The sequence below is a fragment of the Lactuca virosa genome, chromosome 3 (assembly GCF_052849685.1).
Source record: "Lactuca virosa cultivar CGN04683 chromosome 3, Lactuca_virosa_CGN04683_v6, whole genome shotgun sequence".
Taxonomy (NCBI): Eukaryota; Viridiplantae; Streptophyta; class Magnoliopsida; order Asterales; family Asteraceae; genus Lactuca; species Lactuca virosa.
The window spans coordinates 374,790,053-374,862,141 of NC_136428.1; the positions used below are offsets into that span (position 1 = coordinate 374,790,053).

Consider the following 72,089-nt stretch of genomic DNA (forward strand, 5'->3'; position numbering starts at 1 on the left):
TTTGAGGACGAAATCTAGTTTAAGTGGGGGAGAGTTGTAACATTCTGTTTTGAGAAGTTTCTTATTTCGGGATTATGGATAATAAATGGATCAATTAAAGGCATTGGACTTCAAGGGACTGAGGTTTAGACATTATTAGATGTTGATAATATTGGTTATGCGATCCAAGCCCTTGGTTTGTGTTTTGGAGTCAAATGGTAAAACGGGAAAATTAATGTTTCAGACTTCTTTATGAATTAAAGATTTTAGTTCGATGTGTTTTAAGTCAAAAGTAACTAGATAGGGTTGTAGATCCTTTCAATACCTTTTCGTGGGTATAAAGAACACCGAAATCGGAGTTGTAATGAAGAAGTTATGGTCATTTGAAGTTTAAATGAAAAGCAAGACTTTATCTAGTACATTGGGCATATACAATGTAGTACGCTGGGCGTACTCACTACAGAAGACGCGGTATCACTCTAGTACGATGGGCGTACTTATAGGTACATTGGGCGTACACTGGTAGGAGAAAAAACCCTAATTTTTAGGGTTTGGACCATATTTAAGCATCATTAACTCTTGGAACCCTCCCTATATTCAGCCTTCATCCCTCCTCAACCTGTAATCTCGAAACGCTAGCCTCGTCTTTCTTATTTTTTTTTGTCTTGGCATCATTAATGATCTTATTTATCCATTAAAATGTGTCATTTTGAAGAACAAGGTGGTAGCAAAGTGTATGGATGAAGGATTCAAGCATAGATCTAGCAAAATTACATTATTTCTAGACCTTTGTGAGTAAAAAGCTTCAAACTTGCTCATTAGGTTCATAGATCTTGTTAATTTTCATAATTATCACTTGTTGGTCACTTTAGTGCATAAAGTTTAGATCTTGAAAGTTTGTGACCTTGTTATGGATAAAGTTGGAAACTTTATCCATCTAAACATCATATTGACTCAGATCTGAAGGTTAGAGACTTGGACTTAATGGATTAACTTGAGAAAGACGCATTTTGGTCCCTTTGAGACTTAAAGACTAGATATTGGTTGTGTAGACCATCCCAATGGATAAAGTTGGAAACTTTATCCATTATGGAGCTATTAGGAACCATAAAAATATGATCTTGGTCCTTCTATCCCCTCCATGCAAAAGTTATGAATCTAGGGCTTTGGTTTGGACAACATTAAGCCATGCAAAGCTATAAAGCCAAGAACTTTATGACTTAAGACGTCCCTTAGAGTTAGATCTATAATTTGGATATTTTGGTCTTTAACCATTAAGAGCTTAATGTTGAAGTTGGACAACATAGTAGTACGTTAGGCGTATTGGGGTGGTACGCGAGGCATACCCACCAGAATGGCTTTGTGGGTTGTTTTTTGGGATTTGGGCCTTTGGGGTTTAGGCCATGATTAGTTGGGTCAAGTTTGTGAAGGGTAAAATTGTCTTTTACCCTTAGTGTGATGGATTATGATTAAGACCTTTGGTTATGGGTTATTGCCCTAATTATTGATTAGGGATGATTTTGGATATGGTCAGTGTGAGGAGCCCGGTAGCAACAACGTGTGTGTAATTTGGTTATCTCTGGCTTGAGGTGAGTCTTCTCGCAATACTTGTGGGTCAAAGGCACCAATGATGGCCCATTGGATTATGTTATAGTATGCTAGCTGTCTTTGTGACTCTTGCATGTATTGTATGTGTACCAGGTAGGGCCCGATCCTAGGCGAGGCCTGATGAACATGTTGGGCGGGGCTCATCACATTTTATTGACAGATCTGTACCGGGCAGGGCCCGATGGCGGGCGGGACCCAATACCGGGGGGAGCCTGTTGGATGCTGGGCGGGGCCCGTTGTATGTATCGTATGTGGTATTTTGGGGAGAACTCACTAAGCTTTGTATTTACGGTTTATGTTTTTTTTTTCAGGTACTTCCAGTTCGAAGGGGAAGGGCCTGGCTTGATCTCAACACATCCACCCATGTTTCCACACTTTTATGATTTTGGGATTGTACTTTGATACCTATTTTTACTTTGACATATTTCTAGATGGTTTATATGAATATTTTATAGTTTTGGGTCGAATTAAAATTGAAATTTATACTTACGATTTTTGGGTTGTTACAGCAGCATGTTGTTGCGTATGAGTGGAGTCGTCATGTGTTCCCTATGGCTATAATAGAAGCATTGGAGCTCCTCGCCAACTCCCATATGGTGAACAACCTTCAGTGTGCTGCGGCCCAGGTTACCCCTACTTGGTGGTTGCAGTTGGGTGCCTATGTCACGTGGGCTCAGACTTGACGGAATTAATCACCGTCAAAGCTGAGCGCAAAGAATTGAGGGAAAAGGTGTTGGGACTTGACGAGGAGAAGCATAAATTTAAAGAACGCTAATGACTTTTTGGTAATGGAGAATGCCTCGGTGGAGGACCAAGTGACAAGCTTGGACGGGGAGGTGGAGCGCCTATCTCAGCAAGTGGAGACCTTGGCGGCAATGAAGGAAGCGTTAGAGGGGAAAATGAAGCAACAGGGTGAGCAGCTGGTGACCAAGGGGTCAAGGAGGAAGATTTTGGAGGAGGACATGGCTTGGCTTCTCCAAAAGGGTGTTGTTCGTGTGGTGGATTGGGTCATCGAGAGCCTTGAGTTCTCGTTGGGGGTTCGGCGGATGAAAACAATGTGTATGGCTGCTGGTGTGGAGGGTGGAAAGCAGGTAGTATGAGAGCAAGTGGCTGCTAGAATTTAATCCAGGGGAGGAAAGTGCAATATTGGAGCAGACACAAGAAATTCATGCCTCCGTGAAGGCCTTTATGGAGACAAATTTCATTTCGTATCTCCATTTGAGTGAGTTAAATTTGGCTGGCCTCCGTCAACTGTGATGTAATACCGACACCGAGGAGAACTCACAAGAAGGCCACCCTTCGAATGTTGGACCCTCCTCTAGTTCACTTGGTAACTGATCTCTACCTCTTTTCTTGGTTTGAGCTTTTAATGGTTGTGTTTTTAGTGACAAAATTTGGACAAAGTTTAACTTGGTTGGTGACCCTGTGTGTCTTTTTTAAGTCCGAGATATGTCCAGCTTGTGTGATGGTATTAATGTAATCTTTCGCCTAAAGCCTACTTGATTTGGCCCCAGACGGTTTATGTAGGACGCTGGTTTGATTTCTTCTCAGTGGTTGATGTTGGCCTTTGAGGCGCATTGTGCGTATTTTCTCCCATTGGGATGATTTCTTTCCAAAGGCTTATGTTGGCCTTAGGTATTGAATAGGGATGGCTCCTACTTGCTTGGCATGGTATTAAGACTCAAACGATACTCTCTTTTGATAGATGAAAGTTTTTTTATATTTAACCAAAGTTTGTTGGTTTTGGCATGGGAGCTTGCGCTCGTGAGCTTGGGGCTCGTCCTTCTTTCGAGTCATTGGCCTGTGTTTTTAGGCTGAGGCTTTGGCTAGCTTCTTCTTATGAACCTTTACCGGTTCACTTTTATTAGGGAATTTCCTTTGAGGTAAAGTTTTCTAGTTTCCCTTTAAGACTTTGCTCTAAGTCTTGGGCCAACAAGAGTTTCACTTTGGCCCTAGTCATCTAAGTTAAGCCGAGATCGTCACCTCGAGGCGTTTAGGACTTAGGTATTTTTTCGTGTCAAGGGAAAGGTTATGAGCCTTTAAATCCTTTGTTCATGTCATGGGAAAAGGTAATGGTCCTTTGAGCTGGGTTGACAAGTTTTAGGGAAAGGTTATGAACCTTTAAAGCCTATGCTTGCATCCTTGCATCGATTTCGCTCAAGTGACATGAATGGTCAATCCTTGTTATCACTTGGTAAATGTGCACAACCTCTTATTGAGATGATATCAAGCTTGAATAATAATAAACATCTAAATTGTTTTCAAAAATAGCCAACCTCCATCGTTCTATTGATAATGTTCTGGAAATATCAACATTGTTTGATAATGACACAAATGACTAAACTCTAACACGAAAAATTGGCCTAACACTAGAGTTAACTGTTGGGGTGTGATTATCACATTGGAGTCATATCACACTGCCCTCGCCCTTGATTTGTCTTATTATGTCCTTCCTCCATACTTTAGGAGTAAAAGCGGCGCAAATTGTATGCGTTCGAAGTCTGGGGATGGGCCTCCCGTCTTGTGCTTCCAAGACATAAGCTCCATTCTGGTGCGTCTCCACTATCTTGTATGGGCCTTCCCAGGTGACACTCAACTTTCCCTGGGGTTGAGTATGATAGGATTCATTTTTCCTCGACACCCATTCTCCTACTTAGAAATTCTTTACCCGTACATGTCGATTTTAATAATTTTCAGTGCGAGTTTTGTAGGCAACTTGGTGGAGCTGGGCGGCTTCGCGTTTCTCGTCAAGCATGTCTAAGTGTTGACGTTGTCCAGCTTCATTGGCGTTTACGTCAAAGTCCATCACCCGTAATGATTCGGCCAAGATTTTGGGTGGGAGCACCACCTCCGTGTCGTATGTTAGGCGAAAGGGTGTTTCCCTGGTACTGGATCTCGAGGTCATGCGATACGACCAGAGTACTATGGGTAGTTCTTCAACCTAAGCTCCTTTAGACTTCATCAGGCGTTTCTTAAGGCCATTAATGATTGTCTTGTTCTATACCTCTGTTTGGCCGTTGGCCTGGGGGTGTGCCATTGAGGTGAATCGACGATGCATTCGCTTTTTTTCGCACCATTCCTTGAAGGGATTTCCTTCAAACTGGGTGCCATCATTGTTAATTAGAATCCTTGGGGTGCCAAAACGCGTGAGAATGTTCTTCCACATGAAATTTATCATCTGTCTTCCCGTAACGGTGGTCAGGGGCTCGTCCTCGATCTACTTAGTGAAATAATCAACAACGACCAACAAGAATTTGGATCCATCTAGGGGGGTTGGAAATGGTCCAACAATATCTATGCCCTATTGCTGAAAAGGCCAGGGACTGCTAATGCTGGTTAGCAGCATGGCGGGTTGGTTTTGGAATGGAGCGAAATCTTGGCACTCCGGGCATTTCTTAGTGAGTTTGGTCGTATCCTTGTAGATGTATGGCCAATATACCCTTAGCGGGAGTATCTTCCCGGTGAGTGCCCGTACACCTTCATGCGCTCCGGCCTCCCTAACGTGGCTCTCTTCTAAAAATGATTGCCCTTCGATGCAGGCGATGCACCTTAGCCATGGTGCTAGGTATCCCCTTTTGTATAATTGTGTGTCCCTTCCAACGAAGTATGGGGCCTTGACCTTGACTGTCCTAGCCTCTGTGGGATCATCTAGGAGGACCCCATGCAGGAGGTAGTCGAAGGGCTTGGTCCAATCAAGATCTGTTGTGATAACGTCAACTTGCTTGTTGTCGATGCTTCTCTTGGGGAGAATCTCCACTAAGACTTTCTTTGTTAGATGATCGAAAGATGTCAATTCCAGTTTGCTAAGATCATCGGCCCTTGCGTTTTCTCCCCGGGGGATCTGTTAGATTGAGAAGCTTTTGAATGAGCGTGCTAACTCTCGCACTACGTCCATGTACCTTTTCAATCTTTGCTCTTTGGCTTCGTATGTGCCATTAATCTGACTGGTGATGAAGAGGGAGTCACTGAGGGCTGCAAGGCGTTTCGCTCCGAATTCTAGGGCTAGTCGGAGGCCTGCTAGAAGTGCTTCGTACTTAGCCTCATTGTTGGAGACCTGAAAGTTGAATCAGAAGACATACGTAATTTCATCACCACTGGGGTTTTTAAGAATTAGTCCTGCCACAGACCCTTCTTTGCTCGCAGCTCTATCAGTGTGCTATTCCCAAGCGTCTCGGCTTGCCTCAAGTTCTGAGGGGTCTATTGGCATGACTATTGGCACATTTTTTAGTGTTTTGGGGATCTTGACTAAGAAGTCTGCCAACGCTTGGGCTTTGATGCTGGTGCGTGGGCGATAATCTATGTCATGTTCGCCCAGCTCGATCGCCCATTTTGCTAGGCGTCTCCATTTTTTTGGTCTCAACAGGATTTGTTTTATTAGGTAACTGGTCAGGACCTCAATCTTGTGGGCTTGGAAGTAGCACCTGAGGCACCTGGTCGTGTAAATTAACGCAAGCACTAGTTTCTCTAAGATCGGGTAGTTAAGATCAGGACCTTGTAATGCTCTACTCACGAAATGTATTGGCAGTTGTTTCTTATCCCTCTCGAAGGCTATCATCGATGATATGGCCTCGCCGGATGCTTCTAAGTACATTTGCAAAGTTTCTCCTGGTAGGGGGCTCACCATGGCTGGGAGCTAGTGTAAAGCTTCTTTTAGGTGTTGTAGGGCCTTGTCGGCCTCTGCTGTCTATTTGAATTGATTCTTATCAATGCAACCTTTCAAGGTTTAGAAGAGTAGGAGAGCTTTCTCGGCCGACTTGGCGATGAATCTACCAAATGTCGTCAACCTTCCATTGTTTTCTTGTACTCCTTTGAGGTTGTGAGGGGTTTTAGATTCAAGGAACTCTTGTACCTTGGTTTGGTTCAGCGAAATTATTTCTTTGGTTAATTGATAACCTAGGAATTGGCCTTCCTCCACCCCAAAAGTACATTTACTCGGGTTGAGCTTCATTCGTGCCTTCGTCAAAGTTCGAAAGGTTTCTTCAATGTCGCGAAGCAATGCTAATTCGTTATTGATTTTGATAACCATGTCATCGACATATACTTCAACGTTCCTACCAATTTGGTATGCAAACCCTTTGTCCATCTGGCGTTGGTATGTCGCCCCGATGTTCTTGAGGCCGGATGGCATCTTCTACTAACAAAAAGTATCGCGATTGGTATGAAAGGACGTTTTCTCTTCATCTTATCTTCTCATATGAACTTGGTGATAACCCTTGTAGGCATTTAGGAAAAACTTGAATTTAAATCCTTCCAAGGACTCAACTTTTTGATCTATCTCCAGGAGAGGATAAGGATCCTTTGGGAAGGCGTTATTCAGATCGAAGTAATCGATACACATCTACCACGATCCATCATGTTTTTTTACCATTACCAGATTTGCTATCCATGTAGGAAAAATTTCTTCCCGGAGAATGCTTGCATCCACCAGCTTTTCCACTTCTGCATTGATTGCCTTGTTTCTATCACCCAATTGCCCCTCTTTTTTTGCCCAATGGGGGTGCTCCCCAGGATAATATTCAAGTTGCGCTCGATTATCTCGCGGCCAACCCCTATCATGTCTATAGGTTGCCATAGAAAGACCTTGGAGTACTGCTTCAGGAGGGCTACTAACCTTACTTTGGCTTCTTCCGATAGGATGGCGCCTACTCATACTGTTTTCTTTGGATAATCCGGGTGGATGATGTGTTTTTCTATGTGGAAATCTTCATTCGATTTTTTTGAGATACGCACCAGCTCTGGTGCAGCAATGACTTGATGGAAGTGGTGCATGCGCAGGTTAATAGCAACGATTATGGCTGACCCGACGCGTGTATTGAACTTGATGATACCATGGATTGTTGACAATATGGCTTGTAGCTGAAAAAGCGTTGGCCACCTAAGAAGAATGTTGTGCTCTGCTAGGAAACGTATCACTGAGAATCCAATCATTCGTGTGATCTTATCTTTCCCATCGTGACTAACTAATGTGAGTGGAAGATGTATGGTGCCCAGTGGCTATAGGCTATGCCCGATGAAGCCTACGAGCGAACCAACTGTCGAAGGTTTTTGACCTTCCTTCCAGGAGGTAGGCAGCTGCCTGAAGCAATGTTCATAGAGTATATGAGTGCTACTACTTTTGTTTATGTAAACACGATGAACTTGCATTTGGCGTATGTAGCTAGTTATCAGGAGTGGATCCCTAGGGTCCTAGTTGGGTGGCCTTGGGTCTTTTATCGACAATCTGATGTGGAGTTTATTTCTGGATAATACCTCAATGTTGTCCTCCGCTTCGTGAGGTTAGCTTCTCTTGTAGGGCCTGGTGATGGTGAATATGTCGCTCTTTTTCTCTTCGCGCTTGCATATGTCTTTTTTAACCCAGACGTTCTTCTGGTCCGCATCGAACTTGGATCGCAAGTCCTTTGCAATATTAGAGATGTTGCCCTTTGTTGCTTTTCTTCAATTTCTTTCTTCAATACTGTGCATTCGCCAGTATCGTGAGTTTTACTTTTGTGAAACTTACAGTACTCGCTCTTTAATTTTTCCACCTTTGGAGGCGTTTTCTCGATGGCATGTGTGTCGGTTCTATGGATCCGATGTTCATCCTTACTGAATGAGTGATATCTTCAGGATGAATTTCGCGAAGGGTAGTTGTGCTTGTCATGGCCCCCATCCTGGCGCTCTAGGTGAACGATATTGTGGCGGGACGTTCTTTCTTCTTGTTTTATGTATGCATTGGCGACGTCCTTTAGGTTAGATTATTTTCTATCTTCACCTTCGAATTATATTATATATTTTTCAATTCGGTACTTGATTATTTTCTATCTTCACCTTCGAATTGTATTATATACCATCCGTTCCATCTTCTTCGATAGAGGGCTGATGAGTAAACCTTGGGCGAAGGTTGATATGTGCATATCTACATATATATTTTACATCATATCTTAATATTATCACCTATATTAATGGTTATTATAGAAAGAAAGGTACTTATTATGTTTAATATCTGTTATGAAGCGTAAAAGACATTATCGGAAGCAATATGGAAGCTGGACGCAGGAATGAAGAGCTTAGGCAAGAAGATGACACAAAAAGAATGTTGCTGGACAGCTTGACCCCTTGTCAGTATTTTGACCATATCTCATGACTCGTAACTCCGATTGACTAGATTCAAAATAATCTGAAATTAGACACAATTTCGGATGACTTTCATGTTTTGAGAAAAATCGGATTTTCAACCACCACGACGTGGTGAATGGAATCTTTCGCAATTCTTGACGCTGACTTGGAGAATACGGGATAAACTTGAGGACCACATCGTGGTGTCGAGATCTTTGGTAACTATATATATCTCGTACATTAGGTCGATTCCAGGGGAGAGAGGGCTGAAGGCTGCGACTATTAACGAAAAAAATACCCTTCCAAGACCCCCTGGAGGGCAGAATTCAACTAGAGATCAAAGGATAAAGAGATTGGAGCAAGGATTCGTATCTACACATTCGGTTTGCTTAGTTTAATCATGATTAGTGTAGTTTCCCTTATGTTTATGTGTTTTCCAGCTGTGATTATGGGCTAAAAACCCTTGCTTTCGTTTAGTTAGATGAAACCTAAAACTATGAGTTAGTTTCTTACTTTATGGATTATATGAATTTGGTTTATGCATGTGTTTGATTATCATTACCTAGCATGTTAAAGTTTCTAACTTTGTTGCTTAATTTCAAGTGTAGTGTAGCTTAGTGATCATTAAATTAGATGAACTTGATTACCTAGTGACTTTTTGACCATTAAATTGCTAGAGCTAGGATCAACCAAATCTTAGATAAGTAATAAAAGTAACAAATTTAGTTGTGCTGGAGAACATAATTATGACCATAATTGTGTTTCCTTAGATAAATCTTACATAGCCTATCTATAATGAATAACTAATTTTGTGTTTTGCCTGTGTATGACCATACAAGGTAGTATATGAATTGGTGAATATATTAGTAAATTTGGACTTGAATTGCTAATTACAATAACTTGGTAACCAACTTCATTAATCCATAAATAAGAACTAACCATAGGAAAAAGGTGGATTCGAAAAAAAACGAAAGTGTTTTAGTATATTGATTATAATCATTTTTAGTTGAGTGCTTAAGTTTTTCTAAACTTGTAAAATCAGATAAAACCCCCACTTTTAGTTGTTTTTCTTAGTTTAGCTTTTAGTAATTATTTTATTAATTAAATACTGTTCCCTGTGATCGACGCCTGATGTGCACAAAAGTACCCACTAATTTTATATTTATAACCTAACTAACTTAACTAACTAAAATGCACCTAGGCAGTGTACCTAGTCGAATTATCGAATAGTTCGGTAAGTTGGGTGTCGATCACAGGGAACGGTTTTAACTAATTAATCTACTTACTACTAAATTAACCTAATTATTAACAACTTAAAAGGGTTTTATCTGATTTTACAAGACCAGACGAACTTTACTCAAATTCAATCAATTACTGAAAACACTCTCGTTTAGTTCGAATCCACTTCTTCCTTATGGTTAGCTAACTATCATGGATTATCAAAGTTGGTTATCTAATTTATTTTATATTAGTAATTTAGGTCTAAATTTACCAATAATTAACTCATTCATGTAAAACTATGCATGGTCACACAATCAAACACAGAATTAGTTATGATTATGAATTTGCTATGTAAGATTGTGTAAACGCAATTATGGTCATAATTTATGTTCTCTAGCACATCTAAATTTATTTACTTCAATTACTATCTAAGATTTTGGTCGATCCTAGCTCTAGCAATTCAATGTTCACTAAATCACTAGGTTTCAAGTTCATGTAATTCAATAATCACTAAGCTACACAGAACATGAATTCAAGCAACTAAAGAAACAAATATTAACATGCTAGGTAGTACAAATCAAACACAAGCAAATTACCAACTAAGCAAATCCATTATCAATAAGTTAAACCATAAGCTAGAAGCTTCATCTAGCTAAACAAGAGTAGCTAGATTCAGCTGCTCATAGCAACTAATAAACAAACACAATTCATAATAGAAGTCATAATGAATGTACCAAAAAAATAAACTTTTGATGTACTTTTCTCTCCCAAGGTGAGAAGAGCCTCTTCCAGCACTTCTTCTCTCCTCCAAATCATCTCTAGGTCTGCCTTCTATCAGCCAAAAGTCTCCCAAGTCGTAATGGACAAGGATATATATACTTTCTGATTTTGCCGAGTTCACGTCGCGAGCCAATAAGTCTCACGTCGTGAATATGAGATAATCGTGTTCAAACTCTAAACTCACGTCGTGAATCTAAACTTCTCACGACGTGAATTTGTCAGATTTCGTGGGTTTCTTGTCTTTTGATTCTCCAAGTCTCCAAAGTTCCAAGTGTTGTCAATTTTGGTCCCTTTCTTCGAAAATGCTTCTACTTTGGCTACAAAATATAATTTTAGCTTATAAGTACCATTATTCTATGCAAATAACCAAATTATCAGTAAAAATGTAAATGAATATTGCCTAAAAATATGTATAAATATGGCAATATCAAAATACCCCACACTTGTGCTTTGCTTGCCCTCAAGCAAATTTAACTATTTTTAAACTTAAACCTTCATCACCAATATCACATAGAACGATCCAACTCAAACTCAGCCATTATGCCAAGACCTCAACGCGTGCATTTGTGTCTAAAATTTTTCCTAAGTAACCCCCCTCAATTCTAAATACTCACAATCCTCATAAACACTCGCCCACTTCTTTTGAACAATGCTCATTTTATGCATCCCTCCGAATCCATCCGCAGAAAATCTTTTTAACCTCAAGGTATTTTTGTAAAGCTACCCAAGCATACATAAACTAAAGAATTACAACTTTAAGATACCACAATGGAGCTCTTGAATTCTTCTTCCTTTGACATTTGATCTTCAATTTTGTACTTTGGATTCATCACCTTTTTGTGTGATTTTTGTTATCTTCAACTTTTAATTTTTCAGAATTTTTGATCTTTGATCTTCAAACTTTGATACTTCTATAGCTCCAAAAATTCTTCAACTTTTCAGTAATTTCTCTCTTTTTTCTTTTATAAATATCTCATTTTTTCCACTCAAAACCTACATGCTTAAGCAGGGGCGCTTAACTTCAACCTTTATTGGTTAAAGATATTAGTTTTCTTGGATACATTTCAAGTACAGGCTGCTAAACATATTGCATCCCTCAAACTAAGCGAGGTTGTGTTTTTGTCCCATGATTTCACTAGAATAAAGGAGGCCACAAATGCACTATAACGTATATTGGCTCAACTAAACATTTGAGCTCTTATCGGATCATCCCACACAACACTAGCAACTTAAGTTTTTAGATTATCATTATTACTAGAATTTTTATCTATATTATTATTTCAAATCTATATCTAAATTTTTAATTCTACTAAATTCTAGCAATTTACTTTTAGCAATCTAAGCAATTACTTTTTCGACCTCCTACCCCACACTTATTACATACAATGCCCTCATTGTATGCATAAACTAAATAAAAACAATAAAAGGGAGAAAAAGGAACAGACTCCTGTGGGACAGTGGCGTGATCGAACTCCAATTGTGTTGTTGAAATGTGCATATCGAATATGGAATTCTTCTAAATCGGAACTTGGATCTTGAACTCGCGAAATATGTGAATGAGCCAACAAGCAACGAATCGAAACTTCAATCTTCAAGAAAGGTGGATGCAAATCTTCAAAACGTATAAAATAATGTGGGAAAGCATACGCCACATTAATACTAGAAAAAAACGAGCCATAATAGTCGTCATAAGAACTCCAAATATAATGGTGGTGATCCATGTAGTGAATAGGAACGAAAGGAGTTCAACGTGGTGAAAACACAAAACTCACGACGTGAATAATATGCCTCATGACGTGAAATCGCTGAACTACATATTCTGAAATACCCCATAACCCAACTCACGACGTGAGAAATATAGCCTCACGACGTGAAAACTGGGCGACTGAATAATTAAAACTGCCCATTTCCTTAATAGTTTTGGCATTCCACTCCAATATCTTAATTGATAAAGACACTTCCAAATGCAGAATTTCTATGACATTTTGCTACACTCATCCTCTCTCTCGACTCACCCCACACTTATTTTCAATTGTGGGTCTCGACTCGCGACTCTAGACTCTAGACAACCCTTGGCTAGACACATACGCTCTCGACCTTCCTTTCCGAGACTCCATAGCAAATCTGAAATAAAGCCACCAAAAGACAACTAAAAGTAACATAATAGTTTAAAAGTCTTACAAACCATAACAAGTTCAAAACCACAAAAATATAAACCAAATAAAATGAAAATAAAAACTAAATAGGAAATCAATCGTAATCTTCTTCATCCCGTGCGCCACTTGTACCGGCTCCATCTCCCCTCGAATGTTGATAGGAGCTCCACGTTGGGCAGATGGGGTAGTGACCCAAATGTGGTGGTTTCTCAATCTGGAAATGTCGGACCATATTCTCCATTGTACCACCAATCCAATTAGTACTCAAAGACAGCTGATCAAAATAACCGGCCATATCACCCCCAAAATATGGTCCTCCAAAGGATGCATTTTGATGCACCGGCTTCCCTCTCTCTCCTCTACCTCTCACATTCCTCCTCCGAGGCCTCAGCTGTGGTTGCTGCTCAGTCTATCCACCAGGGTGCTCACCACCATCACCCTCCTCATCAGTATGCACAATTCCCCAATGAGATCCAAAATTCTGAACAACCCGCATTGTCTCCAAGTATCCCATGGTAAACTCGCTCTCCTCCTTGCAAGTCAAAGAACGGGTAATGTCGGGAACAATTAAGCCATAAGAACGGGCCAGTCGAGTGATGAAATGGCCCCCACAGATAGGGCTCCCGGGGCGGGAACTTGTAGCAGAATCCGCTAAGTAGCGGGCCAGAAAATAAGGAATGTTGCAACACACTCTCGGCTGCAAAATACACCACAAAAAGAATAAATTTTGCTTCGCGACCTTATCCCCATGGCGTTTATGATTGATGGAGAAAGTGATAAATCGGTGTATCAAGCGATAAATAGGGGATCCTATGCTGCTTTCGGGTGACACTCCGGAATTGAATATTCCGGATGCAATGTTGTTCCACAATTCGATCCCCGAGTCCCCATTTTCCTAGTCTCAAGCTGCCTCCCTCAAAAACATAGTAAATTCTGGAGTCATATCTTCCTGGGCCGTGTATAACCCCATCCTCCAGGAAAATTCAATCAAACTGCACTCACGATATTCACCCCCGAGTCTAAAAACTAAGGCTTGCGGGAATGTAGCGTCTTGGACATTCTCATGGAATGCCACCGTTGCAAAGAATTCCACACACAATTCTTTATACACCCTTTCTTGGATACCGAATAGATTAAGCCAGCCCTTGCAAGTGAACGAAAACCTATTTCCCAAAAATATTTTTGTGAGAAATGGAGACAGCCTATCAAAGATTCCGACCTCCCTCAACCTTGCCCAATTAATTGTAGGGGCAACAGCGAATTCCCTGTTGTACAACCACCCGAGCCTGTTGTTGCAGCGTGTTAAAACATCCCGTGGCATGGTAGTTGGGAAAACGTAGAATGGGTGCAAACTCGACACCCTTGTCGTAATTTCTCTCCTGGGAGCCATTGCTGCAAAAATAAACAGAAAACAAGACCAACAAAAACATCCCAAAAGATTAATATTAAACAGAAAATGAAACTGTAATTGGCCAGGATACACGTCGTGAATCCCTAAGAATTTACGTCATGAATTCGTAAGCAGAGTGTAGAATCGGTCAAGGCGGAAATCAAATCGGGCCAACAATGTCAATGGGGTTTACTCCTAGGGCGATTTCAAACTCATTACAAACACATGCAGCAAGAAATTCACATATTTAGGGTATCGATTTTTATAATCAAGTGGAATGTAAACCCTAACCCCTAAATCTAGTAAATAAATTAACAATAAACAATGTAAAGATGATCAAATTACCTAGAATGGTGAATCACGTAAGCACAAGAAGAAAATGGGAGGAATGTCGGCCACAATTGCGAAGATGGGGACCAGAGGGAACACGTTCACTTCGTGGGAGATAAAGAAATGAACTAGGTCAAATGGGTTCTATCTTTAAGTCATGGTCCCGTGCTGTTCAAAATTCACGTTGTAAATTGCTACCTGTTCATGTCGTGAGGCCGATCTGGGCTATACAAATGGGTCATTCAATTTAAAGATTAAGTGGGCTGGACTACTATCAGGATAATGAAATGGGTAATATATCGGCCTAAGAAGGAATCCGTAAGTCATACTAGACTCACGTCGTGAACCATAATGATTCACGCCGTGAGTTCGTCTGTTTCTTAAAAATTAAAATTGTAATTAATTATTACCACTTAATTAAACTGACCCCACTCTAAATGTTTCATTATGCACAAAGTGAATTAAATGATACGATCGATTACTCAAAAAAAACTAAAAGACGCAAAAACTAAAAGAAAGAAAATTCAAACCGAACTCGGGTTGCCTCCCGAGAAGCGCTTCTTTTTGATGGAGTCGTGAGCCGGACTCCGTGCCTCCTACGTTGAATCTTTAGATGAGTCCATCACCAGCTGGATTTTCTGCTCCTTCCATCGCCGCTTGTATGCTTGAACTCGTCTATTGTACGCCTTTTCCGAATTTTCCTTTTTAGCCTTTGTCTTGTCTATGTCAAGCTTCCTTTTGGTCCCTTTTGTTTCCAATTTTTCTTCATTCTTCTTTAGCTCAATAGGAACCTTCTCTTCTTTTACCACTGGAACCGTTTCCTTGGAAGTAGCCTCGTCTTCATCACTCGACAAATCATCGTTTTCCTCACTTATTAATGTTGTTGGTTTTGTGTAGGTAATTACTTCAACGAAAAACGGGACGGATGCTCTCGGTTTTGTGCATTTGACTTGATTAATTGTCTTGATTTCTTCCTCCATGAGCTTTTCTAGTTCTTCAAGTTCATTATCTTCATCAATATTGAACACTCCACCTTTAACTTCATATCCTTGGAATCCATCTTGTATTCCAAAATCTTCCTTGTCATCACCAACCCTCTCAGTAAGCTTAGATTCATGAACATCAACTAAAGCGCCAGCAGTATTTAGCAAAGGGCGACCAAGAATGATTGGGACATTTACATCCTCCTTCATATCCATGATCACAAAGTCAACTGGGAAAACAAACTTTCCAATTTTAACAAGGATGTCTTCTACAATTCCCTTCGGTTGTGTCACTGAACGGTTGGCCATGTGGATTGTCATCTTTGTAGCCTTCATTTTCTGAATGTTCAGCTTTTGATATAATGAAAATGGCATCAAATTTATGCTAGCCCCGGAATCGGCTAAAGCATAAGTCTTCAAATTGTTACCAAACTCACATGGAAGAGTGAGGCGGCCAGGATCTCCCATTTTCTTAGGCAACTCTCCCAATACAGCTCTTGAGCTTTGTTCACTAAGAATGACCTTAGAATTTTTCTTTAGTTGCTGACGAGTGTTTACAAGATCTTGTAGAAACTTCGCGTATTCTGGAATTTTTGAAAGCGAATCGATAAACAGGGTATTAATAGGAATACCCTTTATTTGTTGAATAAACTCCAGATGTTCCCTTTCTAGTGGACTAAGATTAGCTCGGGAAGGGAATGGCAAAGGCGGTTGATAAGCAGGAATGGATTTTGACTTTTTCTGTTTAGACCGGGCCCACGACATGAGCATGGAGGACTCACAACGTGAGTCTGGTGTTTCAGCAATGTCTTCATTTTCGAGCTTCGGCTTCTTCGGCTTTGGATCAGGCTGCTTTGGTTCCACTTCTAGTGCCTCCAAAAACTCAGAGATTGCCTCTTCTTCAGTATCAATAGCTATAACATGAGGTTGAGCTTTCTTTTCGGGAAGTTGTGAAGATAATTTGTTATTCACCAAAGTAGTGAGTTGACCAACAGGGGCGGACCTAGGGGTGGTCCACGGTGGCACCGGCAACCCCTAACTTTTCCGGCCGGAGTGGAAAATTTTTCAAAAATTTTCGAAAATTTTATTTTTTCTACTACCGTGCAACCCCCTAACTCTCCCGTGCAACCCCTACTGTAAAATCCTGCGTCCGCCCCTGTTGACCAACTTGGACTTCTAAACTATGAATCCATGCTTGATGATTTCTTAATGAAGCTTGCTGGTCAATCATCATTTTGTGATGTTCTTTCATCATATTCATGTGTTCCTTTAGCACTGCATCGGTCTCATCATGCCTTTTCTCGGATGCTTCCATAAATTGGGTCAAAATATTTTCCAAGTTTACTTTGTTTTCGGCTGGTGGTTGCTCTTTTTGATAGAAGCCTTGGCATGTCTGCTTAAATTTCTCTTCCTTTTGCTTATTGTATTCATCATATGGCAGCCACTCTTTCTTTCGTTTCCTCCAGTCTTCATCGTATTTATCTCCACTTGAATAGCAAACTTGAGCCCTTTTGTTCCCATACTCATCCAAGTTGCAATCTTTAGTCAAGTGTGGACCATTACATCGTTCACAACCAACTTTAATTGCATGAATTGATTGGTCCATTTGTGTCAATCTCCTGTCCATAGTATTGAGCATCGCCATCATAGCAGCCATTTCTTCAGAATGTGTACCCCTACTACCTTTTGCTACATCTTGTCTTGGGTTGTGGTACTCACGAGAGTGTCTTGCGAATTCTTCAACTAACTCCTTGACCTCCCTTGGATTCTTCTTTGTCAATGGCCCTTGAGAGTCAAGAAGTTGTCTTGTCATAACATTGACCCCATCGTAGAAAATAGACATCTCTTGTTGAACATTTAGATCATGTTGAGGACAATTCCTTAACAACCCCTTGTAGCGCTCCCAAGCTTCGTATAATGACTCCCCCGGTTGTTGCTTAAAGTTGGCTATTGCCTTCTTAAGTTTAGCTATCTTGGAAGGTGGGCAAAACTGATCTAGAAATCGCTCACGCATTTGAGCCCAAGTAGTGATTGTACCCGGTGGTAGTGCTTTTAACCAGTCCTTAGTAGCTCCCTTAAAAGTAACGGGAAGCATCCTTAACAAGACAATATCTCTATTCACGTTCGGGACATTGAAATAATCTGCAATATCATTGACCTCATCTAAATGCTTAAAAGCATCCTCATGATCTTTTCCATAGAATGGAATATCCTTCAGTGCAGTAAGGATGTGGCCCTTCAACTCGAATGTAGCAGTGGCAGGAATCGCGGGTTGTACCAAACCTGGACCAACATCATCTCTGATACGTTTCTTGTAAGCTCCCATGGACATCTCGTCAATATTTTCCATTTCGTTGCTTGGCTCGTCTTCTGGTTCGCTCGTATATAGTCCAAACTCAGCTTCGGATTCGTATTCTGATTCGTTTGGGTTAGGAGTTGGTTCTAGGTTTTCAACTTTGCTCTTGTCCTTTGAAGATGAACTTGATTCTCCCGTTTTCCTCCCCGACTTCTTTGAGAACACTGACTTGAGTTCTTGTAAGGGTGTCTTCTTTGGTGTTTGATCTTCTTTCACGTTCTTATCTTTCTTTTTGTGAAGGGCAGACTCTGGATCTTCAAGAGGTGGCACCAAAGGTGTCTTGGACCCTCTGGTCATGTAATTCTGCAAGATAAACAAAATAAACAAAAACGTAAAACTGAACTAAGAAAGACAAACTAAAAACTAAGAAAACGAGGATCACAGGATTCACGTCGTGAGCCTGTAACGCTCACGTCGTGAGTTTTGTAATGCAGAAAAAAAATTGAAACTGAAAAAAAAAAATAACTCTTTGCAGGTTTTACCCCACAAAAAAGAATGATTAATTTAATGCAAATAAATTAGCAATTACTAAGCCGTTCCCCGGCAACGGCGCCAAAAACTTGATGTGCACAAAAGTACCCACTAATTTTATATTTATAACCTAACTAACTTAACTAACTAAAATGTACCTAGGCAGTGTACCTAGTCGAATTATAGAATAGTTGGGTAAGTCGGGTGTCGATCACAGGGAACGGTGTTAACTAATTATTCTACTTACTACTAAATTAACCTAATTATTAACAACTTAAAAGGGTTTTATCTGATTTTACAAGATCAGACGAACTTTACTCAAATTCAGTCAATTACTGAAAACACTCTCGTTTAGTTCGAATCCACTTCTTCCTTATGGTTAGCAAACTATCATGGATTATCAAAGTTGGTTATCTAATTTATTTTATATTAGTAATTTAGGTCTAAGTTTACCAATAATTAACTCATTCATGTAAAACTATGCATGGTCACACAATCAAACACAGAATTAGTTATGATTATGAATTTGATATGTAAGATTGTGTAAACACAATTATGGTCATAATTTATGTTCTCTAGCACATCTAAATTTATTTACTTCAATTACTATCTAAGATTTTGGTCGATCCTAGCTCTAGCAATTCAATGTTCACTAAATCACTAGCTTTCAAGTTCATGTCATTCAATAATCACTAAGTTACACAGAACATGAATTCAAACAACTAAAGAAACAAATATTAACATGCTAGGTAGTACAAATCAAACACAAGCAAATTACCAACTAAGCAAATCCATTATCAATTAGCTAAACCATAAGTTAGAAGCTTCATCTAGCTAAACAAGAGTAGCTAGATTCAGCTGCTCATAGCAACTAATAAACAAACACAATTCATAATAGAAGTCATAACGAATGTACCAAACAAATAAACTTTTGATGTACTTTTCTCTCCCAAGGTGATAAGAGCCTCTTCCAGAACTTCTTCTCTCCTCCAAATCGCCTCTAGGTATGCCTTCTATCAGCCAAAAGTCTCCCAAGTCGTAATGGACAAGGATATATATACTTTCTGATTTTGCCGAGTTCACGTCGTGAGCCAATAAGTCTCACGTCGTGAATATGAGATAATCGTGTTCGACAAGGATTCCTCCATCCGGATGCATATCTTCTAGAACATTCCAACTCACGTCGTGAATCTAAATTTCTCACGACGTGAATTTGTCAGATTTCATGGGTTTCTTGTCTTTTGATTCTCCAAGTCTCCAAAGTTCCAAGTATTGTCAATTTTGGTCCCTTTCTTAAAAAATGCTTCTACTTTGGCTACAAAATATAATTTTAGCTTATAAGTACCATTATTCTATGCAAATAACCAAATTATCAGTAAAAATGTAAATGAATATTTTCTAAAAATATGTATAAATATGGCAATATCAACGCCCGACTTACCCAAGCTATACTATAATCTGACTAGGTACACTGCCTATAGGTGCATAGTTAGTATAAGTTTGTTAGTTTATAAAATTAAAACTAGATAGGTATAATCTGTGCACATCAAAGGCACTGGTGACAAGGAATTCCTTGTGGCCCAAGACGTTTAGCGTTGTCAGAGTGAATCTATCGTAATACACTCTTATTGGCTCTCCCTCCTATTTCTTTCACGCCATGATTGAGTTCACATCTCCTTTACCCTTCCTTAATTGTATGAAATTATTGAGGAAGAGGTATTAGAGCTGCTAAAACCTCAAGATGCTGTCGGGTCGCAGTGCCTTGAACCATTTTCCCATATTTCCTGATAACGTGACGGGGAAATACGTGTAAGTGAACTTTTTATCCATTCTCAGTGACTTTATCGTCCACTCGTAAGTGTCAATGTGTTTGTCTGGATCGGTTGTGCCATCGTACTTTGGGATGTTTGGTATCATCGCTGAGTGTGGGATCTCGTATTGTAAGAGCTCCTGGCAGAAAGCGGAGCTGGTACTCCTTACCGAGTTTTCCATGTATGGGTATGGAAATCCACCATATATCATGAATTGTGAAGCGTAATATGGGTTGTTGTATGTCTGATTGTATATTGCTGCCTGTGAAATGTACAGTTGTTGTTGTGCGCTTATTTTCATTCTTTGATGCGACTGTGATCTTGATCTCGGCTGCTGGAGCGTGTACATATTTGCCCCCTGCAACTGTTGGTCATGAGAATTAAGTTGTTGTGCTGATGACAAGTGAGGATTAGACTCCTGCGATGGTGGTGCTTGGGGAATTTATCCTTGAAACTGTTAGATGTAGGGATTGAATATCAGTGGTTGCTGTGCGAAGAGTGGAATGTGTGGCATACCAGCTCTGGGAGAGAATAGATAGTTTGACATTGGGTGTTGCACGGAGGACAGTATGGTTCCTGGGGACCAAGTGTTTGTCCTCGCTTGCTGCAACATCGATTGCGGCTGAGAAGCCAGTGGTTGTGACTGCCGAGTCACCGTTATCTGTGACATTGCAGTCGTGGTTGTGACCAAATGCTCTATTGTGACGCGTGGCAGTCGCCATACGTAAGGGTCGAATTGTTGTAATTAGTCGAAATGTATTTTGTACTCTTCAAATGTTTTGTAATGTATTTTACTAGGGCGCTTTTATTCGAAGCTTAAGTGTCTATGCCTTAGTATATTTTTTGTACGCTTTCTGTTCCCTATAAATAGGGTTATTTACTAGAGTTGGATAAGAGTTTTTACAGACCTGTCTATGATACTCTGTAAACATACGAAAGCGTAATAGAGCTGAAACAAGATCATATTTACATCCGGTGTTCAATTTCATATTCATACTTGAATTCATACTCTGATTAATTCAATACTCGATTCTTTGATTCATCAATTGATGAATCAAAGAATCAAAGAATCGAGTATTGAATTAATGAATACTCAGATACCAATTGATGAATCAAAGAATCGAGTATTGAATTAATCAGAGTATGAATTCAAGTATGAATATGAAATTGAACACCGGATGTAAATATGATCTTGTTTCAGCTCTATTACGCTTTCGTATATTTACAGAGTACAATAGACAGGTCTGTAAAAACTCTTATCTAACTCTAGTAAATAACCCTATTTATAGGGAACAGAAAGCGTACAAAAAATATACTAAGGCATAGACACTTAAGCTTCGAATAAAAGCGCCCTAGTAAAATACATTACAAAACATTCGAAGAGTACAAAATACATTTCGACTAATTACAACAATTCGACCCTTACAATCTCCCCCTTTGTAATCATAGTCGAAATCCTTAATTTGTAAGAAGTGTGATGGAATACAGTAACACTCTTCGAATCTCCGTGTACCAGGAGATAATCTTCTTCAGCTCTTTCTTATCTCCTTCATTGTTCTTCTTGCAATGATTCATATGAACAATTAAGTTCGTATATTGAGATGTTTAATATCTCTCCACTTCGCATGCCTGGAATAAGAACCGTTTAGCTTTTCCAGCTTTGTCTTTTCTTGCGAATACCATTCCAAAAGGCTTCAAGCAGATTTCACCATCAGCATACTTTTTCAATTCTGCTTGAGTCTTCGTCGGAGCCATCGGAGCTTTAATTTCCATACGTTTAGCTGTAGCTAACTCCACATCTGTAAGAGCCAAGCACTCATAGTAATTTTCTATGAAAATCTTGATGTGAGCAACCCCAAGCTTGAATTCATCTGGTTCAGTGTTTTGAAGGTATGAAAATGATTTGTCTTTTAAAAATAATGCAACTTGTATAAGATCATACAAGTTCATTAATGGAAAATCTGCAACAGTAAACTCACAAATATTTCCATTTGCCCTGGCAACCACATACTTGAAATTTTGGACTGTGTTTTCGAATACCACATCCTTTTTCATACTGATCACTTTCTTGATTTTAACCAATGACCACACTTCCTCAGGAGCTTTTGCAAGAACAGCATGAAAACGAATTTTCATGTGTGTACCTTCATCTTTTTCTTTAAAATTTCCTTCAGCTTTGAATTGAGGCATGATGAACATCATTTCATTTATCGGAAAATCCAGCTGGCTTGTATCAGTATTCGTAACCAAATAACTTTGTTTTGGTTTCTTTTCAAACGAATACATGTGATCATAAGCTACCTTGTCCTCGATTGTTTCGTAATTGTAGTGTTTGGATGGATCACCTTTGTCCATTCCCTTCGGATCACCAGCACGCTGAGCCATAATGCTTTGAATCAACCTCAGTTTTTCGATTTCAGCTTCAGTTGCAGCCTTCTTTTCTTCTTTTGACATTTCCACTACAATCGATTTCCCTTTATCTTTCAAAGCTGGATTGTCAATTGCCTCTTTTGGTTTCGAACCACTTTCACCAGTCTCCGTAGATTTACCAATTACAATCCCTTTCGAAATAGATCTTGTAATAGGTAACGTTGTAACGACTGTTGAAGTAACCATCCCAGCAGAAACTATTACTGGCTTTGTTGTTGGGATCTTTGATGAAAATACCTTCCTACAACTTTCGCATCTTCACCACTAGCCTTCGACTCACTAGTTTTTCTTTCTCCCCCTTGCACCCCTGTGAAAACAGGTAGGGCATTTGTTATTGGAAGAAGGCTTGATATGCGAAAGAGAGGAGCAAGCTGCTTGTTGAGAATGGCTTCGAATTGGATAAACTTTTGTGACAAAAATTCAGGAGTAATCAAAGAAGAAGAAACCGGCCTGTCAGAAATTTCTTTTAACTCCTTGAGCAAAGTAATCACTTCCTCAAAGTTTGCACTTTCGGATGTTGAAAGTTGAGTTAGTCGTGGACTCAAATTTTCATACAATTTAACAAATCGTGTGACTGCGTCACAAATGATATCAACCTTCTGATTCAGAAAAAGCATAATCTTTTTGAAAATTTCCAATTTCTTTTTGCATATCTTCGTGGAGTTCACGAATTTACAAATTAACATCCTCCCTTACTTTCTTCACTTCTTGAGCAAAAAGAACATGCCGTTCCTTTGTGACATTCTACAATTCTTTCACATCACTGGTAAACATTGAATTTTGAGATTTGATCCAAAGTTCATTATTTTTATCATTATAATCAACCTTCTCCAAAATTTGAGATTCAGAGTCTTTAAGCATTCCAGATACTTTGCTCACAACTCTGGCTTCGAACATCTCCAACATAGTATCAACCTCCAAACTTGAAATAAATGAACCACCCCCCAGATCAGCTTGAGATTGAATTATCGAATTCAACTTCTGATTCAGAATTTTAAATTGCTTCATGGTCATCAGCATATGATCTGGAAACTGCTCTTCTTCTTCATGAAATTCCAATTCTTCAAATGTGCCTCCAAACCCCTCAGTGTCAGTTTCTGTCTCCATAAAAATGGTTTCTTGAACATTCAAAGTTGGTTTGGGTGTGTCAGTGGATTGAGAAGAAAAAATAGAAGTGAATGGTTGATTGATAATATGTTCAAATGTAGGAGAATCAGTGGTTGATGTAATGGGAATAGTGGATGATGGTAAAGAAACAATACTTTCGAAAGGGGCAGAAGTAGATTGATCTTGATCATCATTTTTCGAACCTCCGTCACCCATATGGACATGTGCATCCGTATCAGATACGTTTGCAGGGATGCCTGAAGTTCTTACCGCCTCAGAAACTGATTTGGCAACCAAATCTTCGGGTGGTATGATGACTGTCTGCTCAGGAGTTGAACTTCCTGCGTGAGGATTTAACTCTGGGGTTTCTGGAATTCTTTCATCATCATCTTCTGTTGACTCAGTAGAAATCACGAGTTTTCGAGTCTTCTTCTTCTTCTTCTTTGACAAATGTTTTGCCATATCCTCAGCCCTTCGTTTCTTGGACACCAGAGAAACAGGTGCTGGCACTTCTCTAATTAACACACCTTGATGAGTGATTTGAGGTTTTCGAACCACTTTATGTGTAGGAGACTTGCTTTTATGGGTTGACTTCATTTTGATTCTTCGAAACATACCAGTCTTCGAAGGAATGACTACATTCTCTTGTGTTTCTTTAATAATTGGCTCAATCACTTGAGTCTCAGCAACATACACTTCAACTGTTTCAGGCTTCTTCTTTGGAGATTTCGAAGATTTTAACTCAGTGTCAGTCTTCTTCGTCTTCTTGGATTTCTTATCATCTCTTCCCAAGAGGATGCCAGTTTCGACTGTAGAATCAATGGTCTTCAAATATGCCACCAAGACAGAATTCGAAGGATCAACTCTTTTAAGCATTGCATCGGGAATACGAGCAACTGATGGAAAAACTTCAGCACTATCTGTGACATCCTTCGGATAGTGGTACGATTGAAAAACGGCTTTTTCTTCATTATTAGGTACCAAAATCCCTTCCTTGTTCTAAAAGTATTGCAAAATCAGGCTCCAGTATCTTGCACATGAAATACCATGAATAACATTCATATGTTCTACACCCTTTTGGAATTCCTTCCATAATTGTGTAGAATAGTCCACTTGAAGATCATAATAGATGCCAGCAACCTTAGCATAAACCTCCATTCTTCTCTTATCAAGACCAACTGTTCTCCCAGTGAAACATCGTAGAAAGATTCCAAATAAGAAATTCCATAGTCGTGGAAGACCAGATTTCTTAAAATCACGGATCTTAGACAATGGAGGCTGATATCCCATTTCATTAAACATGTTAACGATTTGAGGGAATGTGAAAGCAACATATGGAGGTGAATTCGAAATTTCAAGAATTTGACAAAAGAGTTTCTTGGATAGCCTGACCTTTTTGTCATTCACCAGATGAAAAGTAATCGTATCAGAAGCTTTGTTGTAAGTAGCAGTAGATCCTGCTTGAGACAGCCATGACATTGGAACAGAGAATGAACTGAACATCGCCTTTGACAAAATAGAGTTCTTCAAAGCAACGATTAGCATCTTCAATTCTTCCGGGTATTGAGAAACATCACCCTCCAAGTGATAGTTTGTTGCTTGAATCTTCATTATTGGTAATGAAGAGGCATCTTCAGTGGTATGAGAATCAACATGAGCAGAAGTCGCCATTGTTAGGGTTGAAGATTTTGATGATCAGAGAATTTGGGAATTTTTTTCTTTTTGATCGCGTAAACTGATAATGAACCCTTGAATCCCCTTTTATATGTAACCCTGAAGTTTGAATTTTAAGCGGGATAGGTAAATAATGATATCCGACATGGCACCCAGGGCCGGTCCAAACGTATATGGGGCCCGGGGCGAAAAGAAAAAAAAGTACACCTTACAGACAAATATAATGAAGATTCAAAAAAAATATCATTTATTTTTCACTATAAACACGTTCAATTAGTAATAACAAGCAAGCCAAATTGTTTATCTTTTGACCTAGTTTGAGTATGAACCAAATTTTGGCCTTAAAAATCATTTAGGTAATATTTTTTTTATATATATACACTACATAGCCAAGAAATTTTGGGCCCCCAAGAGGCGTGGGCCCTGGGCGGTCGCCCGGGTTGTCCACCGTCTGGACCGGCCCTGGTGGCACCTTGAAAATCGGACCATTACTACGTAAAAGTAGCCATGCGTCAAAAAGTAGCTGTCACATCGCCTTGAAAAACGGACAGAATACCATACGTCATTTATAAACAGCATGTCTTGTTTTCCCCAAGAATATTGTAACCGTCAGAACCCTTCCAATGGAAGCAAGGCTCTTTCACTTTTGGGATGAAAAGCGAAGTCATACGCCAGAAGTTTGAAATCATTAGCATGAGTTGGTATTACTCAGAGCCTCAAGGATTTCGTGAGTGCAGTGTTCCAAAGAATGTAGACAAGAAACAAAGATAAGAAAAATTTGGAATATTGTGATGTCAAATAATTGACACGAAAGCAGATGAAATCCCGGGCAAAGATTACTTCATTAATCATTAAGAGAAATGATCAATAGCTTGTGTAGGTTCCCGTGAATTACAATCGAATACTTGTTGATAATTATCGAAGGGCTTCTTTTATTAAGCTTCGTGGGTAGTTCAAAAATTTCGTTACATGTCAACCTAAACATAAGGTGATAAATTGTAACCGAAATTACTTGTTTGACCAGTGTAGTCAGTGACAAGTTTGCTTTGATAAATTTGAAATGACTTTGACATTCGAATGAAACTCACACGGAACTCATATTCAAGAACAAAAATTTGTGCTGGATCTTGTTGGGTAACAAACATCATGGGTTTCGAATGTTTGATCAAGACCACTCATTCGAAATGAATATGATTTGGAGTTTCGAATTTTTGTACAGAAACAAAAATTTCGTGAAAATCTGGAACATTGTTCCCCGTCAATTCCTTAAAAGTGTAGTGAAAATTGGGTTTCACTTTCATCACGGTCTCATGATGTCAGATCATAAACATAGATTTTTGATATGTCTAAGTCTCGATGGGTTTGATCAGAGACCTCTCGGACATATGTCTTCGTGTGTGATCGTGTAAGAACTTTATAGATGAAAAAGATTGATGTAAGACACGAAAAGTACCTATGTTATATTTGGACCAAACAGTAAACTCTTAAATCATTTTGAGAAGAGTCAGGTAGCTTAGAGACTAATGTGAATATAAGCCTGATTGGGAAGAAATTTTCGTATGAAAAATTTCATTAAGGCTTTCGTACACACACATTGAGTCATTGGAGGCTTTTGGATGCAGCAACATGCTTCTAGGGACAACTTAACTAGTTCAAAGGATGAAAAATTTATCGATTCATACGAAAAATGTACCTGACCCTAGAACTGCTAGCATAATCCACTCTGTATCTTCATGATTATTTGCAACAAAATACTAAAAAGAAATAAGAATAAAAATATTTTTGTTGTTTTGATTTTTCAAAAGTAAAGACAGAACAAACGAAAATCTTTTTGGATTTTTGTATTTTCGAAAATGAAATGACAAAACAAATGAAAATCTTTTTGGATTTTTGAATTTTCGAAAATTAAATGACAAAACAAACAAAAATCTTTTTGGATTTTTGAATTTTCGAAAATTAAAAATAAATTGTACTTGTTGCAAAAATACGAAATTTTATCATCCCCTTATAAGTGACAAATGTACGAATTCGAAGGGGTCGAAGCGTTGACTATGAACAGTAACCTCTTAATCAACCCTTAAAATAAGTAACAAATGTACGAATTCGAAGGGGTCGAAGCGTTGACTATGAACAGTAACCTCTGAATGTTGAATGACTTTGCATTGTCTTTTATTCATCGCCTCTGATTCATTCCTTGTTAACCATCATTCTCCTTTTTCGCATGGAACTAATTTCCATCGATCATTCCAAGCCCTTCTATAATTTTCACAAGGGATTTTTCATCTAAAGGTTTCGTGAAAATATCAGCTAACTGATCAGTTGTTTTCACGAAATGTACTTCAATATTTCCATCCTCCACGTGATCTTTGATGAAATGATAACGAAGTGCTATATGTTTAGTCTTCGAATGCTACACAGGATTATGACAAATTCTTATTGCACTTTGAGAATCACAATATAATGGAATCTTTTTCATATTGATTGCATAATCACGCAATTGACTTTGAATCCATATAATTTGTGAAGTGCAAGCAGCAGCAGCCACATATTCTGCTTCAGCTGTTGAGATTGAGACACATGTTTGCTTTTTCGACTGCCAGCTCACTAATTTGCCATCGAGAAATTGACATCCACCACTTGTGCTTTTCCGATCAAGATTACAACCACCCAAGTCTGCATCCGAATATGCTTGTACAAAGAATCCAGTTTTCAAAGGATACCACAATCCTAACGAAATTGTTCCTTTAAGATAACGAAAGATATTCTTCACAGCAGTGAGATGTGGTTCTCGTGGATTAGACTGATACCTAGCACAATTACACACAGAAAACATGATATCAGGTTTACTTGTTGTAAGATAAAGTAATGAACCAATCATGCTCCTATAAAGAGTTATGTCAACTGCAGGTTTATCTAACGAAGGTGTCAACTTTATGCCAGTTGCCATTGGAACTCGTAACTTTGTGCTATTCGTCAATCCAAACTTTTCTAGCAGATTTTTCGTATATTTTTCCTGATTAATAAAAATCCCTTCTCTGTTTTGACGAATATTCAGTCCAAGAAAATTATTGATTTTTCCCATCATGCTCATTTCAAACTTTCTTTTCATCAGATCTTCGAATTCTCTAGACAAGGCAGGGTCAGTTGAGCCAAAAATAATATCATCAACATAAATTTGAACAAGCATTAGATGATTCCCAACTTTCTTTCGAAATAATGTGGGATCAATAGATCCTTGTTTAAATTTAGATTGTTTCAAAAATGAAGTAAGAGTTGCATACCATGCTCATGGTGCTTGTTTCAAACCATAAACTGCCTTATCTAAAATATAAACATGATCTGGATATTCTTCATTAATAAAACCTGGGGGTTGTTCCACATAAACAGTTTCTTCAAGCTCTCCATTTAGAAATGCACACTTCACGTCTATTTGATAAACATCAAAATCTTTGTGAGCTGCATAGGCCAGAAATATACGAACAGCCTCGAGTCTTGCGACAAGGGCAAAAGTTTCTTCATAGTCGATTCCTTCTTGTTGTGAATATCCTTAAACAACAAGTCTGGCTTTGTTTCGAACAATGTTTCCATCTTTGTCGGATTTATTTTTGAAAATCCATTTTAACCCGACAATCGAAACATTTTCAGGTTTAGGAATTAATCTCCAAACCTTGTTTCTTTCAAATTCAAACAATTTAGATTGCATTGCAACAACCCAATCTGAGTGTTCCATTGCAACCTTAATTGTTTTTGGTTCAATTTTAGAGATGAAAACATTGAACATGCAAAATTCTTGATGAGTATTCAATACCTCATTCTTTGCACGAATTTGAGCCCTTGTTAAAACTCCCTCTTGTAGATTCCCAATTACTTGATCCTTCGGATGATCTCTTGTCCACTTTTCCATTGGCGGATATGCTGGATCAAATTCCAAAGGTGCATCTTCGTACATATCATCATTCTCTGAACCTGCAATCGAACAAACATCATCAAAATCATTATTATTCTCAATGTTTTCTAAATGCTCCCCCTCAACATTATGCTCCCCCTCAACATCAACATTCAATCTTCCATTCTCCTCCTCGAAAGAATGCTCTTCCTCAACTAGAGTATTCGAATCCAATTGCTCCCCCTCCACTGGATTGTTTTGCATACTTTCGCCTTTCTCTGGAGAATTTGATGTTAAATCATCTGTAAGCTTCGTTAGTTCAGAGAGATGATTATCATTTGCATTTATTTCAGCATCAACAGCATGATCTGAAATTCCAAAAATTAAATCATAATCAATATCTAAGGTTTGTGAGGATTCAAATTCATCTTGTATGTTTTTCAGAATAGGATGATTTTCAAACTGTGAGGTAGTTTGTTTAATGTAGTAATCATCAAATGTAAGATTAAAAGTTTCTTCAACTTTTCGTGTTCTCTTATTCAACACACGATATGCGACTGAATTATGCGAGTATCCCAAGAAAATCCCTTCATCTGCTTTAGCTTGAAATTTCGTAAGATTATCCTTGAAATTCATAATGAAGCACATGCATCCGAAAACATGAAAAAATTTGACGTTAGGTTTTCGATTGTTGAGAATTTCATATGGAGTAATGTTAAAACGACGATGAATGAAAGATCTGTTTTGAGTGAAACATGCGGTGGATACTGCTTCAGCCCAAAGGTATTGTGGAAGATTCGCATATGCCAACATAGTCCTTGCCGCTTCGCATAGAGACCTATTTCTTCGTTCAACAACACCATTTTGTTGTGGTGTGTATGGAGATGAAAAGTTATGCGAAATCCATTTGTCCACCAAAAATGAATCAAGGACCTTGTTCTTAAATTCAGTTCCATGATCACTTTTAATTTTTCGTACAATCTTCTTCAATGTTGTTTCCATCTTTTTGATAAAGTCAATCATGATTTGTGCAACTTCGGATTTAAGCCTGAGAAAATAAACCCACATAAATCTGGAAAAATCATCAACAATAACTAAAATGTACCTTTTCTTGTTGAGAGTTGAAACTGTCGAAGGACCACACAAATCAATATGTAAGAGCTCCAAAGGTGCGACAATTTTCGAATCGATCGTAATTGGATGACCTTGTTTATGTTGCTTGCCAACTTCACAAGCTGCACATAAAGAATCATTGTCAAATTTAAGTACAGGTAAACCTCTTACCAAATCTTGTACCACAAGTTTATTGATGTTTCGAAAATTGAGATGAGAAAGTCTTCGATGCCATAGCCAACTTAAGTCTGCTGTTGCTTTCGAAAGAAGATATATAGCAGGTTTCCCTACTATCGGATTGATGTCCAGAGTGAACATGCCACCTTTCCTTTTGGATTTCAGTAACACTTCTTTTGTGTTGACATTCGAAATAACACTTCCTTCTTCGTTAAAAAGAACTTGATTGCCAGTGCCCACAACAAGTTGAGAAACACTTATCAAGTTATGTTGAAGACCTTCAACATATGCAACACGATTCACTGTGAATTGTCCATTCGTGATCTTCCCATATCCTTTGACTTGACATTTTTGATTGTTCCCAAACTTCACTACTCCAACATTTTTGAGACTTCGAAAATCATGTAAATTTTCCTTCTTCCTAGTCATGTGACGAGAGCAACCACTATCGATGTACCATTTATTATCATATTGCTCGTCACATAGTACCTACAATCAATGGAAAAATTTAGGTACCCAAGGCTTTTTGGGTCCTTGGAAATTAGATTTCAATTTCGAATGTAATGAAGAACTTTTAACCCAATCACAAACTTTGGTTTTGAGACTATCAATTAAGTTTACATCTTCATTTAAAGGAACTGAAACATAAGTTGTTGATGGTTTCGAATGTTCACTGACATTACCCTTCGAATTATGAGTTTGTGAATGAACATTCTTTGCTTTTAATATTTGTTTCCAAGCTTTGACTGATATGTTCGAATCCTTAGAAGATGAACTGCTGTTTGATGAAGTATTCACATACTTCTCATATGCTTCGTGAATTTGCTCCTTTGAAAATGTATTCGACTGATACATCTTTCCTTTGCCTTCAAGCCAATGATCAATGTTCTTCCTTGAAGTTATTCCTTTTTCACGTGAAGTTTTCATAGTTTCTTTCTTCGTATGATTAGGAAAATTTGGCTTTTGAGGAACAAAATCAACTTTTGGATTTGTTAGAAAAGATTGAGCATATGATGTATCAACTGTTGATTTAAAATGTTGACGTTGAAAATTTTTTTGATTTTGATTTGATTTATTTGAAAATGTTCTTGAATTGTTAGTTTCTGAAACTTTCGAAAACCTTGGTTGTTTATGCACTTCAGACCTTGAATGATTTGATTGTGATGAACGTTGATTATTTGTTGAAAAAGAGGAATTTTTAGCTTTGAAAACATTTTTGGGTGATTGTGATTCAGACATCTTTTTAGACTCAATATTCTGCCAAAATATTTTCTTCCTAGCTTGTCTTTTTGAAATGTTGTTTTCCTTCGAAAATTTGTCAATTTGATCTTTAAATTCCTTAGAGTTTAGTTTGACAACTTTTTCATTTTCCTTTTCAACTTGTTTTGAATTCTCTTTTTCAATTTTTGATTTTTCAACATTTCTTTGTGGTTTTTGACGTTGGAACACATACGAATTCTTTGTTAAGTTGTTTTCAACTGTGCTTTGATTTGCGAAAAAACTTTCATCAGTTGTTTTTGAATTATCCTCCTCAACTAACTTCTTTAATTCTGGTTTGATATTCTCAACATTTCCAGTAGTTACGAAAACTTGATTTGGAAAAATGAAATCATCTGTACAATTGAAATTTGGATAAACCACTGTATTCGTTTCAAGATAGTGTTCACCTTTTTCATTCATTACTTTTTCGAACTCTTGTGTATCACCATACACTTGATCAAGCACTATTCGAGGAGTTTCTTCTTCCTTTGAAGATTTCTTTTCCTTCGAAATTTTCTCTTCATCTTCATCATCACTATCATCAGTTTGACTGTCCTTGAGATCCACAAAGTTCATATCACAAACTTTCGAAGTTGAAGGTATATCATTTTCATTTTCAACCATCAAATCCTTAATTTTTTCTTTCCCTTTAGATGTTGATGCAACATTAACAACAGACAACTGAGAACAATCAACATCTTCAAGTTCACTAATTTCACTAATATTGTCAGAATTATCTTCAATATCAGCAAAATTAGATTGAGAATCAGATGTTGAATTCTCAGTCTTTTTCAAAATTTGAATTTGTTCAGATTTCGTCAAAGTATCATTCACGATGTTAACTAATTCATTCGTATCAAGAAATTCATCAATTTTGACAATTCCATATTTATATCTATGATCAGGAACTTTGTCAAAATCAGCTATTATTTGCTCACAATCATACGAAATATTATCTACCTTAGCTCTTTCGAATGCTAGAAAAGGTAGTAATTTTCTATGTTGCTCTTTACTTATGTCACATGAATGATGTAAATCAGTTAATTTGCCATAAAGTCTTTTAGCAGAATTACAATAAATGTTTCTTTGTGCTAACAAAAGTTTGACTTCACTCGTTAAAGTATCCCTATCACACATAATATTTGTTATTTCTAATTCCAAACATTCAATTTTGCTTATTTTCAAGTCTAATCTCTTTTTGGTCTCTAATAACTCCATGGACAATTTGTTGGCATCATTGCTAGCAGACACAACAATTGAATCAAAATAAGTAACCGTCTCATCAAAAGATATTAGTTCAGAATCATAAGCATGTGTAGGAATATTAAAAGATTCGAGAATTTTACGTACCTTTGTTGTCATTGGAGATTTGTCTGGCGTTTTGGATACGAAGCATCGTCCTTTCACTTCGAATTCCTCATTATCTGAGTCCTCCTCCATTTTCGCATACATCGCTCCATGTGTTGGATTTCTCATTTCTTCATCGTCTGATCCGGATGACAAAATTTGATAAGTTCCATCTTCATCCTCATGTTCACCCTTTGCAACCAATGACAAATTCTTGGCTTTCGCACGAACCTCCTCAAGCCTCTCTACATAATACGCCTCATCCTTGACTTTATTCTTCCTCTCATCCTTCTTCCGAAGCATACAGTCATTCGCAAGATGATTCGCACCGTTGCAATAATGACAATCTATTCCAGCATCACCTTTCAGCTTTTTCTCAATCTTTCCTTCAGACATTTTCGAATCTTTCTTCTCAACTTTCTTTTTCTCCTCATCAGCAATTTTACTCACAGCACTTCCTTTTACCTCAGCAAGCTTAGTTTTCGGATTGAACGGCTTTTTGAAAAACGTCTTAACACGATTATTCGAGTAAAAAGCTATTGTCTCATCATCCGAATTCATGATGAATCCTTCTTCTTCCTCAGAATCACCATTTTCTGCTTCTTTCTCAGATATCTTTGACATAAGTGCGAATGGACCTCCCAAATTTAGTTTCGTCTCTTCATCAATTTCATTTACCTCAGTTTCGTGTGTTTTCAACTGATTGTACAAATCATTGAGAGTTGATGTATCAAAACTTTGCTGATTCTTCACCATCATACTAACGCTTCTCTATTCTTTTCGAAGACCCATCACAAAGATGAGATTGAATTCCATTGAAGTCCTGGTAATTCCATAGCGATTACAACGATAGATTAACTCATTTAGTCGATCATAGTAGACTTCGATTGTTTCACCTTCTTTTTGTCTGAAATTTTTCAGCTCAACCAAACACTGTTTGACTGAATTGATTTTCGTCTTCTCACTTCCTTGAAACTTATCTTTCAGACTGTTCCAGATCTCCTTTGCAGTTGTACAACTCCTTATATAGTTGTACACAACTGGAGGTAAAGCTCCTCGCAGTTCCCTCATACACCTCTTTTCCAGTTTCTTCAGACGATCAGATTGATTATCAACATCAGAACTTATGGAAGAAGATCCGATTGGTTGAACATTCACTAGAACATTGACATTTCCAGTGATACATGACCATAATTCTTCATCAAGACCATTCAGATAATCCTGCATACGATCAGCCCACTGATCATAATATTCAGGGATTAGCATTGGAATTTTGGTTGATGATCCTAACAGATGAGAAAACGAGGTCATCGAATTGAGATTGAAACTCGCCATTGTTGTACGGAAGCTGAATTTGAAACTTTTTAAGAAGAATTGGAAAATTTGAAAACAAACTAGTTGATTCAAATCGGAATTGAAAGAAAAACACTCGATTCAACAATTCAAATGCAGAATCAAATCAAAAAATGAAATCTAGACAAATTTTTCACGATCAAAAAGTGCGGAAACTTTTGAACCAAAAATTTGATTCAAAAACTTTTTGAATGGATGAAAATCAGATCACAGATGTGATTCCTGCTCTGATACCAATTGATGAATCAAAGAATCGAGTATTGAATTAATCAGAGTATGAATTCAAGTATGAATATGAAATTGAACACCGGATGTAAATATGATCTTGTTTCAGCTCTATTACGCTTTCGTATGTTTACAGAGTACAATAGGCAGGTCTGTAAAAACTCTTATCTAACTCTAGTAAATAACCCTATTTATAGGGAACAGAAAGCGTACAAAAAATATACTAAGGCATAGACACTTAAGCTTCGAATAAAAGCGTCATAGTAAAATACATTACAAAACATTCGAAGAGTACAAAATACATTTCGACTAATTACAACAATTCGACCCTTACACCATAATACAGCTATTGTCGTCGCTGCGGTGTCTGCCATGGAGCCTGGTGCTTGTGAAGTTGGCGTTTGAGTGGAGGTTTGTCCTTCTGATACAGACTCTTGTGTGCCATCGAGTGATGTCATAGATCTGAGTGGACTTGTCTCTCCTCCGTCGGGTGCCACATATCTTTTTCCCGTCACCGTCACCGCCGACGTCTAGTGTCGTATCAAGGTTGTGTAACTCTAAGTATACGCCCGGATGGCGCCAAATGTTGTGATAAGTGTTGTGAACTTAACGTCGTCTCGTGGTGGTTCCGTATGAGTTAAGCCCTGTAATCACAACAATGAAGAAGCAACGTTAGTCGATGTCTGGGACGTGGTCCCGGGACCAAGCTCTGACGGTCTAGTTAGTATGAGTGTATTTGGGGGTATGGAGATTAGGGTTTTAGATAGGAGGAGGCGATCCCTTCCTCTAAAGTAGAAGGGTTCCTTTTGTACCTGTTATTCTCTTAGCATGATCCCAAACAGTATCCTTTGTCCCTTCTGTGCCGACAGGACGTGGAGGAGTACCATTGGTGGATCGTACACCACTTGGGGTCGCCTACTATTGGTGTAGAGGAGACAACAACCAACGCTCTGAGCGGTACACGTTTTGCTCTAAGGAGTGGACAACTATATTTTGGCTTATTATAGACCAGATATTGTTGTCTGGAATTGGACCTGGGTGCAAGAGCGCCAAGTACCGAGATCCTAGTGCGAGACCACAAGGGCATGGGCCCGGGTTAGGCGCTACGCCGGGTAGGGACCATTAACTAGGTTGTCCTAAAGATAGCAGTTCTGTTATCTTTAACGTATTCCTAAAGGGATACATTAACAGATAGGGAAAAAATGGAGATCATTCCCATTATTTGCATCTTAGAGAATCATGTTTATGCAAGGGTTTTAATTTAACACTTATAAGATCTATAATGAAATGGATGTTAAATGTTCACCTTACTCTATTAAATCATTTTCACATCTCGTCAATATGTTTAATAATCAATTATCATGCAATAGAACTTTTGAAAGGCTAACTAGTGATCTCTATATAGTAACTCAAGATATTGATGAATCTCTCAAATATTATGTAAAATGATTCGAAGAGAAGCATTAGAAAATCTAAACATACATGTTACTAGTCTTGTAGAAGGTTTCAATATGGGTCTGAAAAATATTTTCAATTCTATGAGGATCTTGTAATGACCTAATGCAAGAGATTGGATGAAGTGGCGAACAGGGCTCTGAGATTCATAAGATTGGAAAAATATAGGAAGAGCCACAAGAGGATCAATACGCCAACATCCTATGAAAATCCCAACAAAAAAGTCATAACACTTTCTAAAAAATTCTACAAACCTAAGTTTTATACAATACCTGATAACCACTACCAAGTCAACGTTCTTGAAGATGAAAAAAAAGAATAACATTGTCATAAGATAATTGACTATTGTTTTTCTATTGATGTTTCAAGGTTATTCTATGTGATGAAAAATCTAGGAGATAAAGCTAGATAGCCCAAAAAGAATGAAAAAGCATCCACTTGGAAAGACAGGTCCAAATAGTGTCTGTCCCATGAAGATTTTGGTCATAACATAGAAGATTGCATTGCTCTTAGAAAAGAAATCAGTTATCTGATGAGAAATGGTCACCTAAAATAACTTCTGGGAAAAAAAGGACAAACCCAATAACATGGAGCATTTAATTAGGAAGATACAACCTTCATGACCCCAACATGTGTATACTAATGCATAGTTATGCCTTTTAGATTAAAAATGTAGGTGCTACGTAGTACAGATTAGCAATATGATGTTCAAAGATCACTAGGAAATACCATGGAGGTTCACATAGGCAATATGGCGGTAATGTAAAAAAGAGTTGAAGATCACCTCAAAGATCTTAAAGAATCATTCAGCATCCTATATCATTTCTACATGAAACTTAACCCTTCAAAGTGCCATTTTGGTGTAAAAGCAGGAACATTCACAGGTTATATGGTAACTAAGATAGGTATAGAGGCAACTCCAAAACGAATTAGGGAAATCATCAACTTGAAGTCCCCATCTTCCACGAAAGACATCTAAAGATTAACACGCAGAGTGGTGAACTTAAACAAATTCATTTCAAAATCATCAAAAAGATGTAAGCCCTTGTACAATATTCTACAGAAGAACAAAAGATTTGAATGGACTAAAAAACATGAAGAAGCTTTCCAAGAATTAAAGAAATATATATCTTTAGCACCATTACCAGTAAAGCCACTACACAGAGAATTATTGTTCCTATATCTCAAAGTGTCTACCAATACAACGAGTCTCATATTGGTAAAGGATCAAGATGATGCTCAACATTCTATCTATTATGTAAGTAAAAGTCTTTTAAATATCAAAAGCATGTATTCTCATTAAAAGAAATTAATTCTATCACTTGTTATTGTCTCGATTAAATCGAGAAATTATTTTGAAACTCACTATATTTGTGTCAATACTAACTATCTTATTAGGTGTTTTATGAGAAAATTAGAAATGTCATGTAGAACGGACTTAGAGATGGGCACAAAAACCGGATTGGGCTCTAGGATCCGATCCGATCCGAAAACCGGATTTGGTCAAAACCGGTTTTGACCGAACCGGATCGGATTAAACCGGCCACCGGATCGAAACCGGATTGCGTATTCGGACATCATTTCGGATTGACCCTCGGATTGAGAACCGGATTCGGTTCAAACCGGATCCGAAACCGGATCCGATCCGTTTTTTTTTTTGACCGTTGAAATTTCGGAAATTTGAATTTTTTTTTTTTTTTTTTTATAGCCGTTGGAAAGGGGAAAAAACGGCTAGTTTGACTTTTCTTGACTTTTTTGCCCTTCCAAACACATATAAATACAACCTATTTTCTCCATTTACATTTTACACACATTTCTACTACTTTCTACTTCTACTTTATACTTTTATTTTCATAATCTTCCAAGAAATGAGCTCCCGAAATTCTACCGCGGCTCAAGAGTCGGATGCAACGGTGGTTAAAATCTTACCAACCACTCGGAGTAAAGATGTTTGGGAACATTACGATTTGTGTTTGTTGTCGAACGGGAAAGAAAAAGCAAGGTGCAAGCAATGCGGGATGTTTTTGGGAAAAGATGGCAATAGTACGTTGAGGAGTCATACAACAAAAACGTGTCCGGTTGTAAAAGGTCAAGGCGATCCGGATCAACCAAATATTACTCCCGACGGTTCGATCTTTATTTACAACAATGATGACATTCGTGAAAGCTTTTGCAAGTTTGTCATTCAAGAGGGCTTGCCTTTCAGCCACTTCGACAACCCACGATTAACAAGGATTTTGCGGGAAAAAATGCAACCACAATACCGGCAAGTAAGTCGCACTTCTCTTAGACGTGATGCTTTAAAGTATTGGGATATAGCCAAAAAAGATATGCAATTGGGATTTTTAAATATAAAAACCGGTGTTTCTTTAACGTGTGATGTTTGGTCCTCCACCGGTAGTTGTCCCAAAAGCTATCTTGCCGTCACGGCACATTGGATAGATCCCACTACTTGGGTAATGAACAAATGAGTTATTGCTTTTGAACTTTTTGCGCATCCTCACACGGGGGCACGATTATTTGCAATTTTAGTAAGCGTTATAGAGACTTATAATTTACGCGACAAAATCTTCTCTATTTCGTTTGACAATGCAAGTAATAATACCGTCGCGGCAAAAAGATTAATTGCAAAATATAAACCTATTTTGGATGGCTCGTTTTTTCATACTAGATGTGTTTGTCACATTATTAATCTTGCGGTACAAGATGGTTTAAAAATGATAGATTCGACGATTGAAAAAATCAAAACTGTGTTAACTAGAGTTTTTGGAAAAAATAAAGCTACAATGGAAAAATATCGAAAGTTTGTCATTTCCATAAACGTAACTCCATATAGTCCTCATTGGGATGTTGACACTAGATGGAGTTCAACATGTATGATGTTTGAAAGTTTGACACGTCAAAGAATCGCTTTACAATTATTTTACGACACAATTTCAAAAGGAAAAAATCCGGTTTCGGATTATGATTGGGATTTGATGGAAGAGTTTGTGGAAATGTTAAAAGTTTTTAAACAATCAACCACTTTTTTATCGGGCGTGTATTACCCTACAAGTCCGTTGTTACTAAATGAATTATGGTTGATGTCTGCACAATTGGAGCGTTTTGAACAGAGAAGTGAAATATTTGTTTTGGTTACGAGACCAATGAGACAAAAGCTAGTCAAATATTTCAAAGAAATGCCACCACTTTTTACTTGTGCCGCGACATTAAACCCATGTATCAATGTTACGGGTGTAGAGGCTTTGATTACCAAAATTTCTATGTCTTTAAATTTGCACAAAGATGACTCAAACTACATCCGTAACCAAATACACACTTTTAATAATACTTTTACTAATTTGTTTGACATTTACGCTACAAAGTATGGCGATATGTCAAACACTTTTGCAAGTGTAACCGACTCTACTAGTGGTGCATCGGGTAGTGGTGGGGGTCGAACGGATTTTCATATCGACCTCTATAACTACCTTTTGGAGGAACAAAACAAAAGAGCACGCACATTAACCCCTAGTAGCGAACTTGGAATTTATATGGGGTCAAATTTTTTAAAATTCATGAGTGCACCACAATTTAAAAATTTGGATCTTTTGGCTTGGTGGAGAGAAAAGGAAGCACAATTTCCTATTCTCTCCGTCATGGCCCGCGATTTACTAACCGTCCAAGCTTCCACGGTAGCTTCGGAATCCTCTTTTTCTTTTAGTGGTAGAGTTTTATCAAAGTTGAGGACGAATCTTACCCCGGTTGCGGTAGAGGTTTGCGTTTGCTTGAAGGATTACTTGGATTCGGTGGAACGTATACAACACTTGGTATCACTAGAAGGCCCACTACCACAAAATGTTGAACCGGAGATCATGGATGAAGAATATGCACAAGGCTTATCAACACCTCCGGAAGACGAAGACGATGACGATGAAGACGAAGACGGAGATGAAGAATATGGTATTGATGACACCCCTACTTATTTGCGTGACGGTTAAAGAATATTTTAGTGAAGGCGACACGAAGTGGAAGACCACAAAAACTATTTCTATTTGGCTAAACGTTATAACGCCACTTTATTATTATTATTATTAGTTAACTAGTTTAAAAACTCTTTCTAATTCGACGTTTGATGTATGTTTTAACTATTTTAATGAACCTATGTTGCATTTTGTGTTATATATGAGGTCCAAAAAATGTTTTTTTTTTAAAAAAAAAAAAAAAAAAAAACCAAATTCGGATCGGATTTCGGATCGGATTGTAACCGGATCGGATTAAACCGATTCGGATTGGGGCCTCGGAAAACCGGTCAAATCCGGTTTGAAACCGGTTCGGATTATTGGCTTATTCGGATCGGCTATGACCTCGGAAAACCGGATCGGATCCGGATCCGGATCGGGTCTTTGTGCATCTCTAAGAACGGTTAAGTTGTTGTGCAATTAAGAACACATGATTTAAGATACGAAACATAATCAGTGATAAAATCTGAGGCCTTAACATACTTTACGCTATTAGTAAACCCATACCCCCATGCTCGCCTTCTCAAAACAAATGGGAGCATGACCATTGCTGATCTACCTAATACTGCCACCACTATATATCCCTAAATCTTGAAGATTTTCAAGTGTTAATTTTATACATCAAGACTATAATTTCCTCCGTATAAATCACCAAACATATGATGGAGAATTCTTCAGATCCTTTTCTGATACCATCCCAAAGTTAGACTGTGCTTTACATGTGACTATAATTTGACCGCCATATATGATGGATAATTAGTTCGGTCCTTTTCAATTGACTCTAAATCAATACAACACAATGAAGTCATCTTTTGCTCAAAAAATTTACATAAAATTAATCAAATCCAAAGGAATTTACACCGGAGATGATTCTATAGCTGCATATTCTTTAACAGTGGAATCTAGCACACCAACTTCCTCTTTGATTTAATTGTAGGTCCTTCTATTCCATCACTCCAGATTCGTACGCTGACACGATCACACCAAGAAAAGAGGACACTTAGGAATGAAGTTAGCTTTCCTCGAATACGAGAGTTGGAAGAGCCAACTTTACTTTCTCTATAGTAGCATGGTTAACGGTAGCATGTTTGCGTTAGTTGGTAAAAAGAGATAAGAAGAAACAATGGCCAAAGAAAAACAATACAAATAAACACATAAACTGGATATGATATCTCCTAAATTAAAGAAACTAGTTGTTATAGGAAGTTTATCACACGTATAGTAGAATGGTGCAACATATGATTTCCATTTGATGTTACCTACCATCCGATGTCATGTTTTATTCGACGATGACTCTAAGATAGGAATACAAGGTGGAGAAGACAACATTGGGGTATATATATATATATATATATATATATATATATATATATATATATATATATATATATATATATATATATATATATTAGGGGTGTGCAGAAAACCGCACAGACCTTATAAACCGCCCGCACCGCATCACACGGCACCGCATAACGCGGTTTGGAACATTCGCGGTGCGGTTTGTGGTTTCTAACTTTGTCAAACCGCACTAGGCGGTGCGGTTTACGGTTTTTTAATATGAAATCGCGGTTCAAACCGCACCGCAATATATATATATATATATATATATATATATATATATATATATATATATATATATATATATAACCAATTGCTCATACATATAAATAAACGAAGAATATATCGAAGATTGAAGGATGCAAGATATGGATTGAATTGATTTCATAACTAAGATGAAGTTTTTATTTCATTCAAATTATTGATAATCGTGTAGTTTAACCTCTGTGTGTGTCATTTATCATAAACATCTTTTTTGGTGTTAATTATTTATATGTTTTTTTTATATCGTATAATACTTTTATAATATATATATAATTCTTCAAACCGCATAAACCGCACCGCACCGCCTAAAACCGCACCGCACCACATATTGCGGTTTACATGGTTCGCGGCGCAGTTTGTGGTTTTCGAAAAACTCAAACCGCATATGTGGTGCGGTTTGCGGTTTTGGCTGTAAACCGCACCGCGAACACCCCTAATATATATATATATATATATATATATATATATATATATATATATATATATATATTGGAGAAGAGGTTACACCAGTAGGTGTGGTACATCACCTTACCATAATTTTGCTTGCCACATCAACAATATATATATATATATATATATATATATATATATATATATATATATAATTTAATAATTAATTAAAAGAATTTAAAAAAAATAGGGGTAAAATGTGACAAGATGCTCTTGTGCGGGGTGGACACCACATACGTAGTAGGTGCGATGTTCACCGCAGTACACATTGCAATGACACCCACCATGATGTGTGCTTTGCTCTATTCTTATCATTTTATAGATGATGAATATTAGCATAGATATATTTTTTATTTATAAACTATTGAAAAAACTAGACTTTGTATGGGGTAAAACTGTAAACGCATAAACATAGGGATTAAACGTGACAATAAACCAAAACCATTATGACCAAAATCCAAAATGAACAAAAAAAAAATTACTGCTAATAAAAGAAAATATTATAAAAATTTTAAAATTAATAACAGTTACAATTGAAAAAGTGTATTTGATTGAAAAGTAATACAGTTATTTATTTACCATAAAATTAATTTATTTTAACGATTAAAAAAAAAAATAACTTTGGATCACAATTATAAAATGCATAGGAAGACATTTTTGTAATTAACTCAAAAGAAATTATTGAACGAAACTTCAAGAAACAACTCTTTCAAGTTTCAAAGTTTCAACTCTCTCTACGAAGACTACTACCACAATCGGCAACTGTGAGTTGCTGCTACGGCGACGACAGTGACCTGGCGGCGCCTATAACTTTATTTCACAGCTGGTAAACTCGTTCAGATATATCTTGTTGCCTAAGCGCTCAGATGAAAATTTTATTTTCAGATCTGAAATTACAATAGACAAATAGTGCCTAAGTCGCTTTGGATTGTAATTGTTTAAAACTGCTACTGACCGGTGGCTTATAGATCTGGTGAACTTGTAGATATATTTCTTCTTGCTAATCGACTTACCAGACCTTGATGCTTTGATGTTCGTAATATGGTTTCCTTTTTTTTGTTCGAGCATCTAAAGATGTCTCATATAAGTGAGTTTGAACACTTCGAATCCATAAAATTTGCAATCAACAACTTTGCTGCTAAGAATTATATCAGGGAAGGAGGATTTTGGGGATGTGTATAAGGGAGAAGTTGTCCATTCGAAGAGGCAGACCATTTTTAATCGTTTAGACGGTGCATTTGGGCAAGTAAACCTTGAGTTTTGGAAGGAAATCAGAATGCTTTCGTTTGAGAAATATGAAAATTTGGTTCTTCTTTTAAGGTTTTGTGATGAGAGTGATAAGAAAATGCTTGTTTATGAATACGCATCTCAATCCTTTTATAAGAGAAGTTTAGAATTGCATCTCAATAGCAGTGATCTAACTTGGATCAAATGTTTGACAATATGCATTGGGATGACTTGTGGATTAGACTACCTTCATAATTTGGTCGAAACCCAACTTAAGAGTATTGCACCATGATATCAAGAGTTCAAATATCCTATTAGATATATATTGGAACACCTAAGAGCTTAGATTTCAGCAATACTAAATATTGGAAGGAAAATGAACACCTTCGATATACAAACACGAAAATGTTGTCCATGTTTTGGAGTTTTGGTGATATGAGTGATTAGAAGATTGTTGTGTATGAGTATGCATCTAATTGTGTACGAGTACGCATCTAAAAGAAGTCTAGACTTGCATCTCAATACAATTAGGATTGCTCGTGGACTAGCATACCTTCATATTTCCACCAGGACCTAACTTAAAGTATTACATTTTGATGTTAAAAGTTTCAATATCCTATTAAAGGGGATATTGGCATGCCAATACCTTCTCAGATTCTGGCTTGTCCAAATTTGCTCCGGCTAACAAGTTCACATTTATTTTCACCTCCACCATTGGTGCAAATGGATATTGTGATCAACAATATGTGTAAGCCCTATTTTTCACATAAAGTACGATGTGTACTCTTTTGGTGTGGTGTTGTTTAAAGCACTATATATGTGGTTTACAACACTATGTGTGTGGGAGGTTGTGTATTGGCGACAATGATGACTGCCGTTGAACATGAATGGCGGGACGATGCTATTAACTAAAAAAAGTTAATACAATTAGTTTTGGTAATATACGCGATTAAATAAACCATAAAACCTTGAGGAATTTTTAAGCAATAGCTTTCTGAAGCTTGAAGACAGATCATGAAAGATACCGTGAGAATGATTGAAAATGCACTTGGATATCAAGTAAGTTGTATATATTTCCAACATAATACATTCCCTTGTATATATTATGTTGGATGTACTTATTTTCTAATCAAATGGAGATGCTTTTAACAATTTATCTTTTTACCAATCATCTAAAAAAGTAATGCTTTTTTCTTACTCAAGTTTTCATAGAGATGATCTCGACAACTCAACTCATTTAATTTCCAAAATCCAAATCATAAGATCTAATATGCTTTGGAATTGGGTTAAAACATCGAAGAACCAAATATTTTTCTTCCAAAGGACATCAAAAGTTACACTGCTACACCTATTTCATATGATCTATAAGAGATCCAACAACCATTTATCATGTTTCTGTTATGGTAAGCTTATCTTCTATATTTGTATATTGCAGGGCATGCTAATATAGAAATTTGGGATTACTGATACAGTTGATTAATTCATTGGGTGCCCACAAGGTGTGTTTCATATAATTGTGTTTGGCAAATTATAAGTATAAAGTAGATAAGTGCATAACTCACAAGGGATACATTCCCTTAATCTCATTAAACTTGTTGGCTGAAGCCTGAAGTTGTAGTATTTCCTAGAGTCATCATGCAATCTCAATGTATTATTTAAAAGCTGATGTTGGGTTACTTATGCTTTTAATTTTTGCAGCTTCTCGTTTCCTATGGTTATTGCAAACATATTCATTTGTCCTGACCAATGTTCTCTTGGAATGAGCAATGGTGATGTTCATGTTCTTGAGCCATTCGATCCAGATATGAAGTTGGAGCCTGATAGATAATTTTGACTCTACCAGTACAAGAAATGACTTTTGCTGTTCAAAGAGTTGTAAATTAAGTTTTTTTAGTTATCTATGATTTTGAGATCAAATTGCTATTGAAAAGGGGCATATGCATCATTGGGTGCCCGAAGACCAACGTGATATCTAAGGTTCAACGTGAATTCTAATGTGTTTACAACTAAGGCATGTGGGAGCGATATTTAAGGTGTTGTAATATTTTTAGAATCGTATATAAGCCGTTGTAACGTTTCATTTTGAAAAATAAGTAAAGATTCTTATGCTCTTGTGAAATCTTGGTTGTGGCCTGTCTTTACAACAAAGTGGTATTAAAGGCATCAGTTTTGATTGGCCTCTAGAATGATGACAATGGTGTAGTCTTATTTAGACAAATCGACTTGTCTAGTCTAGGTTAGAGGTGCACAAAGGCCGGTTAAAACCGGTTTGGTTTATGACCGTTTTTTTTTTCATTTCAGTTTCAGTTTCGGTTAAAACCTAACATGTTTGATCGTTTTTTTAAGTGAAAGTGAGTGAAAAAACTGGTTATTTTCGGTTTAAAAACTGATTTGTAATTTTTTAAAAACCTATATCAATGTGGTGGTTCGGTTTTAGTTGAACTGAAAAAACATGTCCGGTTCTGTTGGGCCATAAAAAAAGTGGTTCCTTTGTGCACCACTAGTCTAGGGGATTCCAAGAGAAATTATGCCCAATAGAATGTCGCAAGTTTGAATGCCTGTGCACACTAAGAACAACTATGAAAGTAGGTGTATCTAAATGATGGCAAAATTGTTAGGGTCTTTATGCCTGTGCACACTAAGAACAACTATGAAAGTAGGTGTATCTAAATGATGGCAAAATTGTTAGGGTCTTTATGTGGTATCTATTCAAAAGGTGGCACAACAGAAACCAATATCAAAACTTAAAGTTGATCTTAAACAAGGAATCAATTTGATTCTTTTTATAGTTGCTAAACAGCTTCTGTCGTTTTTTAATCAACAGCATACATCATATTCACGGTATTCTGCCTATATTGCTTAACATGTTAGAGCACTTTTGCTCAAAATTGATGAAAGTTCAAGGCTTCCATTATAATTATAAGGAAATACAACAAGAAGAAAGCAAAGTAAAGTCTTAAGTCTTTCATTATGATGATAAGGGAAACAAGAAGAAAGAAGGACAAAGTAAAGTCTAAGTCTTCCATTAAGATGATAACGAAAGACACCAAGAAGAAAGACAGGTGAAATCATTGCTGCGTCTTCTAAAGCTTTGAAATCAATTGATGATTTGAAAAGAAGGTCAAAGGTCATATACCTCCACTTCAGAAAAAAAAATTACTCACACACCAATTTTGGTGATGGAGACAAATATATGTTGCTATTTCCTGATCTGTGATGGATCTCCATCGAAAGTTAATATCTGATTTCTGAAGACGATTGTGATGGATTAGCTTAAGGATGGATGGTCATGGCTAATCCGTTACAAAATATTACATGATTACACAAGAATTAACGATGGTATTTAAAAGTAGACCTGGCAACGGAGTGGGTTGCCCTGATCCGCTCAAAACCCATCCAAAGTTAATGGGTTTGGATCATATTTTATGATTCGTTTACCCGTTAACTACCCATGCCCATTAACCCTTTTATTAAAAGGGTCGTGTATGGATCACTATCGATCCGATCCGTTTATGACCCGCCCCTCAAGGAAACAAAAAATATTGCTCTAACTCTAGAATTCACTTAAATTTTTACTTGAAATAATTTAATATACACTTATATGTGCTTACTTTTTTTTCCAAGTGATCAATGAGTGAGTGGATCTGTTGGACTTTGCTTTTTTTAAGATGAATTTGGTGTCTACATTTTCTTATGTATTTTTGCAATAGTAGACATTTGTTTTGTTTTGGAATGAATGTTTTCTAGTTTTATTGATTCTTGTTATATGTGTTGTAATGCACAATTATAGCGTAATCTTAATATTGTAATGGGTCGGTTAAAATTGTTGAAAATTCATCGATCCGATGGATAAGGGTTTGCGTTTAACTATTTATAACCTTGCGGGTTTTGGTTCGGGTTTGGATCAACAGTTGAAAATTTCTTAATGGGTTTGGATGAAGGCCGATCTGTTCCAAACCCGATGCATTGCCAGGTCTATTTAAAAGGGAAAATAATATTCTACCCTACAAACTTTTGAGTTTTGTTTTAAAAGGTTCTAATGATTTTTGTTTGTAGTCTAAAAGCTTCAAGTCTATTTTTCCTTATTAAAAGGTCATTAAAAAAAAGGGTTTCTAGCCCAACGGTATCAGGTGGTGTCCTCCCTCTTTGGGGTCGAGGGTTCAAGTCCCGTTGTGGACATATGTGGAATTAGATATTAGTTTAGGTGTAGATTATATATTAGTATTTGCCGGTTAAAAAAAAGTCATTTAAAAAAACAAAGGGGTAACCTGATTATTCTTCCCATGCTATTAATGAGATAGCAGTGCGTCATTAAGATGGTCCTCCCCACTCCATTTAACCCTCCAGCTCTCTTTCATCTTCTTCCCAAAATCATACATCTAGTACATACCCAACAAACAAAGGCAACTACCTACAAAGCATAGCAACCACACCCATTCCCTTTTTGTTGTTGCAGAAACTCCATTCCACACACGATTGAACCTGCTAATTAACATAAAATTATGAGTTGAAGAGATATTTTCTCAAATACGGGGTCTCTTCAAGCATATTTTTCCTAAATTCCCAAGAAAATCCAAAACTTAACTTACATGGCTTGCTTTAATAGATGATATCACAATCTCTCTAAAAGTTTTTTTCTAGATACTCATAAAAATTCATAGCCTAAAAAGTTCTTTGTAGTACTTTTGTTCCATACCCATCACACTCCCCCAAACACAAATTATTTATCTAGTGTAGATAGCATAGAAGAAACCAAAGAGTTTTTAGCCCATCGTTATTGGGTGTTGCCCTTCTCCTTGAGGTTGATGGTTCAACTCCTATCTAGAACATGGGACATAGGTGGATTCAAGAGTAGTTTAGGAATATATTAAACTAGGGTTTGGACCGTCCGCACGATGCTGCGGAAGTCCCAGTATGTTGGAAAACACAGCTCGACATCATATATAACACGGAGACGATTAAACCGTATAAAGTGGAGCATAAAAATATCAAAATAAAATTTGGAAACAAATAATTATGTACGGAGGAGGCGGCCGAAAATAATACTTGAAAGTATATCCTAAAGAAATTAATAAAAAATATTATTAAAAAATTATGTAAATTGCCAAAATTTAACTTTAAAATATAGTAAAGGACCAAATCGTAATGTATAAAATACTAATAATTTAACTTTAAAACTATGAGGGATGAAAATCATTAAATAAAAATTAATTGAAGGGGAAAAGTGTAAAGATGAAAATCCCAGAAAGAATGTTGTTTCATATTTTATACTACATTCTTGATGATATATAATATGATTTGGTTTTAATAAATTTGAATTTGGAAAAAAAAGACCAAACAAACAGTGAAACCTCCTCACAAACCATATTTGATATTTAATATTGAATGGTGACGATTATACTATATCATTTTCAATTATCGACAATCCACATGTAGAATAGTGACGATGATATTATATTAAGTGAACCATTAAAGTATAAAAAAAATCTCAATCCAAACAATTATGTATGGAGGAGGACAAAAATAAGGTAAGTGACCATAAATCACAATTCATTAAGAAGTTATAATAATAAAAAACAATGTTAATAAAATAAAATCTATAAAAAAATTATGTAAAGGACAAAAACCGTAACTTTAAAATATAATAAGGGGCTAAAATCATAATTTATAAAATCCTAATAATTTAACTTTAAAATTATAAGGGATAAAAATTATTAGATTAAAATAAGGAAGAAAATGTAAATGTAACAAATTATGATGATTAGAGTGAGAACCTTTATTTCTAAAAAGATATTTACTTTGTATTTTGTAAAATATGCTTGAAAAATTGTATTTTACTCTTGATTTAACAACTTTTGGTATGTATTTATCAAAACTTAATGAATAGTAAAATCACCTCACATCACTCATATTTAATATATATATATATATATATATATATATATATATATATATATATATATATATATATATAATTTGTTGTTTAAAAAAAAGATAATGTAGAAAACAGAGGTGGTTCAAACACATAACTCTCTTTGTTAAAGTACAATTAGACGACAATTAGACGACATTTATATGAATATGGTCACTCTTGCAAGTGTAGATTCTAATTACAACTAAATTCTGTCAAAAATAGAGATTACATAGAAAGAGAAAACAAGCAAAACCTGGATAATGAGGCTAATAAGGTTGGGGCCAAGAAGGTGACTGTCACCAGATTAGTGGGGATCTTCGAGGTTCCTTAACCAAACAAATTCATCTACTTTTTTTCGAACTCTCCGAAAAACCAAGAGCTTCGCTCGTCCAATTGATTCAATTCTTTTTAAGAAAATCGACATTTTTCTTAGCAACTTGTACGAAATGTCCAAAGTTTTCAGCAAGTAAGGGTGTTCATGGATGATTAACGGAACCGAAATCATATTTCGGAATGTTAACAAAGGATTGGTTCATTAATTTCTTAAACTTAAACCTAAACCAAAAAACTCGATCGACCGGTTGGTTTTTTGTTAACCTGTTTTTCCTGTTAGGTTATTCGGTGACGGTTAACCTGTTAACCGTCTACAAATTAATAAATGTTTTTTCGAAACTAAAAACCATAACAATTAATATTTAAAATGTTGAGTCAAGTATGTTGTAATGTGTCAAAGTTTGTTGAGTCAGTTTCGAATGTTTTGTAATCTATTTACTAAGGCATTTTAGTTTCGAAGTCTAAATGTCGAGTCCTTAGTATTTTTTGTATACTTTCAATTCTCCTATAAATAGGAGATGTACTCTGAGATAGATAGAACTTTTGGCTGTAATTCTGTCTAACACTCTCGTTGTTTGTTGAAAATATAAATGAGGTTAAACAAGATCTTATTTGCTCTGGTGTTCTGATTACGTTGTTTTACTCTGATTTCTTTCTTACACTCGATTAATCACATCTACAATTGGTATCAGAGCAGGAATCATACTGCAATGATCTGATTTTCATTCTGAATCATAAGTTTTTGAGTCGCGATTTTTATTCAAAAGTTTCCGCACTTTTTGGTTCTGAAAATCATCTCTGATCTTCAGTTGTGATTTGATTCTGCAATTGATTTGTTTAGTCGAGTGATCGATTTGGAATTCCTGATCAATTCATTCATTCATCTGTGAAATTCATCAAGTTTTTCTGAAAATCACGTCCGTACTTTCATTACGAACTTTAACATGAATACGATGACCTCTTTTTCTCATCTGCTAGGATCTTCAACGAAGATTTCTATGCTGATTCCAGATTATTATGATCGGTGGGCTGATAGAATGGAGGATTATCTAAATGGACTGGATGAGGAGCTTTGGAATTGCATTAATGGAAATGTTCAACCTCCTTCGAATGTTATGAACATTGGTTCATCTGGTTCAACTCAAGATGTTAATGAACAATCTACGAGGCTGAAGAACAATGAAAAAAGATGCATGAGGGAACTGCGAGGTGCATTGCCACCTGTTGTTTACAACTATGTGCGTGGTTGTAAAACTGCTAAAGAAATGTGGAATACTCTCAAAGAGAAGTTTCAAGGAAGTGAGAAAACGAAGACTAATTCTGTGAAGCAATGCTTGGTTGAGTTGAAAGAGTTCAAACAAAAAGATGGTTAATCCATTTAAGGATACTATGATCGCTTGAACGAACTCATTTACAGAAGCAATTGTTATGGAGTCACAAGGTCAACCATGGGGTTCAATCTCACATTCATTATGGGACTTCGTAAGGAATGGAGAAGTGTTAGCATGATGGTGAAAAATCATCAGAGTTTCGATAATTTAACCTTGAATGATCTATACAACTTGTTGAAGACTCACGAAGGAGAAGTTAATGAAATAGCTGAGGAGACAAAAATGAGTCTGGGAGGTCCATTATCTTTGGGTTCAAAAGTTGCTGAGAAGAAGACACTTGAGAAAGAGAATTCTGATGAAGAAGGATTTTTGATGAATTCCGACGATGAGGCAGTTGCATTTTACTCTAATAACAGAGTACAGAAGTTTTTCAAGAAACCTTTTAATCCAAAGTCGAAACCAAATGATGGTAAAGGAAGTTTTGTCAACAAAGTTGTGAGTGATGATAAGAAAAAAGTCGAAAAGAATGATGTGAAGACTAATGATGCAAAAGTTGAAAAGAAACTCAAAGGTGACTCTGGAATTGATTGTCATTATTGACACGATGCAAATCACATGGCTAATGATTGTATGCTTCGAAAGAAGGATGAAAAAAAAGAACAAGGTGAAAGACGAAGCATACTATGTTGAACGTCTGGAGGAAGGTCGAGCAAAAGAAAAGGGTATGTCTTTGGTTGCTAGAGGTGAAGGTGAAGATGATGGAACTTATCAAATCTAGTCATCTGGATCAGATGATGAGGAGATGTGTAATCCTACGCATGGTGTGATGTATGCAAGGTTCGTGGAAAAAGATGAAGAAGTGGTGACTGGTCGTTGTTTCATGACCAAGAGTGGAGATAAATCACCGATGACTACCAAGGTACGTTCTATTCTTCAATCTTTTAATATTCCTTTACAAGCATATGATTCTGAGATAACTGCTTTTGATGATATTGTTGCTTATTTCGATACTCTTGTTGTGTCTGCTAGTAATGAGGCTAAGAAATATAGTATTCAATTGCTAGAGACTCAAAAGTTGTTGGATTCGAAAAGATGGAGGGTTGAGTATCTAGAACATCAATTGAAAAATCTTAGTTGTAAAAGGGAAAATTTGGACAATGATGTAAGGATGTTATTAGCACAAAGGGACATCTATTGTAATTCTGCTAAACGTCTATATGTGAAATTAACTGCATTGCATCATTTATCTGATATAAGCAAAGAACAACATAGGAAGTTATTACCTTTTCTAGCTTTCAAAAGAGAAAAGGCTGATAGCATATCTTATGACTGTGAAAAAACCATAGCAGAATTTGACAAAGTTCCTGATAATCGATTTGCTTATGGTATTGTTAAAATATATGAATATCTTGATGCTGATGAACTTGTTGAAATTGTGAATGACACATTGACCAAAAGTGAACAAATAAATTTTTTGAAAAGAATTGAGAATTCGAAATCTAACTCTCAATCTAATTTCGCTGATATCGATGATAATTCTGATAGTTGTAGCGAAATCAGTGAAATTGAGGAAGAGGAAAGTGTCGATTGTTCTCAGTTGTCTATCATTAATGTCACATATAAGTCTAAAGGCAAAGAAATATGTAATGATTCGATGGTTAAGATTGACACTCATAAACCCTCTACTTCAAAAGTTTATGACTTTGACCATGTGAGTGTCAGAGATAGTCAAACTGATAGTAGTGATGATGAGGATGAGGATGAGGTTTCAAAAAATTCAAAGTCAGAAAAGAATGTTTCGAAAGAAACAAATATTCCTCGAATTGTTGTTGATCAAGTGTATGGAGATACTGAAAATTTCGACAAAGTGATGACTGTCAAAGGTGCTCATTATCTTGAAACAAATACGGTTGTATATCCAAATTTCAAGTGCACAAATGATATCATATTTCCCAATCAAGTGTTTGTCACTACAGGGAATGTTGACAACATTAAACCGGATTTAACAAGATAGTTGAGGAAGATAACAAGAAATCATCAGACGAAGGATTCTTTTCAAATCAAAGCACTGTCGAAAATAATCTCACAAAGAATTCGTACATTTTTCAAAGACAAAAACCTCAATGAAATTGGGTTGAAAAACAACAAATTTCAAAAGAAGTTTCAAAACAAAATGTTGTTGAAACAAATAAAATGGTTAAAATCAATTCGCAAGATTTTAAGGAACTAATTGAATTTTTTTTGAAAGAAAATGGAATTTCGAAAAGACAAGAAAGAAAGAAATTTTTTTGGCAAGTTGTGGATAATCGTAAGAAACTAAATGATTTGACAAAGAAAAAGACTGAGAAGATAGTGTCCAAATCTGTTAAGACAATGTCTTTAACAAATTCAAATATTAAGAAAAATCCCGCTCAAACACAAAGTCTTTGTCTCAATCATTACCACCAGAAAATTCTACGAAATTTAAATCTCAAACACCTAAATCTTTGTCTCATAATCTTAATCAAAATGATCACACAAAGAAGTTGCCAACATCTCCATCATCAAGGAATTTTAGAACCCACAATCAACAAAGGTTTTCACAAAATCATTTTTCAAAACAAAATTCGTTTACACAACAATCATCGAATTTTCAAAATCGATTGTCTTCGAAAACAGGTTTTCACTCAAATGATGCCTATGAGACATATTTGAATGAATCTTCAAGTGGAAGTTCTTCTTCGAAAGAATCTAATCTGTGTGTTCAAACTTGGCAACCAAGTTCGGAAGTGAAGAATTTTGAGAATCTAACTGAGAAGAAAAAGGAGAATGTCAGTGACAATCCTAAATCTTCAAAAGTTTATGTTTCTGCGCCTTTAACTCATGATGTGGACTTAATTGATAGTTTCAAATCAAAATTTCGAAATTGGGTCTTAAGTTCAAGTTTACACTCTGTTTTTCAAACTAATCACCAAGGATCCAAACAGCCTTGGGTACCTAAATTTTTCCATTAAGTATAGGTTTTATGTGACGAGCAATATGACGAAAAATGGTATATTGATAGTGGTTTCTCGCGTCACATGAATGGAAAGAAGGAAAATTTACGAGACTTCAGAAGTTTGGATAATGCCGGAGTCGTGAAGTTTGGAAACAATCACAAATGTCAAGTGAAAGGTTATGGTAAAGTCACGAATGGGAAGTTTACAGTCAACCGATTTGCTTATGTCGAAGGTCTTCAACATAACTTGATAAGTGTTTCGGAACTTGTTGTGGACACTGGCAATCAAGTGGTGTTCAATGAAGAAGGAAGCATTATTTCAAATGTCGAAACAAAAGAGGTTTTGTTAAAATCTAAGAGACATGGTGACATGTTCACTCTCGACATCAAACCAATTGTTGGGAAACCTTCAGTGTGCTTACTTTTGAAAGCTCCAATAGATGTTAGCTGGTTATGGCATCGAAGGCTTTCTCATTTGAATTTTCGAAATCTAAACAAATTGGTGGTATATGACCTTGTTCGAGGTTTACATGCTTTAAAGTTTGACAATGATACTTTATGTGCAGCCTGCGAACAAGGAAAACAACATCGTCAAGGACATCCAATTGTCATAGATTCGAACATTATTGAACCGTTGGAACTTCTTCATATCGACTTATGTGGACCATCAACTATTGAAACACTCAACAAGAAACGATACATTTTAGTCATTGTTGATGATTTTTCACGATTCACTTGGGTCTATTTTCTCAGGTTAAAATCTGAAGTAGCTCAAACAATGATTGATTTCATCAAGCAAATAGAAACAAGCTTAAGGAAGACAGTTCAAAAAATCAAGAGTGATAATGGCTCTGAATTTAAGAACAATGTTCTTGATTCGTTCTTAACAGATAAAGGAATTTCGCATAATTTTTCTTCATTGTATACACGACAACAAAATGGTGTAGTTGAAAGACGAAATCGTTCTCTTTGTGAAGCAGCAAGAACGATGCTCATATATGCGAATCTTCCTCAATATCTTTGGGCTGAAGCAGTTTCTACAACATGTTTTACTCAAAATCGATCGTTCATTCATCGTCGTTTCAATATTACTCCTTATGAAATTATCAATAACCGAAAACCTAATGTCAAATTCTTTCATGTTTTTGGTTGCAGGTGTTTTATTATGAATCTCAAGGATAATCTTTCGAAATTTCAATCTAAGGCTGATGAAGGAATCTTCTTGGTATATTCACATAATTTGGTTGCATATAGAGTATTGAATAAACGAACGGGAAAAGTGGAAGAAACATTTAATCTCACGTTTGATGATTATTACGTTAAAAGAGTAGAAAATGCTTTGAACAACATCCAATTATTAATGAATCAAATGATGAATATGCAAATGATAATTCGATAGATTTTGATTTTGATTTAATATTTGGTGTTCTTGATAGGGCTGCTGATGCTGAAGTTAATGTCGCGGACAATCGAATTTCTGAAGCATCAAAGGCTTCTGAAAACTCGACATTAATACAAGAAAATTCAGATTTAAACTCAGCATCGAATTCTCCTAGAATTGTCGAAAGTATGCTAAATGATCAAGTGGAGGGGGAGCACTTGGATTCAACTTCTCAAGTTGAGGGGGAGCATTATTTCGAGGAGGAGAATAGGAGAATGAACAGAGATGTCGAGGGGGAGCATATTGATACAAATATGTCGAATGTGAATCAAAATGAATTTTTTCTTGATTCAACTGATAATGTTTCTGTTGCAGGTTTAGAAAATGATGAAATGTATGAAGATGCACAATTGGATTTTGATCTAGCATATCCACCACTGGAAAAATAGACAAGAAATTATCCAAAAGAACAATTCGTGCAAATAATGAGGTACTTAATACTCATCAAGAGTTTTGCATGTTTAATGTTTTTATTTCGAAAAAAGAGCCTAAAACAGTTAAGGTTGCAATGGAACACTCAGATTGGGTTGTTGCTATGCAATCTGAACTAGCTGAATTCGAAAGAAACAAGGTTTGGAGATTAAGTCCTAAACCTGAAGATGTTTCATTTGTTGGTTTAAAATGGATTTTAAAAATAAAACCGACAAAGAAGGCAACATTGTTCGAAATAAAGCTGGGCTTGTAGTTAAAGGCTATTAACAACAAGACGGTATCGATTATGAAGAAACCTTTGCCCCGGTCGCAAGACTCGAGGCTGTTCGGATATTTTTAGCCTATGCAGCTCACAAGGATTTTGATGTATATCAAATGGATGTCAAATGTGCTTTTCTCAACGGCGAACTTGAAGAAACAGTTTACGTTGAACAACCTCCAGGTTTTGTAAATGAAGAATATCCTGATCATTTTTATATCTTAGATAAAGCTGTTTATGGGTTAAAACAAGCACCAAGAGCCTAGTATGCAACTCTTACCAATTTCTTAAAACAATCGAAATTTAAACAAGGATCAGTTGACCCAACAGTATTTCGAAAGAAAGTTGGGGATCATCTATTGCTTGTTCAAATTTATGTTGATGATATTATTTTTGGCTCTACTGACCCTGCTTTTTCTATTGAATTCGAATGCTTAAAGAAAAGTCAGTTTGAGATGAGTATGCTGGGAAAAATAAACAATTTTATGGGGTTAAATATTCGTCAAAGCAGAGAAGGCATATTTATCAATCAAGAAAAATATACCAAGAATTTGCTTGAAAAGTTTGGATTGACGAATAGTTCCAAGTTAAGAGTACCAATGGCGGTTGGAACAAGGCTTACACCTTTGTTAGATAAACCTGTTGTTGATCTTACTTTATACAGGAGTATGATAGGTTTGTTGCTTTATCTTACTGCAAGTCGACCTGATATCATGTTTTATGTTTGTAATTGTGCTAGGTATCAAGCAAATCCCAGAGAACCTCACTTAACTGCTATGAAAAATATCTTTCGATATCTCAAAGGAACAAGTGACAGATGTCAATTATTAGATGGGAAGCTTGTTAGTTGGCAGTCAAAAAAGCAAACATGTGTTGCAATTTCAACTGCTGAAGCAGAGTATGTTGCGGCTGCTGGATGCACTTCTAAAATTATATGGATCCAAAGTCAATTGCGTGATTATGCAATAAATATGAAAAAGATTCCATTGTATTGTGAGTCACAAAGTGCAATGCGTATTTGGCATAATCCAGTACAACATTCGAAAACAAAACACATTGCACTTCGTTATCATTTCATAAAAGATCATGTGGAAGATGGAAATTTCGAAGTTCATTTTGTAAAGACAACTGATCTGCTAGCTGATATCTTTACAAAACCCTTGGATGAAAAGTCATTTGTTAGAATTTTAACAGGTTTGGGGATGATAGAAACAAGTTCTGTTCCAGGACTACTTTCGAAAGAATAAAAGCTGGTGTTGAGGAAAAGTGTCGATTAAGAGGTAATGGTTAATCATTCAGAGGTTACTGTTCACATTAAGCGCTTTGACACGCTTCGATTTCGACATCTAGAATGAAAAACTTTCGCAAGTTAGCTACATTTATATTTTCGAAATTTCTTTGTTATTTCTTTTTCGAAAAATTCTGAAAACCACAAAAATATATTTGTTATTTGTTCTTTATTTTCGAAAATTCAAGAATACGAAAAATATTTTTTTTGTTTGTTCTTTATTTTCGAAAAATCAAAAATAGCAAAAATATTTTTTGTTTCTTTTTCTTTTCAAAAATCAAAAATCACAAAAATATTTTCTTCTTTAATTTCGAAAATATAAAATTCAAAAAGATTTTTTATTATTTGTAGTTTGTTTCTAATTAGTTCATGCAGACTATAATGAAGATTTTCAGGAATCATGCTTGCAGTTCTGGGGTCAGGTATTCTTTCGAAAAATCTTGAACTAGTTAGGTTGTCCCTAGAAGCATGCTGCAACATGTCGACCCAAGCCTCCATTGACTCAATGTGTATTTTCGAAAGCCTTAATGAAAATTTTCTTACGAAAATTTTCTTCCCAATTAAGCTATATTCACATTAGTCCCTGAGCTACCTTACTTTTCTCAATGGAGTTAAGAGTTTACTGCTTGGTCCAAACATAGCAGAGGTACAATCGCTTCGAAAACCAATTTTTTTCATCCTAAATTTCTAACACATTCACACACAAAGACGTATGTCCAAGAGATCTTTGATCGAAACCAATCAAGATTTAGACATATCAAAAATCTGTGTTTATGATCTGGATTCATGAGGCCGTGATGAAAGTGAAACCCAATATATTGAACTTTTTTAAGGAATTAACGGGGAACTTTGTTCCAGATTTTCACAAAACACTTGTTTCAGTACCAATTTTTCGATATTCTTAATCATATTCTTTCGTTATGAGTGATCTTGATCAAATGTTCGAAACCCACGACATTTGTTTCCCAACAGGATCCAACTAAAATTTTATTTTTCTGAATACAATTTTTGTATGAATATCATTCGATATCTTTGTCACATTAGAAGTTTTCCAAAGCATACTTGTCACTGACTACACTGGTCAAACATGTAATTTCGGTTACAATTGATCACACTTATGTTTAGTGCTGAAATGTAACGAAATTCTTAACCACCCATAAAGCCTTATAAAAGAAGCCCTTCGATACTTCTTAACAAGTATTTGATTGTAATTCACGGGAAACCACACAAGCAGTTGATTATCTCTCCTGATAATTAACGAAGCAATCTTTGCCCGGGATTTAACTGCCTTTATGTCGAAATTTTATTTTCGACATCACAGATCCAAATTTTTTTTATTATTGCTTCTTATCTCATTTCATTGGCACACTGCACTCAAGAAATCCTTGAGGTTCTGAGTACTACCAACTCAGGCTGAAGATTTCGAAAGTCTGGCATATAACTTCGCTTCTAAACCCAAAAACGAAAGAGCCCAACCTCTGTGCCGAAGGTTTTTGTTCTTATCTTATTGGTACTCATGAAACGTCTGATGTGACCGTTTGGCAACATGGTGCAAGTTTCAAGGTTACTTTATTTGACATGGCGTTAAAACGACTAGTGGTGAAAGTTTCAAGGAGAGACGTGGCTAGTGATTTGACTAAATCGTTTGGTATTCAAATGCGGATGCATATAAAAGGAAATTGATTTATCATTAAAACTTTACGCGTTCAAAATTCTCTCAGATGATTTAAGCCCTAATTTCTCTCTGTTCTTCAACGCTTTGAAAACCCTAATCAATGGCTGCTGCTCAAACTAATACCACAGACGATGCTTCATCTCAGCCAATCATGAAGATTCAGAGCACTAATTACCAAGTTGAAGATGATGTTTCAGTATATCCAGATGTTAATTGTCGCTCTCAAACACTCAGGCTTGTCAATTGCGATGTTTAACTATTTCGATGTTCCTATGTCTTGGTTATCAATGGTGGGTTCCACTGCAACTGATAGCAAGGCCATGGATGTCATTACCTTCGATTTGGTAAATGACAAGAAGATTCGTCTCACAAAGAAGTTGTTCACTCAAATTCTTGAAATCCCTAATTATCCGCCATTCTACAAAGTTACGAATGCTCATGTCATCCATATGTTCAATGAGATGGGACATCAACCACCTCTTACCAAGATCAGTGACTTTAAGAAATCAAGTCTGCCCTGTATCTGGAACTTTCTCTTTGGCATTTACCTTCGATGCTTAACTGGTCAAAGTGTAGGGCTTGACAAGGGTCGTTTGGAAGTGTATGCTATGGTGGCTGGCATATACTATGACCTGAATGTTGATTATGCTTCGTAGATGTGGAAGGAGTTTCTTAAAAGCGTAGAAAACACGAATGTGGTTCAAAGGATATCGTGTGCTCGGTATTGGAGTCTGATCATACGTTATGTTTCTGAGAAGGAAGGAATTCAAGTTCCAGTTGATGAATCTAAAGCAAAATTTTTGAAGTATCATTTTGCAATGACGGTTGAAGATGATGCAGAGGTATTTCCAAATATTGCAAGAATTCCGGATGCTATGCTCAAAAAGATAGATCCGTCGAATCCTAATTTGGTGGCGTATTTGCAGATGATTAATCCTTCAGTGGAAACTAGAGTTCTTTTATCAAGAAGTGATGAGGGGTATTCCAAAAACTCCAAGAAGTCAACAAAGGAAACTGAAGAAATTCCTTCGAAAGAAAGTCCTACGAAGATCCTGGATAAATCACCAAAGAAGCGTGATGTTGATAAAGAAAAAGTTTCACAGAAAGTGGTCAAGCAAATTGATGTGACTAAAACTGGTTCTTCGAAGGAATTAATACCTTTGAAATCATGGGTGTTTGAAAGATTGAGGAAGTTATCACACAAGTCCAAAATATTTTCTGATGATCACTCTCTTTTAATTCGAAAAGCGCAATTGAATAGGAAGGGAGTTCTTTTTCGAGAAATCCCAGAACCAGTTTCTCCATCCTCAAAGAAAAGAAGAGCTGAAGATGTTGCAAAACATATAGTTGATAAGAGAAAGAAGAGAAAGCTGATCATTCGCAAAGAGTCATCAGACAGTGAGATTGTCCCAGAAACACCTTTGGGATCGAAATCACCAATCACAACATCCACTCTTACAATAGTTCCACCCGAAGTTTTGGTAACTAAGTCATTTACTGAGGAGGTTCCAACTTCAGGCATTCTTGCAAACGTATCTGATACGGGTGCAAATGTCAACATGGGTGATGGTGTCACGAAGTCAGCTACTTCTCAAGGAATTATCACTTCATCTACTGTAGAACCTACTTCTGTCATTAACAATTCACTTCCACCATTTATTTCGAAAGTTCTCACCACCACAACTTCACCCACTTTCGAAAACATCTTACAACAACCCTTCACTACCTTGTTCACATCATAATCCACTGATCCACCAAAGCCTAATTCCGATGATGAAACTGATGGAGGAGGTTTCAGAGGAACATTTGCAGACTTAAAATTCGATTCTGAGGAAGAAAACATTCCAGATCATATGCTAATGTCTGGAAAATAGTTCAAGATACTTAATCGAAAGCTCAACTCTATTCTTCAATCCCAAGCTGACTCAGGGGAAAAACATTCAGTTTCGGGTATAGATGTGGATGTAATGCTCAAGGCACAGGAGTTACGTCTTCAAAATAAGATGGATGTCATGGATAAAAACAATGAGCTCAGAGTCAAGGCTCAAGCTGACTCCTTTAATGGCGAAATCAAAGAGCTTAGGATAGTAGCAAAAGAACGTCATGTTCTATTTGTTCAGGATGTCAAGACTGTGCGAGAGGATGTGAATCGCAAGCTTGAGGAAATGAAGGTTGACGTTTCGAAATAAATCCAAGAGTTGAGTACTAATTACTCTTCTCTCCATTCGAAAGTTGATATCATTGATGGGCCCGTTATGAAAGTTGTGGAATACTATCAGTCATTAATTTCTCAGAATGAAGCAAAGGCGAGTGGAGATGTTCTCAGTTTCGAAAAGATAGGCGTCTTACTTGGAGAAGTGAGTTATTGGTTCGGAAGTTGGTGAAGTGAGTTCAAGTTCTTTGAAACCAAAAACAACTGAAGCTGATAGAGGAAAGGGAAAGGTAATTGTTGTTGAAAAGTCGAAAGAGGAGAAGAAGGCAGAAATTGAAGCAGAAATGGAAAAGCAAAGACAAATACAAAGTATTCTGAGGCTTCACAAAAATGATCCACCAACAATGGATAAAGGCGATCCAAATAAACTTCAAAGCTATGAAAATATCGAAGCCAGAGTGTCATACAATCACATGTATGCATTCGAAAAGAAGCCAAGAAGAAGCTATTTTATCGAGAATACTGATATGAATCAGCTTGATTTTTTGATAAATGAAATGATGTTCATCACAGCACAATACAAAATTATTGAGAAGTTACAGAATGAAGATGATTTTCTCCATATGAAATTAAGGCTTCATGCTGTGGTTGGCAAAAGATGTTATGTTCGAAAACATGATCCAAAATTTTCGGTATCATGTGGTAAGGGCGAACAATGTGACATGTGATTTTACTGTAGCTGATTATCCATTGATGAACTTGAATGATCTTATTCAAGTTGCATTAATTCTTAAGGATATGGATGCTTCGAAACTTCAAGGAACAAGCAAGGAAATTTTGAGACTTGGGCTTGGTCACATCAAAATTTTCATAGACAATTACTATGATTGTCTAGCCTTGACCGATATAGAGCTATCTACTACATTGGGAAAAGAAGTAAAAGTGGATATGGAAGTTGTGAACTCTCAAGCTGAACTTAAGAAGTTTGCAGTTGGAGAAATTTGTTTAAAGCCAATGGGGTTAGTCTTTTCGGGTAAAGACATGAAGGGAAAATCAAAGAGATTTTTATTTCAAGCTTCAGAAGTTGAAAGATATACAACAGCTCAGTATACGAACTTTATTGTTCGTATGAACAACTGTAAAAAGAACAACAAAGGAGATAAAGCTGAATTGAAGAAGGTGATGAGCTGGTACACCGAAATTCGAAGGATGATGCATTTTGCTGCTCAAATTCTCACAAACTAATATTCGACACTGATTACAAAGGGGGAGAATGTTGAGTCAAATATGTTGTAATGTGTCGAAGTTTGTTGAGTCAGTTTCGAATGTTTTGTAATCTATTTACTAAGGCATTTTAGTTTCGAAGTCTAAATGTCGAGTCCTTAGTATTTTTTGTATACTTTCAATTCTCCTATAAATAGGAGATGTACTCTGAGATAGATAGAACTTTTGGCTGTAATTCTGTCTAACACTCTCGTTGTTTGTTGAAAATATAAATGAGGTTAAACAAGATCTTATTTGCTCTGGTGTTCTGATTACGTTGTTTTACTCTGATTTCTTTCTTACACTCGATTAATCACATCTACACAAAACAAGGATTATAATTAGCTTCAATCTTTAATAAAAACTAAAATGGTGAATATATGTTTAACCTTTAATTAAAGATCATCAAAATTATTTATTTGTTATGGTAATTTTCATAATTTATTGGACGTTGCAATCTCAGATAAACGTGGTTGTTTAAATTGAATCGTAGCATTAGTTACTAATAAAAATTGATATGTTATTTGTCTAATAGATTGATAATGTCATTTCTTATTTTGAATTTAAATTTTGTTGCAATTTGCACATGCTATAGTGACATTAATATGTTATTATATTGCAATTTGCACATCTTATTTTGAATAAATTGTTAAGGCAATAAAAATTCGGTTGTTCGGTTAATTGTCCATGGCAAAAAAATAAACTGTAACCGAACCGGAAAACATAGATTTTAGCGGTTTGGTTAGCCAAACTGGAAATATCAAAAATTTTGGGTCGGTTAATCTAAATATCAATATGGATTTTCGGATATTTTGAACACCCCTACTAGAAACAACTCGGCAATTGTTTTGGGAGCGTTTAATAGTTCTTCTTGAGGTGGATTGAGATGTACAACAGAGTACGGAAGCTGGAATAGATGATACATATGTGATGTGGCCGCGACACTAGCAGTGAAGGCTAACATGGCAAAATTTCCGACGAATTTGGTTGAAGAGTTGATAGGGAATCGAGAATGAAGGTCGGGGAAAGGTGTAGTGTATCCTAGTTTCACCGGTATATAGTGACAAAAGTAGGTTTGGGTTTCCTAGTGTTTATATAGATAGAGTGACCAATTTAACCGGTAAAAATTGATTTAAGTCTTTAGGTTACAAAAAAAAGGATTTTTTAAAGTTAAACTCAATTTTATAAGACTACAGTATCATTTTTCCTATTTAAAAATATCTAAAATTTGCTGCCAAAACAAATGGATATTTTTTTTAGAATTGATGTGTCTCAATGTCCCTTATTAATCCATAGCTAAAATTAACCGTCAAAAATTACCAAACTTTGGTACTAGGTTATTAAGTGTTTGAAAAAATGTTTCTCTCCTAAAATGTTAAAGATTCAAGTTTTATGGTGGATAAATATATAATGCAAAAGTATGATACTATGATTTAAATTAGATGTATTTTTAGCTATTATAAAAACATTTTCAAAATTGAATGTCTAGAGTGTACCTAACCGTGACTAGTTTTTATTATCATTATAATTTTAGATGTAATAAAAAAACTTTCAAAATTGGATGTGTACGCAACCCGTGACTAGTTGTTGTTGTTGTTATTATTATTATTTTTATAATAAAGATAACATTAATAACAATATTATTATTCCAGTGTTTAAAGGTTGAAGAATTAAAGTTAAAATTAACACAATTTTTTGTAGTTCAGATTTACCCATATTAAAACTATTACGCACCATTTGCATACCGCCCTGCTTTCCTTCAAAAATTTAAATACCCCAAACATCTTTTATGGAGTTTTTTATATACACTCCCCAAATTTCCCTTTATGACCACTCTTTTTGTCTTTCTTTTTTTGCTGTTTGTTTTCGTTTTTTTGTGGTTTTTTTGTTGTTTTTTTTTATTTTTTAATTAATACATAATATTTTTTTTTTCATTTGGATTATCGTGTTTATTTATTTATTTCATTATTTTGAATAAATACATATTATTATTATTATTATTATTATTAAAAAATATTTTTTTCGTTCAGATTTTTTTGTGTTATTTTTATTTTCATTTAAACTATCAGTGTGTTACTTTTTTTTTTCATTCTAACTATCCTAATATTGCTTTTCCGTTCTGAGTATATGTATGTTATTTTTTCGTTCAAACTATTCATATATTAGGTTTTTCATTTAGACTATTTTTGTGTTTTTTTTTCATTAAAACTATATTTGCGTTATATTTTTCATTCAGATTATTAAAGAGCCATCTAATCAAATCAATTTTTTAAAATAATAATAATAATAATAATAATAAACAAAAAGACAAAAGACAAAAAACAGAAAAAAGAAAAAATATGTCTAATCAAAAAGAGTTTTAGAGACAATAAAATGACAAAAAAGAGGGTATATGGAGGAATTCTATGAATTATAGGGTATATACAACAATACCTTTTATATGCTTCCTAAATTCCAATTATATATCAACTCCCATCTCACATCTATTAAGTGAAAAATGACAAATATTCATAAATGATTTTCGTGTCGTTTTAGAATTTAGGTTTTAGTCCTTAATTTTTTTAAAGAAAAATCTTTATTATTTTAATTTTTATCTTGGTTCGTTTTTAATCCATATGAAATGACTTATTTAACTTTTTTATTTTATTATTTTATTTTCTTTCTATTTCAACAATTAAAAGAACAAAAAAAGAAAAAAAATACTACCCCTACCTCACCCCACCCATCCACCATCTTTCTTAAGAATTCACATCTTCAAGAGGCCATCACCATCACCATCCATCGGTCAACACCGTTGCCATGAGATCGTTGCCGTCACCGGACCTCCGTCGTCATCGCAACTAAGACCGTCTCCATAGTAATTGCCTCTATCAATAAATCCATTTACACTTGCCACTGCTGTCTCATCAAACTCTTTTCCAAATTTGCTTGTATTTTCACTCCCAAGAGTACATCCTTTGTCAAAAAGGTTAAAAGTCCTAAAAAAATTCTGTAACTCGATCGATAATTAGATCACCACCATTGGTTTTGATTAATTTGGATTATAGGGTTTGATTTCACACAAGTTGTATCAAAGATGAGCATTATAACATAGATGATGGGAGGATATATTGTTCATTGCCTTACCAGAAAAACAACAAAGTCCAAATAGTTGCTGCAAAACTTTCAGACTCCTCATCCAGAAATGGGATTAGTCATCGGATTTGCTTCATAGTTGTTTGATTCGTTGAGGAAAGTAAACAAAATAAAATTTAGGCATTTAGTTTTCACTCCATTGTCTACTCGTTACTTCACTCAAATTATCTATGGTCATTTGAAATCACAACAATTATCGACACCATTGAAGCATCATCCTTACCACAGATTCTCTATCCTCTCAACTATCTGAAAGAAAAATCGTCTAAGCTTAAAAGCTCTTCTTTACCTCGGAATAAAACGTAGATCATCCTACCATTTCCTACTGTTTTCCATCTCTCTTCTTTGAGCACCGAGCACCAAGCACCGACCACCATCCATGTTCTTGCTACTACCTCCAACATCAATTTTCAAATTGTTTTTCAAACATTTTTTGGCTTTGAAACTAAAGATACCGAGTTTTAAATCTTCTCAAAATTAACTTGCAACAATGAGAAAATTAGGATATTGGAAACAAATCTATGCAATATATGGTATGGGAGATTGACACACTCCGATTTTTCTTTTCATCCACACGATTTTCTTCTCAACTTCATTAGTCATATTCCTTCTATACTTCAACTACACATGCTGCTTATTTGAATCAATCATCTCGTTTGTAGTTTCAAGTATCACTAAATTCTCCATTGGTTTCATCGGCTCTGGCATATCTCTCTCCGCTGCCTGCCTCTTATATGCCGCTACAACATGTTCTTCTTCTACGTCGCTACAACATGTTCTAGTCCTTCATCGCCCTACGCTAGGAAAGAGAACAAGATATGTGTGAGAGAAATATAAGGTTGTCTCATGGAATTTGGGGGGGGGGGGGGATTAATATGTTTTTTATTTGATTTTTTATGTTAAAATTAGTTATAAAAATATAAAATAAAATAAAAATGGTATAAAGTCATTTTAGGTTTGACATGGACCAACCACGATAGGAATTGAAACCACAAGGATCTTCCTTTAAACCGAAAAAATTAGGGCTAAAGCTCAGATTCTAGGAAACGAAAATTAGAACTCAAAATTGGGGATATATATAACATAATAAAAGGTACATTACTATACTTGTTAAAACTGATAAATCTTATCTAGTAATCATATACAATGTAAACTAGTTATATCAGAATAAGGCATTCCTCAATAATTCATATTTTATCAAGTAAGACAATTAGTACTTGTAAAATTTAATATTTTCGAATTCGATAAATCGATACCAAACCATTTTACAAAACATATACTTTTCTCAAAATCGGATAATTAAGAAAGTCAATTCATATAACTACAATGCAATGCATGCAACACAAAACTCCTTTTTTATTTAAGTTACACCACTTGATCCCTATCCATTTGAATCACCTCAAATGAAATCCAAGTTATTCTTCCTTCTTGCTGAGCTCGGATACCTCTTATACACCACCTATTGTCATTTCCAATTATTTGTTACAATAATGACTAAAATATCCCTCTAAGATCTTTAGCATTTAGACTTTTCCCCATAAGCTTATATACTTCCTATACATGTATATATCTTATTATTTTTGAAACCCAAAAATGGTCCATTAAGACACTTATTAAGTTCTTAATTCCAAAACTTAGTTGTTATCATTTCAAAACCTTCCTCTTGTTAAAACAAGAACGTAAGCAAAAAACGTGCATGATTTCGAGTCCGGATGAAAAAGTTATAATCAAAACAAGTTTTTTAAAAAGTCAAGAGTTACGGAAGGTTTCACACGCCCCATGTGGATTTTCTTTGAAAATCTACACATTGTGTGTGGAAACTGCAAGTCTAAAACTGTCTAACACTTCACTTTTAGACCTGTTACTTTAGTATCAATACATACAATCATTCTAGAACTATGGATTGCTTACACAAAACCTAAAGTGATAGTAGGATACCAAATGACGCATGAAGAATAAGATTGAATCACAGTTGAGCTTGAAACATTGTTCTATAATCAACAAGATCATGAGTCTCCAATATAGATGTCATCAAAGTAAGGTTTGCACCAAACTTCATAATCTTATCATGAGACGAGGGTTGCTACATGAATCATGAATTTGGATGGAGGGTACAATCTAAACATAACATTAAATTCATATCATTGCTTGATATCATGAAACTAGATCCATGACACTTAGGGTTTAAGAATCCCCAAAATCAACATATGGAAGCTAAACTTGAATCCAACACCAAGCAATCTCACCATAAGTCAATAATTGGGAAATTGATCATTGATTTGAAGTTAACTACAATCATTGAGCACAAAATCAAGCTCAAAACTAGATGATAAACATTAGATTCAGATGTCACTCTCTAGGGTTTGGAAGAGCCATTAAAACAACCCCAATCATCCAAATCTCATAACTATTAGCTAGTTGGAGTATAGAGACAAATCATGGAGTATACTTGCAACATAGATTTCATGAGAACACCATAGAAAGAGGAGGAAATCATACTTGAGGTTGCTCTTAGCCATAAACACAATTTTGAAGAGAAAAGGAAGTAGAAAACTACCTCTACATGTTGGTTTGAATAAGAATTTGACCAAGCTTAAATTAGGGTCTTCTATCATCAAAATCCATGGATTAAAGGTCGGAAAATCGTTCAATTAAGAGGAGAGGGGGCTGATTTACGTAAAGGAGGGAATAAGGAATTAGAAGGCTTCAAGTAGATCCATATTTGGCCACTTACACACTTTTAGTCCCTCCTTGTAAAACTCTTTCAAAAAGTCGCCAAACTAGCTAAGAAACTCCTAATAACTTCTAAAATGGTCCCTATCCATCCTAATCTATACAAACATAGCCCAATTCACTAAGGGTGTGTTTGATATGAGTTCTAATTAGGTCGAAAGGGGGTTAGGGTCCAAAACAACCAATTTGGCATGTTTGATACTGCTTCTAAACTATTAGATTCGATCCACACAATGGAACCGGTCCGTTATAATATTCTGATTCAGTCCGCTCTTTAAAACTGAAGGATAGGGACAACATTGCACCAAAAACCTACATTTCCCATTTGGACCTAATCTGATACGCTTCCAAGGCAGTTGCATTCCACCTGCGTCCGTGCTATCGCATCTGACTCCACCTACCTTCCTCTTACGTTTTCCTCCGACCATGCAACCTCTGACCACCATTCCTCGATTACAAATGCGTATTTCTCGTAAAATATGTGTGTATTTCTTAGTTTCTAGAGGGACAATAATTATTCTTCCATGCGAGCTCCTACAACCAATTTTAAGGATCTTGGGCCATTGTTTACTTGGTCCATTAAATCCAAACGTTGTGAAAGCGATTTTGGCTACTCAAAGTGTAACAACCCAATTTTCCTTCCGCCAGCGAGGTTAGTTTTCGTTAATCAAATTGTTTCTTTCGTGATATTAGTAGACATAAATTAAATGAGACGATGTTAATTAACCGAAACAATCAAAATTTAGGGGCGTACGATTTAATTAAATCAATTTAGGATAAAATAGAGTAATTTTAATTCATTAAGAGAAACCTAAAATGTCAACTCATCTATGGTTAGTGTGAATAGAATAAAAGTTGGATATGTGAGGGGTTTAATAAAAAATGTAACAACCTTGAGGAGCATGATCTATTAGTTTTTCCCATGCGTTCTTCTTTCCAGGTCTTCCACATACAATAAAAAATAGACTTGGTGTCCTTGGGCTACGTCGCACATCAGAAGCTATGCATAAAAACGGAATCACATGGGATGGAAAGGCAGGTGCGATCAACGTGGAGGTCTCAATCGATCGAATATCTCCTTTGGTGCATTTGGTCCTCAATATAGAAGTAGGGCTGCGATTTTTGCTTCAATTGAGTTTAGGAATTGACTTTTCAGCTTGGTAAGTCATTGATTCTTCTTCCTTGTATGTTAATGTTTCAATTGGGTTGAAATTGGTTGCTATTATCTGGTAGAATTGCTTTCATGTTGATTCAATTAATCTTCTTCTTCTTCCTACTCTCATTTCTAGAGTTTATGTGTGATCAATTTCTAGCCACATTGAGTGTGTTTTCATTATCAAATGTGTCTGTGGAAATCCTTCCAAAACACTCCATCATAAGTTAGTATTTGTGCTCAAGTATTGGTTGGAATGATAAAGTCAAAATTGATTTCTTGATGTTATGTTTCTTGTTTGTTTTCATCTTAAATTCTTGTGGGTAATTTCCAACATAAAATTAATGTTTTGAGCGCTTCTTAAGACTCTAAAAATGGCCTATAAAGGCCTTGATATGTGGTTAATTATGATGTAGTTTTGACTAGCAAAGATAATGTCAAATATCTAGCGGGGCTCGATGCCGGGCGAGGCCCAATGTCGGGCGGGGGACCAATATGTGATTTATTATGTATGGTATGGACTAATTTGGGGAAATCACTAAGCTTTGTGCTTACGGTTTTCAGTTTATGTTTCAGGTATTTATGGTTGAAAAGGGAAGAGCTCGGGTTAACTGCATCGTAGACACCATTGGGATTCCGCATATGACATTTTACTCTGATTTTTATGACATTTAATACATTGGTTACTTTGAGATGTATGAATGAATTTTGGAAATACTATTTTATCTATTTTAAAAGTGAAATTTTGGGACCATATTTTGGGATGTTACACGATGATTATGCCTAATAAATCGATAGTAATATGTTATGCTTGTTTGATGTTATACCATTTTGTTACACACTATATTGCTTGAATTTGTAGATCACCTAACATGCTTATTTTGAAATTAAGGTTGCATTTACGGCGTACAAGGGTAGTATGGGTAGAATCTTGCAAGTCTATACAGTTGAAGGAGCTTAAGCCTTATCGGTGTACGTGAAATGGAGTGGTTGTGTGACACGTGGTTCGCGTGCACCTCGGTGTACGGGAAATGGAGTGGTGTTGGCTTTATGTTGTAGTTGGACCAAGCATCATGTGGGAATTGGGAGGTGTATTGGTAGAATCAACACCGTTTGTACCATCCTGATCAATACCGTGAAGTACTTGTACTTTGCAGGTCGGAGTAGCGAAAACGAAAGACTTGGGGTTGGTGAACTCGGGTGGATGTCATGAGCCACTTAGAAAACTAAAATTGTTGAGCACACGAGTAGTGAACGAGGTTAAGTTGTTGGGTAGGTTGGCACTAAGAGATCCCAAAGTAGATAATCGGTTGAATTGAAATTACATATAATAAACGGTTGAATTGAACAATATGTAATAATCGGTTGAATAAAGTTGGTAATTGTGATTGTTTTTTTTTAGACAAAACTGACTTTGTGTAAAATATGGTTGAAATACATCATGATATAATGTTGAAATTTGTATTATATTTGGTTGTTTTATTATCATGATTTTCATGAATGACCCATAAAGGGATTGTATGTTTTCTTTTTGGTTGTGTACAACTTGTCGGCTCACGAAGCAGTTGCTGATAGTTGTTTCTTTGCTATATGCCTTATTCTTTGCTATATGTCTTATGATTTGTATAGGTAGCTTAGGAGAATGGCTTGGTGAGGTTGGGTCTCCTAATGGGTAGTTAGTTATTATAAAAATATTCCACTTGGACACGTTTTATTTTACTCAAGTATTTACTTCTGCAACAAAGTAACAATTTTTTGTTTGCTTTTGAAAGTTGGTAACACGCGGTTTGATTGGAAATGTTTTCTATATAAATATTTAAAGTCTTCCATTGCATTTTCTGTTAAATCGTTTTAAAATAAAAAATGAAGTAAAAATCACGACGTTACACGAAACTTAATCTAACTAGATGAGAGTGCTCCTGAAGCTACTCTCATGGATGCCGCATCAACTGCTAGTACATTGGGTTCTAATGTTAATACACCTAGTAAAGCCAAGAAATATGAAATTCTATTAGTATCAAAATGCAGGCAGAATATGTTTTTCTATCTCAATATCAAAAACAAAAATTCCTTTTTGTTTTGTTGATATTAATGTTTGATTTTGTTGTAGGGGTAGAGCACACAATGTGTAATCGGTAAAACTATATCTAGAATCTGTCAACTTAAACATCTATATGCAAGAACTCAATTTGGTAATTTGATTTTTGTTTGTTATGAGATTGAATTTAGTTTTATTTTTGATTCATGTAACTTGGAAGGTGTTTGATCTTATGTATTTTATTCAAATTAGGACTTTAATATGACAATGCTTTGTTTATTATAAAAATGTTCTCCCAGATGTATAGTTTATAAAAAATGTAATGTTATAAATTAAATTGTAAATCATAAAGGAATTATTATAAAAAAATGTTGTTTGAGAGTAATATAGACATTTTGTAAAGTCAGTCAGATACAAAATTAAACAACAAGTTTCAGTTAGATGTTAACTCAGTCAGCTTCTAACCCAGTCAACT

General features: G+C 36.1%; 1 long non-coding RNA gene and 1 other non-coding gene across 2 annotated transcripts; both read left to right on the forward strand.

Moving 5' to 3' along the window:
• The first annotated feature begins 17,401 nt into the window (after nucleotides 1–17,401).
• Nucleotides 17,402–17,508, forward strand: LOC145168277 (small nucleolar RNA R71). The gene has a single exon (XR_013741844.1). It is a non-coding gene; the product is annotated as a small nucleolar RNA R71 (small nucleolar RNA).
• Nucleotides 17,509–42,948: 25,440 nt separating this feature from the next.
• On the forward strand, nucleotides 42,949–45,616 carry LOC145163169 (uncharacterized). The gene is made up of 3 exons (XR_013739624.1): nucleotides 42,949–44,549; nucleotides 44,926–44,989; nucleotides 45,189–45,616. It is a non-coding gene; the product is annotated as an uncharacterized LOC145163169 (long non-coding RNA).
• The last annotated feature ends 26,473 nt before the right edge of the window (nucleotides 45,617–72,089 follow it).